Here is a 72,089-nt window from a genome sequence, read left to right on the forward strand (position 1 = left end):
GAGGTGGGGGAGGGCGGATGTTACAGTGGGGGCCGCCCAATTTCTCTTAAACCCGATAACCACTTATAAGGCCAAGTAAAAAAAACATGCTTAGCGTCCTGCTTTTTGAAAAAAAGGAAGGAGGCGGCCCTTTTTCCCCCTTCCAAAATGGCCGCCCGACCGGGCTATTTTTCAAGATGGCCGCCAGCTCTTTTTTTTTTTAAATGGCCGCCACTTGGACTCAGGAATGACATACCAGCTTTATATGGGCTAGATGCAACAGACAAAAAGGCCAGAATGATGTCAATGTTTAAAATTCATACTAACAAATTTCCAGTGGGGGACGAATGGAGGCCATGATTGTTGTTATTCTTTATTACCACAGATTACCACTCCATAGCCATGTCTACTCAAAGGCATGCATCCGTCATAGACAACCTGGGGATGACAGGAGACGAAACAAGTTCGAGGGAAGGATCCCGGATGTACATGTACTTTGATGATCAAGGCGGGTCAGTGTCGGCGCATTACGGCGGTTTGAGCTTTGAGGGAGGGCCTGGGCTAGACAACAATGTCAGTATGCCTCGTACTACGTCAGTAATCTCTTTGGGGAATGACAGCGGACTTCCGCCCACTCCCTCACCGAGTGTATCGCGGCAAGAAAGCGAGGGCAGTTCTTCCAATTTCCTTGACGTCGAGTCACCCCGGTGTGACAGTATAGATAGCGCCATCGATGTGACTACTCATTTGAGGGCCAGAGCTAGAGCCCAGAGTATGCCAAGACGCCCTAATCACGAGTCACCCCGGTGTGACAGTATAGATAGCGCCATCGATGTGACTACTCATTTGAGGGCCAGAGCTAGAGCCAAGAGTATGCCAAGACGCCCTAATCACGAGTCACCCCGGTATGACAGTGTAGATAGCGCCGACGTGACTACTCATTTGAGGTCCAGAGCTAGAGCCCAGAGTATGCCAAGACGCCCCAATCACGAGTCACCCCGGTGTGACAGTGTAGATAGCGCCAACGTGACTACTCATTTGAGGGCCAGAGCTAGAGCCCGGAGTGCGCAAAGATGCCCGAATTACGAGCCTATTGTGTCTGTCGTTATGGAGGACAGAGGAGCGGAACCCAGCACCAGTGCCGAGGGAGTCCAAGAACTGCAGGTGCAATTAGACTGTCCAGATCAGCCGCAGCAACCCGCCCCTGAGACGACGTACATAGACCAGATAGAAAACACTGTCGACTCGAGTCGACTTCACCCAGCACTGCGGTTTATCCGAGGCATTCTGCGTTTACTGACCGTCTGCATTACATGCTCACGGGCAAGGTCCATCGGGGCGTCATGCAACAATCAAGCACACTTGGAGGTTGCAGAAGTCGTGGACTGCAGGTCAGCTAACCCGGAGAAATCTTCACCCCTGTCACAGTCCGTCGTGCTTCCTTTGGAAGCGGCACCGCCTTTACCATCAACGCCATCTCTCCAACCATCACCATCACCGCCATCTTCACCATCAACGCCATTTGGCTCTCCAGCACAATTCAGCTGTGCCTTATCCAGGAAAGACGAGTTCCTCTCGTCGTTTGATCGAATATGTTCCAAAGCGAAAGCTGCAGGCCTGTATGTGGTTGGGCGCGTAATTCAGGTGGACAACTTCGCTGCTGCAATGCTGGATAGTCATGGAGGCTGTCTGTCCATTGAAACCTTGGATGTCCATCTGTTCATTCCACCTGGGGCCATACCTGCTGATGAATCTCCCAAGAGGGTCTACATTTATGTCCAAGGCAGCTTGACTAGTGGCCGCAGCCACCTCACCCCGTATGTCTACTGTGGACCCTCGGGGTTCCACTTCCGCAAAGATGTCTTCTTGACCCTTCCGCACTGCGCCAAGGATGTACTCGACAAACAGTTCACTTTCGAGAAGTCTACATCAGAGGGAACTGAAAGCATTCAGGATCCCGCGGATGGGATTGTCCTTGTTGACAGCGACTCTCTGACTTTGTCGATGGATCATTTCTGCGGAATTGGAGCATTTGGAGAAATTAATGCGAAATCCATGCTGGTCTGTCCGTTTATTAGGCAAAGCAGTGATGCGGAAGAGGTGGACATCCATGTTCGGGTCTTCGACAACATGAAAATCAATTTGCAGGTTAGTCCAGTAAAACGAATGATCCACTTGAATATTGCAGTCGTTCCTTTCTGTTGTTTGCCATCCTGATTATGTCCACATGATTTTGATACTGGGTAGATTCGAGCGATGACTGGATTTGCACAAAAAGTGTTTGCTAATTTAGTTGACGAACATTGCTGTGGAAATTATTGACATGGTTGAGAGACTGTAAACTTTTGTGTCCGTCCTGGATGAGGCTGGATCTTTTCTCCGTTTTGGGGGATATCTTAACGACCAAAAAAGGTCCATTTATGCTGGCGTCTGAACATGACGGAACGCAAATTTGAGACTTTACCTTAACATGCATGCTGGATGTTGTTTTTTCTGAGTAACTATGAGAGCGGTTCTTTCCTACATAGGAAGTGGAGAGTGAAGAAAACGCCATAGGTTTCGTTTTAGCAGGCCCCCCACAAGAATTGGTGGTGCAAAAGACGGACCCGGCAGTTGTTGCAAAAATCAGCTCAATCGTGGAACCCTGGAAAATGATCTCTCATCCGGAGTCCTCATGTTGCGAACAGGTATGTCTATGAAACTACAGCACTGCGCTGAAGCCGATATGCATGAGTCACGATTGATAAATGCATCCCCTCTAATTACTAGTTGAAAATCAATGTTTCAATTATCCGTCTAATTATCAAAGATCATTTGCCGGCCAGAAAAATATATGGATTTGTATCACTGAAAAGATCGGATGCTATTTTCCCTTCTAATTCTCCGATTTCGTCTAATTAATTAATCAGGTCACAAGTAATAGATGCCGAATGCCCACAGTTCACAGCTTGTGATTTGACAAGAGACCGAACGATATCTGAATGACACAAGATGACTTGATTGCAACTGTCCTTATTCTTGGTCCCTTATAGACCATTCAATCCCAGTACCTGTGGAGGGTGTACAGTCAAGAGAACGTCCGCGCCTTCCCATGCAAGCCGTTTTGTGCAAGAAACAGCTCGTCCTCAGTCCTTAACCCTTTCAGAGCTGTTCTGGAAGTCTTCCCAGCCGAACGAAAAGAACACCAAGTGGAATTTATCTTGCGGGTTCCCACGAACGGCGGGTTCAAACAGGTGAGACTTTGTTATGTGCTGCATTTTTCTTTTAGTTATCTGGGCAACGGTACAAATTCCGAATTCAATCAGAGGATTTATACCGACACTGTCTTATCTAAAGGGGCTGTATTAAACCTGTTATCGTTTTCACAAAATCAGTTTCGACTCTTTCGAGATTACTTGTCAAAAAGCCAAACTAGTTTCTATGTGATCTCCAGAAGACATTGGTTACACATTGATAATCTATTTGGCATAAGACTGCTAACGTCCAAAGTTGTGCAAACGTACTCATGATGATTATTTTTTCCTCTATGTCCTCATTTAGAAACCATGTGAGGCATTGGACGACTTGATGTGGAGGCAGATGGAAAGCCCAAGCACTTGCGACACCGGGCCATGGTTGGATCAAGATATCTGCGAGAGCATTTGCAACATGCTAGACAAGCCCAATCCCTTGGGAAAGGACTGGCGCCATCTCCCTGAACTTCTGTTCGTGGACAGAGAACACGGCCACAGCTGGGTAGAGGGAGTAGAAAAGAGGGCCTATCTTCAAAAATGCAGTCCGACAAAATACGTTCTGAACGCGTTTGTCACAGCTTCAAGAAAGAAGGGAAAAGAAACAACTTTGAGGGAGCTGGTCAAAGGTCTCTCCAAAATGTGCTGCTTTAGACCTGATTTAGAGCCCATCAAGAAGCAATTACAACAGTGTGAACAGAATAATAACAAAGATATTGTCGATGAGTGCCCCGAATTCGCGCTGCCTAATATTCGCGCAACCAATTTTCACTGCACGTGTCTTCTTGCTCGCAATTAAACACGAACCGACGTAAATTCACCGTCGGTGATCGATCGTCGCAGTTTCTTCTCAGTGCAGTTACGTGGAAATTAAAAGCTTTTTCGGGAAGTAATTTGCAACAAAAGTCGACTTTCCGAAGGCGAGATGACGATTTGGCAAGATAAATGATCTCGACAAGTGGACATCTCGATATCCGGAGCCTAAGTCGACTTGGTGACTTGACTTGTCTTCACAAGTCGTCATCTCGATATCAGGAAAATGAAGCTTGACAAAATGGGAGAATATTTGGTTGTCTGACGCGTTTAAATGTTATTTAAGGCCATTTTTAGATCGCAACTTCGCAAGAATAAACGAGACAAGCATGTATTTGGAGCAGTAATTAGAAATAGTCAAACATCTATATCTCCACATTTATGGAATATACAATATGTATTTGTAAATCGTAGAAAGTGATTAAGGATTCGTGCGTGATATACTGTGTAGCCTTAAAAAGAATATATCTTTGCAGTACAAAAATTAAGTTGTTCTCCCCACACCTTTTGACATTCAGCAATGTACCAATTTGAAGTCGTGAATTTCCATTAGGCCATACTGGTTTTTTTTTAACATATAAGGGAATGGTCGATTGTCATGAAACTTGGTGGGTATGAAGACAATAGTACTAGTACTCAAAATCTGAAATGACGGCACGAAGACTTCATCGGTATATTTTTTAAGATTGTTTAAATATTAACAATTTTATTCTGCTCACACAATTTAAGACTTTTATTTATCTGATTGGCTTCAAACTTGGTACTGACTATAACCTCAATAAAATAATGAACACCGTCAAGTATTGTTACTATGACGTCATCACGGGGCATGTGACGGCATCATGAATGTATATTTTTCTAAGAGTTTTATTGAGAAAACTGTAATTCCGATTGTAGGTGAACCGGGATGTGTTATAGGTAAAACTTGAGGTGACGTCATCATGACGTCATCGTGCGATTTTATATCGAATTTTGAAGTTTTGAAGATTATCACCACATCTGGCTAACCCAACATGCTAAATTCAAAGTTATTTTTGTATTAGGTTTGTTATGAAATAGGTATCTGTCATCGAAAATGCGATTTTAAAAAACACTTATAAGGGTAAGTCCGAGTGTCTTAAAAATTGGTGGGTAGGTAATACTGTTAATAGTGTGTAAAGTGTGAAGTGACATCGTGATGACGGCATCACCTTTTTTTTAAATCAATTTATCAACCTTTTTAAATTTTCAAATACAAACACTTGACGTAGTATTTTTTGTTAAATTATTTTTTACACGTTTTATTTGTATAAACAAAATGCGGAAAAGCCTATGTTCTATTCATCGAACAGGCATAGCTCTAGTTTCACTTGTAGCTAGTTTCGCAATAGATGGGAACTCCCTGTAAACGTGCATGTTTTAATGGGTCGTATGTATAAAAACTAGCAAATTCTAAGAAGTATAACATATTCAAATTTCGCATAAATGTTATTCAAAATACACATGTACAGTGTATGATATTTTATGTATAGTTTATTAACGTTTTGTATTAATTTTGGCGTGATTTATATTAACCCAGCCTTGAGAAATGACTAGTAAATACTTGAAATCTGAGGCATTTACTCCTTTTTATACACACGAAATTAAGTAAACACTTAAAAAGTAAATACTCTTAGCTTTCAGCAAATGCTTTCCAGTAAAAGCATTTGCTTCATTTTTATTCATACAAATGCAAGTAAATGCTTAAAAATAGGTAGTAAAAGCAAATGCTAGTTTTAGTACATACGACCCAATAGTTCACATGTTTTGTTTGTTCAATTTTTTTCCTGTCTATTTCGTCTGACCAACCGTTCCACAAACGTTGAATTTATCTTTATAGTTTGAAAAATACACATCGATGGCCTATATCACAGAGTAACATGCTTGTTTAAAATTGAATATCAGACTTTTTTGAGCTAGAAAATCATCAAAAATTACTTCTAATTTCTGCGAATTTTATTTTTATTCAGAAAACAAGAAATACATTTAGCGTTCTTTGAAAAGCCTGCGTAAATAAGTGGCACGTGTCCACTTAATAAATCAAAATAACATCGGGTCTTTCATGTATAAAAATAAAAAAGCATATTACTCATAATTATTATTCGAGGAAACTTGTAATGGCCAACACAATTGGAGTATTTAACAGACAGTCTTCAAGTAGTGGACAGTTTAAAGTTCAGAAACAAATTGTCTTTTCCATGCCTTTATTTTTGGAAGATCGCAAATGGAATAACTCGCGTTTTATAATAATATTCATTACTTTTCGTGTGAACATTGACTTACTGCTTACTGTAAACTTTATTTCCTGCTTAAATTCTCACAAAATAGCAAGGTATATGTAGTTTCGGTTACGAAACCTTCCAATCAGATCTAGTTTAGCTTTAATACAAAGGAAACAGAAACAATGTGCACCTGTTATTTCAGTAAAGCCTGCATCCGTTTGGAGAGCACAGTGGATGCACGTTAAAGTGGAAGATAATTAGCTTTCACTTTATGTTTGCAAACAGAGAAATCTCGGCAGCAATTCTGTGTTCACGGTGGGGTTACTAGCGTTAGATTACAATTCACGTTGGGTTATACACATGTGGATGAGGTTCAAGAGAGTTGTTTTGAGGTTTTAATAGTCAAATGAGGCCCGAGTTCCTGAATTTATTGTCAAACTGCCATAGAATGCAGGAGCAAGCATCGAATATTTCTTTTTTTCAGGGGCATGCCTGAATAAAAGGGAAACAGAACCATGTGCACCTGTTATTTCAGATGCATCCGTTCGGAGAGCACAGTAGATGCACAATAAAGTAGGAGATAATTACCTTTCACTTTATGTTTGCAATCAAAAAAATCTCGGCATCTACATGTGTATTCTGTATGCGTTTACGGTCGAGTTACAAGCTTACCATACACGTTTGATTACACTTCTGGGGTGGGGCTCAAGAGAGTCCCCTCTTCACTCGGGACTCAACAAAATTGGTATCGGCACTCCGGTGAGTGAAATTGATGGGCTGGCATCCCATCAGGGCGAGGAATATTCTCATCATTTCGTGCCAAGGAAACAATATAAACATTGTCTCAGGACAGACTTTACGATTAAACGGCACAGCGGAGATGACAGTTTATTAGTAGAAACGTCATCAACTCGAAACGTCATCAACGAATTCTTGGTCTTTTGAAGTAAACTCCCCCGACTATGTTAATGTTTTTCCTTTTTTTTAATGACTCAACTTTTACCCCGAAAACGTGTACCATTTCCCATCATGTGTGATACATGCCCCCATACACACATGATACTGCACCTCCTAAATGTATTGTTAAATTGCCTGAAAATGCATGAACAAGCATCAAATATTGCAGTTTTTTTCAGAGGGCATGCCCCGGACCCACCTAGCACTCACCCCCTTCGTCCCCCCCCCCCCCTGCAGCCTGTTGCTTGAAAGCTATAGATCCTCCCTGATGATACATCAACGAAATGACTTATTCGTCTTGTCAGTTACAATGAATACCCATGATTGAATTTCCTTTTATTATATATTTTACCTGTCATTTCCTGACTTCGTTTCACCACCTTTGATAAGAGTAAAAGCTTAAAGGTACTTACACTATATGTCTCCCCCCCCCCCCCCCCCCTTGGGAGCAGTGGTCACGTGATTGAGTTGTTCACGGAAGTGCTTTCAAAATACAGTTAGTTTTGATTTCGCAATGTAAAATGTAAACTTAGGAAAGTGAAAGTAAAGATATATCGTCAAGGACGTATTTCACAGTTTCGAATTCATATCCTTGGCGCTCTTAATGCCGGAAAGTTGGTTCTCGGAGTTTGTTCCGCTGGCGTTGAACAAAGCCTTATAGAGTCACGAGTGCTCTGTGGATAACTAGTGTTCTGAGGCTAATTTGGTGCATGACGGTCGGTTTTATTTGTGTCCTCTTTTCCGTTTACGGCTGGTAAGACCTTTTTTTCTGGTATTGGTTTCTTTAGGTATTTATTTTTACCAACTGCAAAACTCGATTGTTAAGGCCGGCTCATTCTGAGTGCGAATGTGCATTATATTCACTGTGTGAATATAATGCTTCCGGACAAAAGATATCCACATAAACCAGGTAGCAGTGACGTTGTGTACTTTAATGTGGACTTGCCTATACGTCCACGCAGTGTTTCCCCCTCTCTGGAAAACAGGTTTAGAGGCATTTTGGGGTTAGGTTTAGGGAATCAAAGGGAATCAAAGAAAAAAATGGGTTGAAAGAGTTTTCACAGTGTGAGTAAAATTAGTTTCTTCCAGAGGTTTTTCTTAACTACACGAGAACAAAGGAATGTCCACACTAGGTATGTAAAGTCAACATGATCTGGTACACGGTACCCTGTGGAAACACGGGTATAATAGGGAACAAAATATTGTATACGTCTCCACAGGACAATTTCTATAGGAGAATACGTCTCCACGAGGTTATCACGAAATAGATGGATTTTACTAAAAACTAGGAATTTCCAAGGTGTGTTGATACGTCGCAAATTGAAGTATTTTATGTACGGGATATAAAGTCCGAATTTCAGCCCAGGAAAATAATTCTGGTTAAAATATGAAAATTTAAACCAGATTTTTAAACTCAGTTGTTTTAGTACACGAGAACAAAGAAATGACTCCACAAGGATACACATTCCACGAAATCCCATTAGCGCCACTGCAAGTATATATGTTGCGGATTATTTAATTCGTTATTACGGATTATTAATTCGTTATTACGGATTACTAATTTGTTATAACGGATTATTAATTCGTTATTACGGATTATTTAATTCGTTATTACGGATTGTTAATTCGTTATTACGGATTATTAATTCGTTATAACGGATTATTTAATTCGTTATTACAGATTATTTAATTCGTTATTACGGATTATTAATTCGTAATTACGAATTACTCATACGTTCCGAGTCATTACTCGGCAAGTATGGCACAGGAGTGCAAACGTTGTATGCAAAGATAGCGCCGCCTAGCGGCGTTATATACATAGGCCCCTGGTCACGTGCTCTCCACGTGTGAGAACATCAGACTTAATTCGTAATAACAATTAATAATCCGTAGAAACGAATTAAATAATCCGTAAAAACGAATCAAAAATCCGTATTAACGAATTAAATAATCCGTAATAACGAATTAATAATCCGTAATAACGAATTAAATAATCCGTTATAACGAATTAAATAATCCGTAATAACGAATTAATAATCCGTAATAACGTTATCCTTGTCAACAATACAAGGTCAGGAGTATCTAGCCTGAGAAGCACAAGTGAAGCAGAATGTTCATTGTCTGTAACTGAGTCTGCAAGAACGCCACGTTGTCTCTGAGCTTCCAAAACCGTGACAGTAACCCTTCTATGGGCATTTTACATGGGGTTGCCCTTTCTGTTGCTATATTTTTTGACAAAATGATTTCCAACCGTAATCACCCCAAGAAACAATCATGTTGGAATTTTATCTTGGCATTTCACAAGAAAAACAATCGTACCTAGTCTCCTTGTTCGATCACGTTTGTTTTTACGTCGCGTACTTGCGTGGGAACGAAAATGATAACGACACGAAGATTTACCTAACCTACATCCGATGGATTCTAGTTAGCCCTGGCTTGCTTTAATCATGCTTGAATACATGTTCTTATCAACTGGTCATTTTAGATGTGTTTGTCAATGAGAATTAGTCTTTCAAGCTTATTTAAAAATAAAATGTGTATCTCAAAAGACATTTTTAGTCTAATGCATATTGTCTTGTGAATTTATCCACAGAGTCAATGGAGGGCGCATCTGTTAACATGCTTCTTCTGCTGTTTTTTCTACCGTCGACATTTCCGTATGAAGACGTCTTAGACCAGCCCGACTGTCTGAACCCTCCCAAAGATTGTTCCTGTTCCTTCAGATCAATCTATGAGGAAGCTACCATTTTTTTCAAGGACGGCCTTTTACTCAGTTGTACGGTTGGCCAAAATGGATTTAACTTCTCGCAGTTTCACGGCCTGAACCTTACAATGAATCCGTGGTGGTCTCTTGAATTCAGCACTAAGTACTTTGATCCCAATCGGACTGCTTTGCCTCCCCTGGTGATCCCGAGAAACGCCATACCAGCCTCAGCCAGCGTGACGCCGTTCCAGTTATTCGTCTACAATGTTGAGCTCGTCTCGGTGGAGAGAGGCGCGTTCGCCGGTCGGACTCTTACAGATCTCCACTTCCGCGGGACCCAAATGACCAGTCTACCCTTAGATGGCTTCCGCGACCAGAGTGCCAATCTGAAATATGTCGAGGTCAACGGAGTGAGTCAGACAAACGGCAAACCGATCGAACCTCCGAGCTTTCACTCGTTTCAAGCTCTGAGAACACTTGAGATCAAAGACACATCAATTGAGTATCTACCTGACCAGTTTTTGTATAACTTACCCTCCCTGGAACAGGTTATCCTCATCCGTACGCAGACGACTCCAGGCGTATCACCCCGTGCATTCGAGGATCTTCCAGCTCTGAAATCGCTGACGATCGCAGATAACAAGTTGCAGCAGGTGCCAATCAATGTACTCTCCTCCCTCACCAAATTGACTTTCTTAGACCTCTCCTTGAATGACATCAAAATTGTATCTGCCGCCGATATTGAGGCATTGACTCGGTTGCTTTCTCTAACTAGGATTTATTTGCTCGGTAATCCTTTCAGCTGTACGTGTGACCTGCTGCCGTTTATTTACTTGCTGCAAGGTGAATCACCCTTTGACATAGTGTGTAGACAATGGTCTGGCGAATGTGGATGTGCGAGTCCTCAACTGCTTCGAGATAAATCACTTTACGACTTGAGTCTTGTCAATTTTTTGGAACCTAACTGTACTGCAGAAAGCACAGTCACTCGTCTGTCTATCTCCATCATCTCGGCCGTCGTGGTGTTAGGAATTGCAGTAGTGGTGGTGGTTGTGATTGTGCACAGGAAGATGAGGCTGAGATGGGTTGGGTTATTCAGAAGATTCGATCGTCTGAATAACAATGTCCATGAAGGTGATGAGGAGGGGTATGCATACGACGCTTACATCTGTCATCACAGCGAAAATGAAGTTTTCGTCTCCGAAAAGATGATGCAACGCCTGGAAGGGGAGCCTAACAACTTCCGCCTGTGTTTGTCCTTTCGGGACTTCCTCGTCGGCGCTAACAAGTTGGACAATGTGGCGACTGCGATGACGTCTAGTCGGCTGATAATCGTTCTCCTTGACGCCAACTTCATTGCAAACGGCCAGTGCATGCTCGAGTTGGACATGGCCAGTACCCGGATGTTAGATGCAACGGTAGGCGCCGCTCCAGTCGCCCCAGCGGCCGCTGGCAACGCTGCTATCATGGACGGTGCTGCTGGTCTCCTTCTCGTGTTGCAAGACGCTCTTCCAGTTGATGCCTTGCCAGCCACCTTGACGGTACTTCGAGACAAGATTACGTGTCTGGAATGGAGGCAAGAGGATGAGGAAAGATGCTGGCGTCAACTCGTAGCCTCCATTCAGGCTACAAGACCCAAGCAACCTCAGCAAATGGACATTGAAGACTAGACAGCACATCAAAACCGAGTCGGGAAAACATATACACAAACTGTATAGCCTAACAGCATTCATGTGTAGTGGAATCGAACCGCACACCAACCAACCAACCAACCAACCAACCAACCAACCCCCCCCCCCCCCCAATTTCCACAGGCCAACAAAAGTGTCTCTCTCGCAGTTATAAATGTGTCCCCTCGAGATGAACACACATTATGAAAGCGCTACAAATAAAATTGTCTTCTCACTTGTAATGCAAACAAGCCCCTAAAACACAAGTCAAAAGTACCCCTCAACAAGATTGTGCACCTTCTCGAGATGTAAAACTACCCCTCGAAAGCACAAAAGAAACCTCTCGCAATAATAAAATTGTGCCCCTGTCGAGTTAGAAAATTGGCCATCAAAAACAGTTTGTTTTAGTGCTCCTCTCGCGATAACGTCTCGAGATGGAAAACTGCCCCTCGAAAGAACATAAAGTGCTCCGGCCGATCGCAACATTACAATTGTGCTCCCCCCTTCAAGATGGACAACTGGCCCCTACGAAATAATAGTGCTCTTCACGCGAATAAAATGGTCACTGAACTGGCCATCAAAAGAAACAGTGTCTCTCTCGCGATAAAAATAAATGGTTTCTCTACACAACTAGGTAAAAGACACACAAAGAGCAAGATGGACAACGTTTTCAAAATTTGTTCCTCGTCATATAGGTTTAGAGCGAAATCAACGGGACCGCATCTTTTCCTCCACTTTCACACCGATGGAAGGTGCGCCTTTTTACTGAGCAAGTGCCACTTTTTGGTGTTGCCCCCCCCCCCCCATTTTGAAAAGTGTTCCGCCGCCCCTGCAACCAAGTGTACAACATGAAATGTACCTGTATAACACATAACTCTTCATAATTTGTTTAGAATGCACTTTTCTGTTTCTTAAAAAACAATTTGCTTTGGGGTATACTTTTCTTCTTTTACCGTTAATACGGTATTATAATACCGTATAAACGGTACTAAGGAAATTAGTAGCTTTTTAAAGTATTTTTTGGACATATGTACACACGTCTGCAAAGAATCGTGTTTTAATATAAGGAAAATGGTGTGTACACTTTTGTTCTTAAAAATGATTGGAATTATTGTGTGAGTTTGTTTATGGTGTAAATCGAGGACACCCATGTGAAACATCATCGAGCAATTGAGGACAGGAGTCAAACCGAGGACTCCTCGATTAGAAAGCATGTACAAAATCAATGGGAGCTGTTGCAAAAAAAAGAGTATATCAACAAAAGATCGATGATGAGGAACAGTTGAAATTCTTCGATTTACACCATAAAACGTGTGTGATTGTGTGATCAAGATAAATGATCAAGAATACATTGTTTATGACTGTTTAGACCGCAAGTATATACACAAGACAAACTCGTTGTTGTATTTTGAACTACAAGTAACTAATCAATATAGGCACGCCTCTCCACATTTTGTGGAATGTAGGCCTGCAATACAAAAAAGTTGTAGATACTTTAGAAAAATGTAAGGATTATTGCGTGTACTGCTTATAGACTAAACAATAATTGGCATTGAAAAACTTACTTTTTTTAACCACTCTGTTTGGCATTACGTAGTGTACCGTGTAAAGTCGGGAATTTCCACTAGCCCCGCATAATAATGTTGTTTCACTTGTAGCTAGTTTCGCAATAGATTGAAACTCTCTGTAAACGCGCATGTTTTGATACATGTAGTTCAAATGTTTTGTTGGTTTGTTGACGTTTTTCCTGTCTGTTTCGTCCGATAACTAACCGTTCCACAAACCTTAAATTCATCTTTATAGTTTGATAGTACACATCGGTGGCTGTATCCAACGGCGGATCCGGGGGGGGGGGGCAATGGGGGTCATGACCCCGCCCCCCCCCCCAAAAAAAGAGCCCTTTATTTAAATTGACGAAGCCTTTTTCGAGGGTGATTCTTCTTAAGAAATCAATTTACCAAAAACAATCTTTCTTTTTTTAAATTTTTGCACGTTCCGTTTCAGTCAATTTGTTCCGGAAGCGCGCCACTCGGATCGGGTGAACGTTCAGGTTCTATTGCGGAGCGGACACTATTAGAAAATAATTTGGTGGCGCTCTTCGTAGTCGTGCGAGAGCCACTCGCCCCGTGCACTCAGCGCGAAAACGAACGCAACCACGAACGTCACGGCAACAGCGGCGTACCAATGAGTCCCCCCCCCCCCCCCCCCAGTAGGCAGGCCCCCCCCCCCACTGGGAATTCGCTAGTCCTTTTTCACGAGAGGCCTTTATGGGACGGCCTTTTCATGCATCTGTGTACACAATCACATGAGTTTATAGAACGGGGTAATCCTATCGGCGAAAGCACTGCACGTCTCACAAGTGAGACATTGAGTCAGTGAGTCAGTGTGTCAGTGTTTCAGTGAGTCAGTGGGGGAGTGAGTCATGAGTCAGTGGGGTAGTGAGTCAGTGGGAGAGGGAGTCATGAGTCAGTGGGGCAGTGAGTCAGTGGGCGAGTGAGTCACCACATCACACGAGGGGGCGCTATTTGTGAATAGATGAACAGCTTATGAACACTTGCGCGCTTACTCGCCTTAGCAAAATCCGTTTTCCAGTGCTATTAAATACATTTTGGTTGTTCGAAAAATACCGAAAAAGTGACGGTGGGGGGGGGGGGGGGGAGATCATAGCCCGGCTTCCCTCTGGTTAAAAAGTATGTGGGGGCTTGTACTCCCCCCCCCCCTCCCTCGGATTTACGCCCCTGTTTTTGATTGATATTGGGTTTTTTTTTATAAAAAGGGCTACTCAACGACGAAAACGTGTTTCGCGACCAGAAGGTTAATTGCGCATGTTCTTTTCACTGTTTTTAGTGCATAATATCCACTGAGCTGAAACTGCAAGAAGTTAGTTTTTGAACTTTGTTCTTTGGACTTTGAGTGGTTTTATTATTGAAAACGAAACAAAATGCATGAAAAGCTACAAAAGTAAAATTTACGATCCTATATGCATAGTATATACAACATAAACAAAAAATCCTCGAAATGAAGCTATAGCTAACCAATAATGTGCACCGAAATATAACATCAATAATCTGATTGCTCATCTCTCAATGTTTGGAATAATAGGCCCTTATACAATTCCATTCAGTTGTTAAAGTTGTTTATTTTTTGGTACAGTTCGATTAGCTTTTTTTTATTATAAACAACTGTAATTCTTACTAAACATCTTACGTTACAAGAGGAAACAGCAAACTTTGTTTAACCTTCCCTTATTACGCTGGATTTTGTACAATATTTTTTCTTCAGATTTCGTTGTTCGACTTGTTCACTTCTTACTTTGTTTATTCACTTTTCAAAACTGAGTTTTATTCTGGCATGAACCGATCTTGTCAACAACAGTCGGAACTTCACAAATTGAGAAATAAGATGCATCATAATATACCGTAAACCATCCAATTATAATGAAATTCATCACAGTAATCACATTAATGTATCAATTAAGTTCTCTCACACAGTCGGCTGTTGTCATTAAGAACAATTTCAAGAAAATAATAAAATGGTATTTGCACACACTAAAATACCCAAATCATGATGCAATTCTACGAAATTGATCTGTCAATAAAACAAATACAAAGTATAGCTTTGTGTTTTTATTGTACGATGTGCACAAACAAATCCTATAAACTACGCACACTTTTTACAAGCTGAAGTTTTTTGGAAGCTGAACTTTTCCCCACTGTCACTAAGATAAAAGTTACTGGAAAATATTATCACACCCTTTTATCATTTCACCTGCCGGATTCAGGCCTGAAAGAATAGTTGAAAGTTTGGAAACCTACATTTCATAATAATAAAATGGTTAAATACATTAAACTCCGACAAATATGATCATCGTTAAACAGTTCACGAATCACAAATATTTCCATGTTATACAAACTTGGTGACATAAAGCTGAGATTGTCTTGCATCATCCATACACAACTGACAGGTTGTCAGTATTGCAAGCAGAATAGGTGGAAACGTTTGTTTCATTTTTAAAGCAAGGTATAAACAGTTCTAAATACATGTAGGTCCATTAATAAATCTACTTAACCTCTTTCTAAAAGCTGAAGTTTTCTTTTACCAGCTGCTATATGTAATAAACATACATTTATAACATCAATAATCATACAGGCAACATGAGCAATATTAATATTAATGTTCTCAAAAGCTACGGAATGGCCCATGAATTATAATTGTATAGAACGTACAGTGCAGTATCGTTGAAATCTGCGTGGTTTTATTTCTCACTTTTTAAAAGGTACATGGTATTGTTTAAAGCTACTGAATCCAAAGAATATACAAAGGAACCTCGCTCCAAATATGAAGTTGTCTGCCATTATCTACTGTCATACAATTATTATTTTTATTATTATTATTTTTTCGGCCAACAAATGAACAAAAGTACAATGACAAAGCAAATATATATATATATCATAAAATAAACAAAAACTGGAAATTAAAAAAGTATGACCAGACAAGACTGATGGGACTGAATGATGCGAGAAGGAATGGGGGCGGGGTGTCGGGGGGGGGGGGGGGTCGGGGAAGGGAGAGTGGACAGTTTGACAGGAAAGAGGAGATAGAGGGACAGCAAACAAGGACAATAAACATTCCAAACCGGCCAGGGTAAGCAAAAGTGTACTTAAACACTGTAGCCCCAAGGCCTGCCTACCCATGCTAGAAATGTCTACACAAAAATTGAAAAGATATTTAACAAAATGTATACAATATAAATAAAAATATATGAATGAAAACTAAACAACAAAAATAAAAACAAAACAGAAATTTAGTTAGAACAAAATGGCAAGCAAATGTAATATATAAAAGGAATCCTATCAACAACACGGACCAAAATATCAAGGTGCTACGAAATCGAAATACAAAAACCCACTGAAAGAGAGACACCGCACGAGTAACTGAGCATGTCAATAAAGAAACAAAACCTAACAAAGACTACTATACAAACTGCCCAACAAATAAACAGGAAATGAGCAAACAAACAATACCCCAATAAAAGACAAACAAAAAACCAACAAGCAAGCAAGTACCCCATCAGGCAGACACCCAAATAACCCCACAATTAGCATAGTAGTACTATTTCATAATTTTTTGATCTGTTTTGTTCCGAGTTCACATGATGTACAGCTAACACTTCCATTATAGGAAACATCCTATCCAAATACTTGTCTTAAAAGTTGATGTTTTCTTGCACCAACTGTTATTTACAATACAATCACCATAAAGGCACACAGGACCATATGCATTTATCCCAAAAGTAACCCGCCAAACTATCTAAAAAGCTTACTTGGATTAAAGATTGTTATGGTAGTAATTTCTCGTGAAATTATTCCGTCTGGCTTGCTGTCATTTTTAGACATAATCAAGAAATGTATTGATTTCCAACGATCACTCAACTGACTGAAGTTTTGTAAAAACGAAATCGTGCTTCGTGATCTTAAAATTAATGTTGTGTATATGGTTTTTCACTGCTTTCTTGAAAAACGTAATATCCACTGAGCTGAAACTCAACAGGTCAGGTTTTGAACATTCTTCTTTGAATTTTGAGTGGTGTTATTTTTGGGAACGAACATAATGCATGAAAAGCAAATGATCCTATGTGCGTTTAATGAAATCCTGCTCGGTTTCATTTTCCAAGCAACATACACAATTTCTTTACACTTTTTGCAATTTACAGAAACGGAAACCTTTCAAAATCTGACGTTTTTCTTCCACTTGCTGTCAATTAATAAACTACAGTGCTCACAAAAACAGGGTGGTAATCTTAATTAACAAAAACTAACATTTACTTCTCCGCATGAACAAACCAAGATGTATATAAACCTTGATACAATTGTTTTATTTGATTCAGATCTACCTTTTGACAATTAATAATTATAAAAAAACAGTACATTACAGGGAAAAAAAAAGTTTATTCTTGATCATTTTGAAATAGTTTCACACTGTTTATCCAGTTTCTTTTAGCTAATAAAGCTACAAATTCAAGGGCGGATCCAGAACACATTTTTGGGGAGGGGCCAAAAAACAATGTCCCCAAAAAAGTATGCCCCAAAAAAATAAGGCGTGGGGTATACGGGGCCCTCTTAAGGGCCCCGAATTTTTTTTGGATTCTAGATGCTCTGTGGTGCGATCTGAGGCAATTTCAGACCACTTTAACCAATGTTTTTACCAAGGTTTACTCATTGCCTGCCTTAATTGCGAAGTCATCTAAAAAAAAAAATAGATTCGTTTTTTTTTTAGGGGGGGGGGCATGGCCCCCTTCGCCCCCCCCTCCCCGGATCCGCCCTTGTAACAAATTCCGCTTAATTTGTAGACACTTTTTCTACTTTCCCTCAAGAAAACAGGGCAGTAGACTGCATAGGCCTATACCCTGTCATTTTATTTTCTGTAACTACAGAAGATTGACATGTCATATTCAACTCGTGAAAATTCTTGTTGGAACTTATTATTTTCATGGATTATTCTTTCAGGCGGGACACACATTGATTTCGGACTTTTTTCCCCAATAGAGCTGATAATATTCAAAGTTTTATTTGTCACAAAGTTTTATTATTGTGTAAGAACAGCTCTGTGTGATTCATTATTATGACGGTAGCAATAATTCAAGGTCTGATGAAGATATGCAAATGAGAAATTGTAAACCTGGACGCTGGATTCTTCAACGGATGTTTGTTTTTAAATAACCCACAAAACCACATTTACATCCTCACAAAATGTATTTCGTGTGATTGCCTTGGGTGTGTTCTGCATATTGTCTCTGGCAATTCTCAGGTGAAATATCAGAAGTGAGATACAAAATAAGACAAGAGATCAAAGTTTGAGAAGCAAAAAAAGAATGATGCAAAAGCATTTGCCCTCGATGGGAATCGAACCGTAGTCAATGGAATGTTTCAGCGATATAGTGCAATCATAATACCCGTCTACTAACCAAAATGTTCAATCCGAGAGACCCAATCTGACCAAAACAGCTGCAATCCAGATTAAACCTCCAAAGAAGCCCTGGTTGGATGTGAACCCCCGCACTAAAGACTTGAGACAGAAAATGATCAAGTGGATAGCCTGATTGAAGAAAAACACAGTACCCCTGGTTGGGCGAGGGAAAGTCGTAGGCAAGGGAAGTACATAGCACTATCCATAAAGCTGAGTCAATCCATAGCTTAGATATGAACCGGGTACCGATTGTGTAGAGGCAAGCTAGCACTGCAATGCGTAGTAAGTCAATGCGGTATAATGCCCTGACGGGATTGGAACCGTGGACAAGCTGAGGTAATAGGGAAGGAAAGTGCACAGCACCATCCATAAAGCTGAGTCAATCCACAGCCTAGATATGAACCGGGTATCGATTGCGTAGAGGAAAGCAGGCACTGCAATGCTTAGTAAGTCAGTGCAGTATATAGCCCTGACGGGATTTGAACCGTGGACAAGCTGAGGTGATAGGGAAGGAAAGTACATAGCACTATCCATAAAGCTGAGTCAATCCACAGCCTAGATATGAACCGGGTATCGACTGCGTAGAGGAAAGCAGGCACTGCAATGCTTAGTAAGTCAGTGCAGTATATAGCCCTGACGGGATTTGAACCGTGGACAAGCTGAGGTGATAGGGAAGGAAAGTACATATCACTATCCATAAAGCTGAGTCAATCCACAGCCTAGATATGAACCGGGTACCGATTGTTTGGAGGCAAACAGGCACTACAATGCTTAATACAGTATATAGCCCTGACGGGATTTGAACTGTGGACAAGCTGAGGTGATTGGGAAGAAAACTACATAGCACTATCCATAAAGCTGAGTCAATCAACATCCTAGATCAACCTCGTCCCCAGTGCTTACTTTATTTCCAACCGCGTTTCCAATAGTAAACCCTGGATAGGAAACTTTCTTCCTGTATCTTGATTGGATACCACAATTGGCTAGTAATGGAGTTTTATCGTGTACTTGGTGCTATATATTCACAACGTGCAGTACGTGTTTTCGCGATCATTCGTCCACGCCTTCTCGAAAATACTAATTTCCTTTCCAATTTGCTCATATTAATATGAAATATGATACTGCATGTTGTCTTGATAAGATCGTAACAGTTTGATTTCAAAAATCGTGTTTTCGTAACTTACGCCGTGCTTGTGCTGCTACGAATTGACTCTGTTTTTACCCCAGACACCGCATACAAGAACAAACGCTAATGTGTAAGGCATATCCAGGCACCAGACTGTTCCTCATTTGCATACGTGTGCAAAAATCTTGCACATGCAAATGATCCAATACCAGGGTGAGAGAGCAGGTAGTGGTGGGCGCGTACTGCTCGACACCCTGGGGACGAGGTTGCATCCTAGATATGAACCGGGTACCCATTGTTTGGAGGCAAACAGGCACTGCAATGCTTATGCAGTATATAGCCCTGACGGGATTTGAACCGTGGACAAGCTGAGGTGGAAGGCAAGGGGTATAGTATAATATTCCATTTTATAAAGCTGTGTTTTCACGAAGCCATGGGATATGAACCACGTACTAGAGGAGAGAGGCAATTAAAGATTCACTTTGCTAAGCCGAGTCAATCCATGGTGAATCATGGATGTCATGTGTTGTGGTTTTTATTTTTAATGTTCATCAGTTGAATGATCACCCATTGCTTTCACACGCTGCCAAATCCGCTTAAAGTCGGTTTCTCGTGCTCTTCAACAAATGCGAGTTTTTGTTCCGTCAATACAACTTCAGTGTTTTATTCCAACCACAAAATCTCCCTCTTTTACCTTTTTACTTTTTTTTTTACGTCTGCAACCCTCTGAAAAAAAATAGTTTTGGGTTTTGAGCAAACAGATCCGCTTTGCGAGCACATGGCTTCCAGTCCGTACATTATTGTTACCGATTGTGGGGTGGGAACCAGCCTACCCCCGCCAGAACAGAATCATTGTCTGGCAGCCAATAATTCATAATTGTAAAGTAATAATTCAATAATTCTACATGGGCCATTTTTGTTTCGGTCGATGTCTCATTCAAAAGTGAATAACTTCTGTATTGCCAGAAATAACAATTTAGAAAAGGAATCTATTTTTTTTTCGGGATGAAACTCGACAATAACACGGGGAACACAACTTGAAACGAAAAATATATATTAAAGAAAGCTTGATCGATGGTGTACTTTCACTGGCATATGTCATCCATTTTTATTTAAGTTTGCAACGCTGTGATTTATATATCAGCACATTAAATGCCATCTTTCTTTATCAGTTAATTAAACATAGTTGACCTTTGGAAGATTGTGCTTGACCACCCGCTTGACACGCTCTGCATCGGGACCACTGTAATCAAGCCAAAACGTCCGTAGTTGAGGCAGACGCTGGAGATGAGCAGTAAGTTTCGTCACTCCAGACAAACTGAATTCATTTCGAGGAACAACAAGCCACAGCAAACCACTACCGGCAGGCAGGATGCTGATCAGGCCTGGGACGTTATCATCATTCAGTCCACATCCGTCTAATGTCAACGAAGACAGAGACCGAGGAACAAGCGAAGCTACCTCGACAAGACGCCCGTCTCCCAACCTATCACAGCCATCCAATGCATTCGCTAGTCTTATGACGTCTTCATACGTTCGGTTACGCAGTGTGACGTCCTCGATCTGATTGCAGACACGGGACAGGGATGCTAACACACAGGTGTCATCAAAGTGAGACATCTCATTAATCTCCAGTTCAAGCTCTATTTGATCACGAAGTTTCTTATCCATCCTTTCAAGTGTTTCGTCTAAGGTCTGCATCTCTTCGTTTGCTTGTTCTGACATTATGTAAGTGACTCTGAATTGTTCAAATCCTGTGATTGGCCTGATGTAACCACTCAGTAGCATCTCCCTCAGCAGTACCAGACCTTCATGCGATCTACAGGTGGCCCTAAACTTGAGGCTTACTCTAGTGTTGTCACGAAGATCAACAGTAATATCCGTCAACACCGCCAAGTCATCATGCGATCTGCAGTGGACAGAAAACTCCTCCAGTTCTACCAGTGGCTGATGCAGACACTTCAAGTAATAGCGCATGGCTAACAGATCTTCGTGACTATCACATTCTGCGTGAGTTGGTCGGTCTAGCTTATCAGCCATTTTGTCAGAACCTGACTCAAACAATAAAAGGCGAACCAGTTTCTGAAGTGAAACCTCGTCACACCATCTTCTCTCGGCACATTGTTTTTGTACGTGTTCCAGGATGAGCCCAGTAGCCGGAGATCCCGATGAAATGCCGCATGCGAACCGAAGCAGATATTCCACTGCATAGACATTGTCTAGATTGATCTGCTGCAACCTCCCATGAAACTCCGTGATATATTCTTGATGCAAGTATTTGGCAAAGTAGTATGCCGCACAATACTCCTGAAACATCTTGTAAAGGAACGTGACTTTTACCGTCGAGTCGTCTACAGGTTCCTGTTGTATGAAACCACTTTCTACGGATGCATCATTTAAGACAAATGCGCAGTCGTCGAATTCCCTTTGCGTCAATACGAGTTCGCGATTATCAAGTAACCCATCTAACGCGACACGTCCCAGAACTCTAAGTGCAGTCTCCAAACGCTGCTTCCAATCTTCTACACAGCGGCGCCGAGCAAGAGCCTCCATGAATGTTCGGCACAGCTCCGTCAATCGGTCAGGCAATTGCGACACACCCAATTGGAAAGTGTGGCAAACTATGTGACAGACAACTGGAAGACGCGCCAATTGTCGAAGGCTTTCCATAGCCATGATTTCAATTAATTTGCGTCCCTTACTCTCCTCATCTCTAAAATATTTACAGATGTATTGCTCTGTGTTTTCCTCTGTGAATCCGGATATTTCAACACACAAAGACCTGGGGTAACCTTTGATAATATCTTCGACCTTCTGAGGCCGCGTTGCTACTAACACGCGGCTTTGTTGTAAGACCTTCTTGTGCAACACATTATACACGCAGTAGTCGTCCTTCGAAGGTTCAAGAAAATTGTGTGGAAGTTCATCTAAACCGTCCAATAAAAAAACACTTTCCTTTTCGTTGTCAGTAATTATTCTGATTAAATCATCGCGATCTGGCCGTTCATCTTGCAAAAAGCATTGGTCTAAAATAGCATTAATGATGCTTGATGTTTTCATTTTTTTCAGCTCGATCAAGAACAAAAGCTTGAAATTGGCAAGTTGTTTGGATGTTGTCCAAGTGTGTGCAATTTTCTTGAAAAGTGTAGTTTTTCCAGTTGCAGCCCCGCCTAAAAGAATTATAATCAAATTCTTTACCTTTTCTGGATTAAGCAAATCTTTCCAAGAGGCTAGGGGTAATTTGTGAGGTTTTTGCACAGGCATTTTCCCTTCTCGTGTGGCCCTATCTTCGTTGGCACTCTTGTCGATAGCTTCAAGGAGCTGTAACTCAGTATAAAGCTCATCAACTTCTGCTATCGATCTTGTGGGGTTGGCTTGCCCTTTTGGGATGAACAGAGTCTTGTACACATTTTGTAGCTTTTCCTGGACAGCTTGCAGTACGTAACCTGTTGATTACATGATTATTATAAAGGTCGATTTTATCTTAGTTTGAAAAATGACCATAGATTTACACAACAGAACTTAGTCACACCCTGACAAAATGATCTTGTCATCTTGACAGGATAGGTCATTTTTGAAACATGCTAAATTGCTAAAAACTGCTAAACCACTTTCAATCATGTCATTTAAAATAACTCGCTATATGCGTCTTGTCAGGCTTTATTTATTAATTTATTTAATAACATAATTATCATACAGGGTGTTTATTCAGTAAACCTGTTTTGAAAATGGCCCTGTAAGTCAAAACAATTAAGAACACCCAATATTATTCAAACATGAAAAAAATTAGTTTCAATTAAAAAGTACGCTGAAAGCTTAAAAACTGAAAACTGACAATCATTGAAATTCATGATTTTATCCTCCAAAAGTTTCAAATTGTGTTCAATAAATGTTTAAAAACCTATAAATGATCGATTAACATTTCTTTGTAAAAGAAACTTTTTAAGCTTTTCTTTTAATTTGTAATTTTAACACTAGTAATATCTTTAAGAAACTATGGTATATAGGCCGCACTGTACAACAGTTTGGGTCCGATATATGTCAGTTAACATTTTGCTAACTCCAATCTAGGCATATAGGGTAATATAAATTCATTGGGTGAGAGCGGCGAGTGACAATCCTACTTTCATTAGCCTCTATTTGCAAAACAATGTTATCAGTGAGGTGTTTTGTTAGGTGCCAGTCCATGGATACATTTGAATGGGTAAACCATATTGTAATAATACCTATCGACTTGACCAGGTCTGTTCCTTCACAGTTCAAATAATCGACATTCTCTACCCAACAGAAATGCAAACACTCTTTTCTTTTGTATGCTTTTATCCTCCATCTTGTGTGTCAAATACATTTGGGTCTCCAATTTTAATCACGGTGTTTTAAACATTTTTTTCTTTAAAGAACACACAAACAGTGGCGCAGGTAATAACAATGACCATTCAGTCATATCGATAGAGCTCAGAAAAGATTAACAAGTGTGACGACACGTTGCAGAAACTGTTAGCATTACAATTTAACGGTACTGCGTTCCTCGCAATTTCAAAGTTCCCAGTGATGATAAAATATCATTATCGTGAAACACTTAGAAAAGCTTACCTGTGTCAGAATACAATGGCGTCGATTCCATCTGTACATCTGATGGTTTCCGTCGTTGCCTAGTTCCTGGAAGCAGATGTACAAACCAGATTGCGAAGAAACAATATCACTACAAACACGTCGACACGGTTTATAGAATGGTATAGTTATTATATTTTATATTTTGGACAGAGGTGTGTTATACAGCCTCAGGAAATAGGACCTTCTTCTGGTCACTCACAGTCATTATGTACAAATCGTCGCATATAATTCCCTTAGTTTCTCAGCATAAACGTTTAATCCATTATTGAATTATCTGGAATGATCGAGTTTGTTATTTGAATGAGCACGTTTGCTGTAAAAAAAAAAACCTTGTGAATTAATTTTCAAAATTCTCTCTAATAATTCACTGAGATCCACTGAGATCGTGGCACTTTCCAACACTGGTTGGCTGACCAGCGTTGACCCTGACCTTACAATTCCCTGACGTCTATAAATTACTCCGTTTCATCTTAAGTGGGGTCAGGGGACCAGACTACAGGAACATGAATTTTTCCAGCATGTACGAACACAAAACTTCAAACACGTCAGTGCAACAATATTTGCTACAAAGTACTACCCCCCCCCAATCCATCTATTTCTGAAAATTACAGCAAAAGCAAATGATGCATATTCCCTTTAATATATAAATCTTCACATTCGCGTTTTATTTTACTTTCTGATATATTTTTTTCTTACCTCGGCTGTTTCTGCAGTGATTGAAATAACATACCACTGTAAGAATGACAGACACAAACTTTCGTCATTACTTTTAGTTTAAAATATCAGACACTTGTAGGATAAAGCTTCAAAGCATTTAGTTGGGATATTTTCTCTATTGGAAGCATTAATATTGGCAATTTGATATAGTTTTGCAGCATACATAGTTTGAGAAAGATGCACATCTCTAATTGTGTTCAGTCCGGCTGCAGGAAGCATAAATAAAGTAAACAAGATTGAATTGAGATGGCCTCCCTCCAATTGTACCTTCCCGACGCATACATTCCACCATAAAAATATATAATGGTTGCAGGGCCAAATTTTAATTGTAAACTTTCATGTATTTTTAGTTTATAACATTTAGGAGAAATGCTCCCCTTGAAAAAAAGATTAAAAATCATTTTAGTTTTAGTAAAGATGTCCCCCAAGTTCTTGGTAGTGCGTCCTTCTGTTTGTTTAGTTTAGCCAACAAGTTCCTTATTTAATATGTATAAGCTACCACATGGTCAAGCCACACTTTAGTTCATTCTAGCAGACCAGCAGCCGTGTGGTTGCAAAGGCCTAAGCGTCGCCGTTGGGAAACAACTATAACAGAGCAGTGAAATTCATGCACCCAAAACAACATGGCCTTTTGAATGTTGTGTTTCTCAGAAAATATGCTCAGTATGATTGATATGTTATATTATAACGAAAGAAGAAATTCTAAACTTCATGTCAGTGAAAAATTCGCCATCATCGATGCCGAAACGTCAATTCTGGTTACTGGTAAAGCTGACCTTAAAGTCGGGAAGAAATCGTTCGAAAACGTCCCCAAATCTATGTATTTATCTCAATTTCTAGGAATCCCCTCAACGTGAACATATCTGTGTAGATGTTGTTTCATTCAAAATAACGTAACATTTAGATATCGGCCTTCGCAACCACACGGCTAAGCAGAGATTTGACGTTTACAGCATGTTCCTTCTAACTGGTGTGTGGTGTTCTGCTTGAGTTATGACTGCGTGGAGTCATTGACTTTTAAGTCAAAGAGCATTCCAAGATCCATTATTACACACTTTGTTTTTTTTTTAAATCGGTTATTCGTCTTTGGTCTTAGGTTTTGCGCTTTTAGTTTAAAAATGTTCGTCACTTTCACGTTTTATAGTTTTTAGTTTCCATTTTCGTTTTGGTTAAGTCCTGATCGACTTTCGCCCTTGTGAATTAATTATTTTTGTCCTTATCTGTTTGAAATCTAGAATTTGTGTCTGTGTCTCTATTAATTCAATTTCCTCGCGACCGTTCCTTTCAAAGATCCTGAGTTTAGTTTAGTTTGGTTAGTTAATCCCCATAGAGTCTAGTCTTTAGTTTTTGAGCGAGTTCCCCCATATAGTGGTGTTTTTTTTTTCTAGGTTAGGCCTACACGTTCATTTACATGTATAAGGGTGTCAATCTGCTGTAACTTTGCGAAAGTCACTTTTCACCGCACGACGCACATACTATTTACGCCGCATGTTTTGTTTTAGTAATACGCTTTGATTCATTGGTAGTCAAGATGACGTACCCTGAAAAAGGTCCATTGAAATTCCGCTACCTTTGAAAGTTTCTTGTAAGCCCTGGAACAATTGTGTACAGTGTTTACGCCGGTGAAGGGCGAAAGTCCCCCGCAAAACCCAATACAAAATATTCATATCCTCCACATAATTTTAACAAAAAAAAATCCATCGTAAAACAAAAAAGAAATCGAAACGAGCAAGTGTACGTGGACGAACATCACTCACATATTGCCACACATACGCCCAACACTGATACAAGACCGACACCAATCCCAATGAGTTCTCCTACTGCCAAGCCAGATGTCTCGCTCTCACTTGTAGTTTGTGTAACTGTAGTAGATACGTTCATACTTCCCAGCTCTGCCATTTCTAATCACAGTAACGGAACTTCCTGTGTAAAAAACCCCCAAATATATTGTGGTGAAATGAAACATGCTCTATTGTTCATCGATTATGGATTAATTGCTGATCATTTATTAGTACATTGTAAATGCCGCGTGTGCCCGACGCAAACAAACGTTCTGGCACGAACAATGACTTCTAGAAAATTGCATTGAAAGGCTCCAATGAAAGCAATGTCCCCCCCCCACACGTAATCGCGTATTGTGGATCTAATGTTTCCCATGCACACATATTATAAATCGTACACATTTTTAATTTGTCACGTGTGTGAACCCCCATTTTTGGAACAACTTGCGTTAATTTTCAGTAAAAAAGTTAGATTTCATGTAAATAGAGGCAGTTTTCTGCATGCCTTTTTGCTGGAAAGTTTTGGTGATTACGCGCGCATACGCCCTTCTGTCAGGCACATTCTATGCAAAGCACCCGGCAGCATCACAGTATCAGAAGTATACCTATATAAGTAAGATCGGAATCCATATATTCGGAATAAAAAAGACTATCGGCAGCTCGTACACAGGCGCGGTTCTAGAACCAATATTTGGGGGGGGGGGGGCTAGCACGGTGGATCCAGAATTTTTTTCAGGGAGGCGTGCTGAAATGTAGACCGGTTATTTTTTCCAGACACTTAGGCCTCCAAAAATCGATATTTTCAATGGGGATCGCCAATAAAGTCCTAAAATCATTCACACTATATTAACTATTGCACCCTTGTCACGGCTATTTCTTCTTTAGGGGGAGACCGTTCGCATGTACATCACAATCCAAATCTTTTTGCTTACGCAATTTTTTTTTTTTTACGAAATTTATTTGGGGGGGGGGGGGCTAGACAAACATTTTTTGGGGGGCTACAGCCCCCCCCCCAGCCCCCCCCCCCCCCGTAGAACCGCGCCTGCTCGTACATAAACATATAAGCGTATGCCTGTACGCCGTATAAACATTTAGTTATTTTCGCTTTTTTTTGACCAGTTCGCCCCGGTGTTCTAAAACTGGCACGACGTGTATATCAGGATTTGACTAAAGATATCAGAAGAATACATTATTATTCTTTTGATATAATGGATTTGACGTATGTTCTAAGAAGGATAGACTGGTTTTCGGTCCATTATATGGCGCATGTGCATAAATGGGCCTGGCGTCAAAAAACGAAAGCGGTCCATTGAAAATATACAGAGCTTAGATTCGAGTAATTTTCTCTCAATTTGTCCAGGATTTGTCGCTTTTTTCTTAGAAAAGACCTTTAAGTCGCCATAGTAATTACTTTCTGGCCTAAGTGGGTCTTTCGTCCCGCGCGCACGAGGTTGAGGGAAATCAGCAGGGCTCCTTTCCGCACGCGTGAACGAATATCAACTATTTGCTTCGGGGTACCATCCACAACATTTTTGGGCCGAATCGCAGCAGTGATTCGCGCCGGGCTGAACCATGGGCTGATTCCCGGGCTGTCACAGCTGTCAAAATGCAAATTCAACTAGAGGTTGTAGGAACAACCACACGGTGTTGGGCCATGGATTACCGAAACCTTTACCACACACATCAACTCAAAATATGCATGTTTAAATCCATGTTTGACTTTTTCGACATGCCGCCTGAGGGCTCTCTAACTTTTTATGACGTCACGTGTAAATTTTTGTACAGTACTGCCCAGGCAGGCACTCACATCGTTGAAAGCAAGTTCGCATCTTCTGCCAATTTCAAATAATAAGACACTTCCGGTTTCGACCGGAAGGAAGGGTCACGTGATTTTGCACTTAATACCAAAAATGAAGACCCTGCAATATTGTATCGATGGATTGTATCGATTTTCGCGCACAGGTGTTGTCTGCATTATGGTCATTATGTACATTAATTTTGAAGCGATTAACGCAACTTCGCCACAGACATCGAGTGAAAATGCGTTTTTGACGTTTTTTACCTGTCGCTAGAGGGCGCTCCAACACTTCATGGCGTCACCCATTATTTTTTTTTAAAGGTCAATCCAGGCAGACACTTAAATCGTTAAAGCAAGTTCATATCTTTTTCCACTTTTAAATTATTAAACACTTCCGGATTCGACCGGAAGGAAGGGTCACGTGATTTAACGCGCACAAGATAAAATGAAGATCATGTATTACTATGTCGATTCCCGCAAATTTCAGGTTCCGGTCTCTCACGGTTGATTTTATATGGAATTTCAAAGATTAAATTGATTAAACTTTCAAGTGACGTCACGCGACCCATGATGACGTCATGATTACGTAATTGCAAAAAACCACATCTGCGGTGGATTGGGCATTCATGTATTGACCAATGAAGTTCATATATGTTTCCATTTTTTCAAACAGTTCTGGAGAAGGATTTGCTGAGAATATGCTGAGAAGAACAAAAACAGTAAATTCTTACAAAACCAATAGGTGTTGGGCTCAAGGCCCACCTAATAACTAGAAGTTGTAGGAACAACCACACGATGTTGGGCTATCATATTTGTGATGATGGCAAGATGTTAAAAACACTGACAGTCTAGAATGACAGTAAGAGCATTGTCAAAGTCAAGTCGATGCCAGTAAAAAGCAAAATCAGATCTCTCTCTGTTGACTTTTTATTGATTCTCAAAGATTAATCACGCGGTCTCAACATTATGCACGCCTATGCTGCTGTATAGTGTAACTATGTGTCACTGGTGCATGTGACTGGTGTATTGACATCTGCAATCTCAACCACACGCGTGGCTCTGAAAACTGCAGTACGCACAGAAACGAGACATGGTTGTCGACCATCGACCCTAGTCTGGTTCCCTGTCCCCATTGTCCATTGTATGACTACTTTTACATAATTGGCATTTTCTCAGCAACCCAAAGTGTTATTTTCATGATTTTTTTCAGTATTTGAAAGAAAAAGCTCTCAGCTTTAATCTGATTCCAAAACACGAAGATCCATCCATCTCTTTTTAAAAAAAATCAAATGTTTTAGGGTTGTATCTTTGGGGGGTCATCCTAGGGCCACGCGGTAGGAGAAAATGCCGAAGTATCATAGCCTAATTACAACGAAAAACATTGTAGTTTTCGAATTAGGCATTTCCTGTGCTATTTTCACATTTCACCTCTGAAAATAGAGTTGTCTTAATTCAAGTGCTTTTTTCCAATTATAAAAGTCATTCACTTTTGAAGTAAGACATTGATAAATAAAAATACACCGACGTCTGGTTATTGTATAATTTCTTCACAAAAGTTGAATTATTGGCTGCCAGTGAATAATTCGGCTCTCAGAGGGCGGGTTAATTTGTGCGCAAAATGAAAGCGCTATTTCGGAGGGTTGCAGACGCCAAACATCTGAATCCATTAGTTTTTCCTTAAAACCAAAACATACCAATTGAAAATTGGATTGGTTTTCTATAACTTACAGTTAAATGCCTGTTAATCTTGCATGCCATACTTTGACTAGCCTCTGGTCATTTGGCGGCGATTTAGTGAAAAAAAACACCCCTAAATTTCATCAAAAGCCTTAGATCTAAAATAATTGAGCATCATAAAGATGTCAAAACGAAGCTTAAAATATTCTTTCTCTAAGTTGGAAATGACCGTTTTTAAATCAATGGTGGTCAGACAAAAATTACAGGAAAGCCGAAAAACCGTAGATACTATAATATATAGTGACAATATTTTTGTTGAACTTAAAAGTATACATGCCCACTAAGTTTGGATTACAAACTGATTCAAGCTGTACAGGATTATTGACAAACAACCCAAGTAATATTTACAAAAACAAATTTAAAAACCAACGTATACATCTACTAACCTTGACGACTTAGTTACACATAAAATGTTTGTTTTTCTATGTTATGATTTTAAGACTATTTTGCATTTATATTGTTTTTATGATCAGAAGACCTCCTCATTGCTGATCAAATTTAGATTCTCTGAAGAATCGCATGCTTTGGCATTCAGCGTTGAACAATGAAATGATGACGTATAAATACCTCTAGCGACCCAAATCAAATTTACCCAAATTCCCAGACTCGGCTGAATGCATGTCGCAATAACAAAGTATTGTGGTTATCAACAATAGGTGTCTGGTATGGGTTTACATATAGGCACCTTACCCGGGCTACGTTCTTTACAGAACCGTTCAATATGTCCCTCACCCTGTATTGATATTCAAATTTTCAAACTACATATAGTTGGACCATATTTTGTGACCCTATTTGGTTACAATTTATCATCGCGGCATTCGGAAACGAGGGCCCGGTTTGCTTATTGAATAGATTTTGTTGAGCAACCAAGTTCATTTCAAAATCGTCGTTTGGTTCCACGTGAAAAGGTTCCAGCAACACTGATTATAGACCAATATAGTTAGACTTGTTCACTGTAACTTTGACTGTAAACTCCAGTGAAAACATAAGTGATTTTTCGATAACATATCTCAATCGTCTTCAAGACATTCAAAACAAAGCCGCTCGCCTGATTCACCAGAAGCCAAAGACCTCTCATGCCACATCCCTAAAGTACTAGCTGAACTTCATTGTCTCCCAAAACGGGTTGTCTTCAAAACAGCACTTAACATGTACAGGTGTCCAACAAGTTCCCATCAATACATTTCCGACGTTGCAGACCTCACACGACAAGGTCTCCGCTCGGAAGCCAATTTGGTCATCCCTCGCACTATCAGGAACACAGGGGACCGTGCTTTCTCCGTTGCCGGGCCCTGAACATGGAACTCTCTCCCCATCACCATCCGGAATGCATCTTCTCTTGAACAGTTTACGGGACTCTTAAAGCATATTTGTTTTGATTTCATTTGTTCCCAATTATGTTGATTTGTTTACAGCGCTCTGAATGCTTTGGCAAAGGCACTTTATAAATACCAGTAATTATTATTATTAAATACTATACGCGATCACATGATAATTTATACCAGCATTGGAAAATCAAAGCTTAAATTTGTCAGAACTGAGATAGACTGAAGGTCTGAACTAAGCAGCCAAAATCAATTTGAAGTTGCTTACAGTTTCAAACGAAATGATAAATACAAGTTTACATTCGCAATATAGCAAATGCTAAAACAGTACTATTCATTAAGATGATGTTCATTTCGCTGCAATTTTTAAACCAATGGGATGGGGATTGTTGATGTTGAATGTTTAAATTGACTGTTTGAATTCCTGATTTGGTTGATTGTCCCATTTGTCTGTCCGTGAATCTGTTAATCTCCAGTTCTTGTTTTTTGTCGAATCTTTCTTCGGTTAATTGGCGAATTCATAATAGATGATTGTCGGTTGGTCGGTCGATTGGTTGGTCAATTCTTTTCTCTTTCTCTTCCATTTGATTCGGCGTGATAACCACCCTCGATATATATTCCTTATATATATATATATGTTTACATCTTTGATTGATCCATTGTGTCTATTTGACTGTTTTTGACTGTTTTTGAAGTTATACTTGCTTTGTTCTTTCTTTACGCAATACCCTGTACTGTCTGTCCGTTTGTGTCTGTGTCTGTTTGCTATCATCTTTTTTGTTTCCTCATTTTTTGTTCCAATTCGTCTTTCCCTTCAATTTTAACTTGTGTTTTGTAAGGCATTTCTATATAAGCTCTGGCTTCTTGAAAATGCCTCCATGCTTTTTAAATTCATGAATGACAGGTTTGCAAAAGCACCATACACGAATAATTTCTCAACTAAGAAAATAGTTCTGAAAAGAACCAGAGGTTTAAACTCGACGTTCCGGTCAGTATGCTCTGAACGTCGTCAGGAAAGTGCCTAAACTATAAGAAAGTGAAAAAAAATAAGTTCATTGTTGTATTCTTTTCGTTATTGCTAATTGTATATTCATATCATTCAATATTAATATGAATTAATGGAAATAAACGTTTACTTTAAATAGAAATTTAAAATGAATAATTATCCCGATATTGTCCGCGTTGTGTTTAATTAAGCTGAACTGAATAGATTAAGGAAATAAGCATCAATATTAATATATTCACCGAATAAATAGGCCTAAAGCGGTTAGGACCTACTAATATTTCACTTTGTGCTGATATTTCCCTGCGAACGGATTAAATTCTAGTTCTCAAGATGATGGATGTTAGAATCAGCCTATGACGTAACGTACCTTGCTTAGTCTGATTATTCTCTTTGCAAGACTTGGAGAAGCCCCTCAAGAGGCGTCCAACACGTCACGGCGCTCACCAAAATGCCAACCAAACTGCAACATGGGCAACACGACACAGCACTGACAACTTTACTGTTCAGTTCGCCGGCTGTGAGTACTGATCAAGTTCTATTTCTGGTCGCCAGAACATTTTCTGTTCCGCAGAAAAATGTAGGTCTTTACTGGTATACTCTCGGTTTGCCAAGTTTAGGCAAGTTGAAGTCAGCCCCTGATGAAAATGTCCCGTCTAAATACGGAGTTGGGTGAAGGGTTGGGAATTTTAGTCCAAAATTTATATGGAGTGAGTTGTACATGTATTCAGTTACGGGGCCTCACCCTTCGTATACGAACGCTCTAGGTAAAATGGCGGGGGAATTTACTTCCTCCAACTTTAACATCTCGATCGCTCAACTAACACCCTATTTTAAAGAACCATAGAAACCGTCCAGTATTGATCACTGTTTGTCGCGTACCAGGCAAAGAGGGACAAGTTTAAGGGGGCGGGGCTTCCTGAGCAATGCCATTCATAGCTTTCAGGGGACCAATAAATATACGCAATCATGCATGCACTCTCTTTTATACCGAACCAAATGTAATGCTGGGGTCCTTGGATGTATTTGTATGTATTGAAATCGAAAGGGCAGCTAGCTTAGGCTGTTCGATTCAAAGTAGTACATACGTATATTTAGGCTTGTATTAGCATCAAAAGACCTGACATTTTACTTGTAAAATTTGAGAGTTCTTTTTCCCCTGAAATGTTTTTCTCAAAGTTACAAAAACTTTACCTTTGCTCAAGTGCAACCCAATGAAGCGAAAATCGGATAGCTTATTTCCAAATCGTGTAATTTTACAGCCTCGTGGCCCTAGTACTAAAGTGACACGTCGAGTAATTGTTCATGACATTTTTCCATTCAGTAGCGCAGTATAGCAAACGCTAATGAGTTTTGAAACTACAGTGAGGATTTCATCACATATAATTAATTCAGTATTTTTTCAAGTAGAAATTTACGCAAATGGCATTGTGACAGAGACCCAGCAATTGAAAAGGTCGTGAAAGAGCTCAAAACTCAATCAACCAGATCGAAGGCAGTAAATTCAAAAGTAGTAAATCTCCGACCCAAACTGGTTCAAGTCTCAGCGAAACTGTTACAGGTCCAAGAAATCTCCAGACTAGTGAGAACCCTTGAAAACATTTTGCAGATCCAAAACATGTCGCTGTCATCAATTATTGTAGGAGGCAAAAGATCACTCCTGGCACCAACTCTCAAGACCCTGATCTTTTGATAGGACAAGAATCTTGAATTTATCAGAAATCTTCCATTCAAGCTTTACCGTTTTTCGTAAAAACAAACCTACATTTCTTTACAGATCATCCCACTGTTTCTTATTTTCATCTTGATATTTTACAAATCATCTTACTTAGTTTTCTTAGTATCATTTTGATACTAGCATACAGCAGACACATACAGTAACCGGTTTTAGTCTGGTGTCGTGTCCAATAACGTGATGTGAAGAAAAAGGCAGAAATAGTCACAATTTCTTGTATGTGTCAACACTATGCGACTTTAAAAAAAAAAAGGTATTTTGACCAAGACGGTATTTAAGAATGCGGATAAAAAGTGTGATAACTGATAGTAAACCTACATTTCTTGAACAACCGTCGAAACACCGATTTTTGCATATGGCTTTTTAGCGGAAGCTGTATTAGCCTGTTACGAGGAATATGTACAGGGAAATCCGCACGCAGGAAAAGCGACCTCTTTACCCTGATCAACTTTCCTTGACCCAACCTTTGATATGATGGTTGTCATCAGTTTACATTCAACGAAATGTGCAATCAGCTCAGGAAAGTGCAGACAACAACGAAACGTAGCAAAAAGGCAAAAATCGGTGTCAATTAAAAAAACTTTATATTGCTGTATTTTCCCCGTTTTATTTGAACGAAAAAAAAAAACCCCTAGAAACGTTTTCTCATTAATACGTCTTCAGTTTTTTTGGTTGTTTGTTTTTGTTATTTGTTTACACTAAAAAATTGCCTTGGTTAATTTTACCAAAAAAAGGGTGAAAACTTGAACTACCCAAACTTGGGTTGTTCTATAACCAATTGTTTGGGTTAGAATTTCTGCTAAATTCAACCAAAACTTGTGGTCATTCAAAACCAAATTCAATTTGGTCTTGTATATGACTACAACTTTGGTTGAATTTAACAAAAATTCTAACCCAAACAATTGGTTATAGAACAACCCAAGTTTGGGTAGTTCCAGTTTTCACCCTTTCTTTGGTAAAATAACCCAGGCAATTTTTCAGTGTACTCTCTGAATTCCAAAGAGTGTAAAATCACTCCATTCGAGTGAAGATTCACTCTCATAGTCGGAAACTAGGGACTAGACGTTTTAGACTGAAATTCCTTTAATCGAAAAGATGGAGTTTTCACTCGAGCTTCGACTGAAGTCAGTCGTTTTTTTCCCCCCGAGTATTTCAATCTAAAATGAGAGGCTTTTCTCGTCTAGTCCCTAGTTCCACTTTTGGGATTTAGAGAGTTGGAATTTATGGGGAATGGGGGCACAGGTCTCAAGCGGTCCTGATAGGCGGAGTTAACCCGGTTTTTGGTCAGGTCGATTAACAGCTATTCAGGCCTATTGTATTTTCGAGGAAATGAAAAAAAAAAATTAAAAAAGAAGAATAACAAAAAAACTAGACAGCTTCCGACGGATACACGTTTTAAGATCAGATTTCTCGACATCAGTGCTCATTTCCTTTGATCTGGCACTACCGTGCTAGCTGGTATCAGGAAGTCTGGTAACATGAAATTATTGTTTTAACTGAAGCAAAGCATATACCGTAAGGCTGAATTAAAGGACACGAGAGATCATTGCCCAAGAAAAACGATGGAAAACGATGAGTCCGTGTTGAAGGGGCGAGTTCAGAATAATTTATAGGGGGAGGTCGATATATCCACACCACTTTCTATCTGTTAAGCGACCACACCAGATTGGACGGTGTAAGAAATAAATTTGATAATACAATACAGGCAAATATTATAGGCAAGGAACTTGGATTCGGTCTGGGCTCCGTGCATAAGCATACCCCCTAAACGATGAGAAAGGGAGAGTTTGCAGAGACCACTCCTGGAGACATTCGAACGTACTGCCGAAAAATGACGCCCTTCGCAAAGACGCTTTGTGCACATTCAGAATTTAAGTAAGTCGTGCGCCCTTCGCGCTATCCGGTTCGTATGTGTATAGCTAGGCTGACCCGGGTGAGCCCTAAAAATGTCGTCAGAGCTAATCGAACGGCCCGGGGCTGACTCGTGTCGACCCGGGTGAGCCAAACGAACGCACCCTATGATTCAAATTCCGTCTGTTGGTTTGATTCGTCTAGCATACATTGTAGTTAGTTGTTGGACAGAGTTCGATCCTCTCAAGTTGCTCAGGACGCGTTCTTCAAAATTCCCTACTTCTCCTTACGAATTTTCAATTTGTATTTATCAGTAAACAAAATTGGCGTCTGCAACCCGCTTCGGAAAAATCCTTAAATCTGTGGTTATTTTTGCGCCGGGCTCTTACGCACCGAAAACCCAAATGATTCGAATTTATAAAGTAATAACTAAACGGCGGCGGATTTTCTTGTTTCGTACGTGTGTTTCAAGCAAACGTGAACAAAAGTAGCAATTTACAAAAACTCTGGGTGAAACTCTTTCGTGATGACGATTTGCAATGGCGAGATGAATTATCTCGGTAAGCGGACATCTCAATATCTATAAAGTCGACTTGCCGAGTTAAAATTTCTTTATAAGTTGCCATGTCAACTGGAAGTCGCATTGGTGAAAAATTAATAACATATCTCGACAAGTCGTCATCTCGACTTTGCGATATAAAACATCTCAACAAGTCGTCATAGTCACTTTGGAAAGTCCACTGGAGACAAAATATCCAACAAGTTGTTAACATGTCCAGAGCAACTTAGGTGGATCGAACTCAGCTCGACAGTCGAGGCAACTAATTATATAGCGAGACGAGTCGAACTGACAGATGCATTTTGCATCACAATAGAGCCTGACAGTTGACCCCTGGTGGCGCGCTTCCGGACCCCTCAAATAGGAAAGTACATGTGGACTAATGGAACTCGGAGCACTCTTACAAAGATAAAAACGTTATGAAATAATTTTGTGGTAGTCATAGGGTAAAAACTGAAATTTAAATAGGAGACTAAAATGTCTTTTGGGACAAACAATTACGGTGTGTGATTAATTCTCATTTACAAACAAATCTAAAATGACAGTTGATATAAGACCTGTATTCAAGCATGATTAAAGCAAGCCCGGCTATCTAGAATCCATCGGATGTAGGTAAGGTAAATCTTCGTGTCGTTATCATTTTCGAGTCACACGCAAGTACGCGATGTGAAAACAATCGTGAACGAACAAGGAGACCTAGGTATAAAAATCCGGATGTGAACGGTCGTAAGTAAAAGTCGTCTTTACCAATCTCCATCTGATTTCTCGTCATTTTTTGTGTGAAATGCCAAAATAAAACACGAATGTTTCTTTGGGTGATTACGGTTAGAAATCTTTCTGTCAAAATTATAGCAAGAGAAAGGGCAACTCCGTGTAAAATGCCCATAGAAAGGTCGCGGAGGGCCAGGGTCCGGAAACTCTTAAGACAAAATGGCGTATACGTTCAGGCTCTAATGTTGAGGCTACTGATCAAAGTATGTGCCTGTAATATTTGTCTGGAATTGTTTTGTTTCTTAAACACGTAAGGGCTTTCTGTAGTTTCACCTTTTTGTTTGTATACATTTTAATTTAATTAGCTATGTTACCGATGAGCGGGTTGAACTCTTAGGTTATTCGTAAAAAAATGAAGGGCACTATAAGTTGGGTACATTCTAATGTTTTCCCAAATTTACCTAAGCTAAAAAAGCACCATTCTATTGTTTCCATCAGAAAGTAAAATCATTTTTGATTAAACTTAGCACAAAAAGGTCTATATTCTAACATTTAAACTTTATTGTTTGAACACTTAAAAGAAGCATCTTACTCAGTGATATAGGCCACCAATGTGTAGGCCTACTTATTAATATGTAACTGTTTTTGGAACGGTAGTTATTAGACAAAACAGACAGCAAAAATAGTACAAAGAAAATATTTTGAATTATTAAAACATGCACATTTACAGCTACCGTGTCATTCTCTATATTGCAAACTGGCTACAAGTCAACAGCATTATTTATAAACATTTTATGCGGGAGTAGCTAGTAGAAATTCTCGTTTTTATATGGTACATTTACGTAATGCCAAAATGCGTGGGTATAGCAAAAAAACTAAGTTTCAAACAATTTTCTAAATTATATACAAACTTGACATATTAAACATTCCACAAATGTGAAGATGCTTGCCTATTAATTATTAAGTTGTAGCTCAAAATACAGCAAAGAGTTTGTCTTGTTTATACTTGAGGTCTAAAACAGTATTAAAAAATGTATTCATGATTATTTAAACGCATCACACAACCACATATACGATCATTAGTACATGTAGGCTACACTCCATTTTTCTGATATCAAAACTCGATTCTTTTGCAGACGTTTGTACATTAATGTCCCAAAATACTTTAAAAGCTTTTATTACGGGAGTATTTTAAGGAGCAAGTTGGCCCTATATCCCAAAGCATTTTTGTTTAGAAACAGAAAAATGCACTCTAAACAAAAATTATGTTCAAATTAGAAGAAATCTTTTTTTTTCTGTATTATAGATAGATCTGTATCATAGAAGACTGAAATCAATTATTGATGTGTTATACATTTCATGATATACACTTGGTTGGTTGTTTGTGGTTCAATTTGACAACACGTAAATGCTGTTAGGCTACTGTCTGTGTACATGTACATGTTTTCCCAACTCATTTTGACGCGCTGACTAGTCTTCAATGTCCATTTGCTGAGGTTGCCTGGGTCTTGTAGCCTGAATGGAGGCTACGAGTTGACGCCAGCATCTTTCCTCATCCTCTTGCCTCCATTCCAGACACGTAATCTTGTCTCGAAGTACCGTCAAGGTGGCTGGCAAGGCATCCACTGGAAGAGCGTCCAGCAACACGAGAAGGAGACCAGCAGCACCGTCCATGATAGCGGCGTTGCCAGCGGCCGCTGGGGCGACTGGAGCGGCGCCTACCGTTGCATCCAACATCCGGGTACTGGCCATGTTCAACTCGAGCATGCACTGGCCGCTTGCAATGAAGTTGGCGTCAAGAAGGACGATTATCAGCCGACTAGACGTCATTGCAGTCGCCACATTGTCCAACTTGTCAGCGCCGACGAGGAAGTCCCGAAAGGACACACACAGGCGGAAGTTGTTAGGCTCCCCTTCCAGGCGTTGTATCATCTGTTCGGAGACGAAAACTTCCATTTCGCTGTGATGACAGATGTAAGCGTCGTATGCGTACCCCTCCCCATCACCTTCATAGACATTGCTATTCGGACGATCGTATCTTCTGAATAACCCAACCCATCTCAGCTTCATCTTCCTGTGCACAATCACAACCACCACCACTACTGCAATTCCTAACACCACGACGGCCGAGATGATGGAGATAGACAGACGTGTGACTGTGGAGGAGTCTACATAATCCCGCGCCCTACGTGTGACTGTGGAGGAGTCTACATAATCCCGCGTTGTGAGGTTCTCAGGCTTCACCGTGCTTTCTGCAGTACATACCGACCAATTGACATGACTCAAGTCGGCAAGTAGTTTGCCTCGAAGCTGTTCAGGACTTGCACATCGACAGTCGTTATTACTATTTAGTCCATATCTTTCACATCGTATGTCGAAAGGTGATCCACCTTGCAGCAACTTAATAAACGGCAGCAAGTCACACGTGCAGCTAAAAGGATTATCGCCCAAGGTGACCTGAAATAGAGAAGGCAACCGTTTCAATGCCTCAATATCGACGGCAGATAAAGTTTGGATGTCGTTCAAGGAGAGGTCTAAATTAGTCAAGTTGGCGAGAGAGGAGAGTGCATCGATTGGCACCTGCTGCAACATGCACTTTAAGATCGTCATCGAACTCAGAACTGGAAGATCCTGGAATGCACGCGGTGATACGCCTTGAGTCGTTTGCGCACTGTCGAGAATAAATTCCTCCAGTGAGAGTAAGTTATATATAAAGAACTGGTCAGGTAGATACTTAATTGGAGTGTGTTCAATTGCAAGTGTTCGCAGAGCTTGAAATGAGTGGAAGCTCGGGAATCCAATAGGTTCGCCGTTTTTTTGACTTACTCCTTGGATCACGACTAGTTTCAAATTGGCACTCTGGTCCCGGAAGCTATCCAAGGGTAGACTGGTCATTTGGGTCCCGCGGAACCAGAGAACTGTTAGAGTCCGACCGGCGAACGCGCCTCTCTCCACTGAGACGAGCTCAACGTTGTTGATGAGTAACCGGAACGGCGTCACGCTGGCTGAGGCTGGTATGGCGTTTCTCGGGATCACCAGGGGAGAAGAAGAATGCCCATCAGGATTAAAATTAGAGTAGAATTCAAGAGACCACCACAGATTCATTGTAAGGTTCAGGCCGTGAAACTGCGAGAAGTTAAATCCATTTGGGCCAACCCTACAACTGAGCGTCAAGCCGAGCTCTAGGCCGTACGTATCGCCATAGGACGGACAGGAACAATCGGGAAGGTTGTTGCAGGCGGGCTGTTCCCGGTCTATTTCGTATGGATACATTGACGATAGAAAACACAACAAAAGCAGCACGTTAACCGATGCGCCCTCCATTGACTCTGCTGTGGACAAATTCAAGAGACAGTATGGAATCGAATGTAATTTATTCAAATGTACATGTATTAATAAATAATTTATTTCATTTATAAATCACGTTAATCATATTGAATCTGTTTGAAGTCAATTTTATTAGATATGTTGTTGAAAGCACTGACAGGATTTGCTCAGGATAAAGTTTTACATGTATGCACATTGGTGTTTATGACATTTTTGTGCAAAACAACCTATACATTATATTGCGAACTAGTGAAAAGGCCCGCGGGCTAGAGTCTGGTTCACTAGTCCGGCCGCTGGCTGGTGAAAAACCAGTGCGAGTGCACAACAAGATCTGGAAGTCTTGCATGGAATCTATCAAAATGATCCCTGCCAGAGCCAAAACTGCGACGCCAATGGCACATATGGAACACCATACTTTAGATTTATACCAGATAGCGATTTGTGATAAATACCATGTGTCTATAACATTACTGCACATATTTTGCCTCCATTTACCAACCTATCATAAACTTCTTTCCAAATTGTGACAAACAATTTTTGTTAAAGGTTGGTATATAGGCCTATACGTGCTTTTTCAAAATTTCGATTTTCTTTTTCGAACGAAATTTTAAGGAATACAATGTCCTTTAACAAATAAATTTGTAATTGTTTTTGCAGGCCCTTATACGGTTTTAAAAAGTGGTTTTAAATGGCGCGCTCCAGTTCAGAAATTGCACACACTATAATAGGCCTAGCTGTTTAGAACGAATTACGAGCGTCCAGCTCTTAATTCTTAAAGTTGGAATTGCATTAATGGATTACTTGTCGTAGGCTGTTTTTTTCCTGTGATGTCTCATTGGAAAACCTCATAACTAACGTAATGCTAGGAAAATTATCAATGCAATTTAAAAATCTATTTTTCAAGGTGCCACACACAAAAAGCACGCATACACCAACTTTAAGTAGGCCTATTTAATTTATTTTGTTTGCTTTTTTTGAAAATTTAAATTTGGCAGTTATATTTTATGGGAAACTTTAAAGGGCTTATTTTGGTCGATTTTCCGGGGATAGACAGACCGACCACCAGATCACATGTAAGCTCCTGCTAGAGCTTAAAAAGTTAAGGGCGAACCCTGCTTTATCTACCGTAGGGTATGCTTGCACCGCCCAGGCCGCGCACACAAGTCATGTACGGGTACCCGCACTATCGGTGCATCGCATGCAGTGTACAGGTTGTCACATAATAAGATTGAGGGCTTGGGGCAATGAGGTGTTCTCGATAACAATGGGCCCGACGTTGCCCGAGGACATGGGCACTAGTCCTCGGGAAATTACGTGTACAAACCTTATGGGAGATGTCGACAAACAAAGAGAACAAAGAAGGGAACAGTGGCCGGTCCTCATGAGTATAGTAAAAACGACTGTGTGTGTGTGTGTGTGGGGGGGGGGGGGGGGGGGGGGAGTGTGAGAAACAGTCAACAGATTTGCTCTTGTATGGCATTACGATTGAGGACAGACCCACTAAATGATAACAAAAGATCCTTTCAATTCCTCGAACGACGGTGCTTTTGTTCGAAACTGTCCTCGATCGTTAGTTTACGTGCTTAGTCTATGGGAAAGTGTTAAAGTACAGGGACAAGGGAAACACAATAGGTTGTCCTCAGGCGTATAGTAAAACACGATTGCGTGTACACGCACCATGCATGACTAGCACCAAATACAAAATGTACTAGCACGTTTATGGTGTAAATCGAGGATTTTCTTTTGTTTTTCTTCCCTTTTCCTTTGTTTGCACTCAAACTTTTTCGCTTTCGCAACAGCTCTCATTGGTTTGTACACGTTTTCCAATCGAGATCGTCCTCGATTTGGTTCCTGTCCTTGATTCACCGATGATGTTGCACGTGTGTGTGTCCTTGATTTACACCATAAACAAACGCACGGCTGGGTCGTGCGACATCATGGACACAGGAGACGTATTTACGGCTGGGAATACGTATTCGTAAGTCCACTGACGCGTCAGAAGTAGACCGGGTTTCGTCTTTTCTCATCAGGAACAGTGAAGTTTCCTTTCAATCAAACAAACCGGCCTTAAAGGGGAACACTCGTCCTGAAATATGTTCATGTCACTTTGCAAATACAGTACGGTACAGCAGCTGCTTGTCATGTACAAACATACAACCTGTCAGACTCCCATCTCATGGTTCTAGAACGCACAATATACTATCCAGTGACCGGATTTTAAACACATTTTCCAATTCGTTGTTTCATCGACTTTGGGCGATTTCTTTTTTTTTTAGTGAAAGCTCTTTGATTCAAACGCCGGCTAAACTTAGGCGCTCCTTTTACAAATGTTGGTATATAGGTGTTCAAATATTCATTACTCGAATTGACTCGAGCTAAATACATGTATTTGACTCGACTCGACTCGACTACACACTGTGACTCGACTCGACTCGACTCAACTTCTTGAAATGACTCGACTCGACTCGAGTTACAAAAATCAGTGACTCGTTAGGGCTTGCATTTGGCACGCCTCAACCCCCCCCTATTTCCTGACAGTTTGATCCCCTGACGTGACGTCACAAATTCGTGTTCGCTCCTCACTTTCGCACAGAGTAATAAGAGTATATACACTATACATTAGCGAGTATTATAGATGGTAAAATAAGTTTGCCGAGATCAGACTGTTTATTAAAACGAAACCTGTACCAGAAAACAAAGAGTAACTTACCGTATACAGAACGGACGACACAAAATATCAAAACCAATGCACCACAAAATCGCCACAGAAGACGGGTAATTCTCATGTATACTTTCACTTTACTCGTTTCAATTTGTGACCTCCAAACTACGTGTATTGCGAAATCACTTTCTAGGAAACCTTAATCACGTGACCACTGCTGAAGTATATTGTAGGCTAGTTTCCGCTTTCAGGGGCGTCGCTAGAACATTTCCAATGGGGGGGGGGGGGTGTCTGACCTAATTTGCTGACAAGTTTGCGTTCAAACCATCCAACAAGCAAAAACAAAAAAGGGTCCTCAAATTCACAAATTTGCCGACAGAAAAAGTTATACGGAAGGTGTGAAAAGTAAAATATTCCAACAAACTTTCAATGAAATATTTGACAAGCAAAAAAAAAGGCCATAAAATTTCAAAATTTGCCGACAACAGTAAAATAACATAAAAAGTCCCTCAATTTTACAAATTTGCTGATAATAATTATGAATTTGCCAACAGAAATTTTGAATGGGGGTGCCCCCCCCCCCCTACACACACACACACCCCTCTATAGCGAGGGCCCTGCTTTTATTGTTATCTTTATAAATTACATACGAAATCAGGAAATGATGGGTAAAATAATAAGTACTATTAAAGTGGTATAACCCACGGCGGTTCCACGAACCGTACAATCGCGAATTTTGCAGTACAACGGGGCGTGATCTAATATGCAAAATAAACGCATGAGCATCAGTGTCACAAAACTGCAGATATTCCATAGACACTCACTGGCAAAAATGTGACACACGCGTGGCATGCAAACATATGACGGGCTGAGTAAAGAATCAATTTTTGATTTCAACAAAATGGCTCAAATTTGTTTTCGATTCTTCGAAAGCCAAGTGTTAAGTAGCATGTTACTCTGTAATATAGGCCACCATGCATGACACGTGATGTACTTCCCCTTATCAAACCACGATATCCGATATAATAATATTCTTGAAACAACGGTAGTTATCGCACGAATACCAGAAAAAACTTGAACAAATGTCTTTGCATGGAGTTTCCTTCTATTGCGAAACTGGCTACAAGTTTAACATCATGTGTAAACATAATTTGCGTGATAAGGTCTGTTGGAAATACATCGGCACAATAACAAAACGGATTGCGGAAAAAAACTAATGCAAAGATATAGTCAAATGTTAGTGTAGCGGGATCCTACTGGGCTCTTGTCCGCCAAGTCCAGCAAAACGCAAGAAAAGGGGACACACAGACGGGATTTTTAACTCTGAAAAAAGATCTCATTTATTTCGCCAAGCGGACTCTGCGGGCAACTTGCCGCACCGCTACCAAAACTGCAACTGATCAATTCCCAGCATAGACATGCACACAGTCTGAACAAATGTATACAATTGTAGCAACTATACCCAACCCTGGAATCCAGCCAAGTCCTACCCGCGAAAGTGAACAAAAGAACCCCACTTAGCCAACCTATTTATAGAGCCTATTTTCGGAGCGCGCGCAAGCCCAAAACCAGGTCAGGTGCGCGCCGCCGGAGCCCCTCCGCCGGATAGTGCTAGAAAGCAATGACAACAAAAGTGTGCATAGAGTGTCCGTTACACTACCCCCTCCTTAAATTGGGCCTATTATCCTGAATAGGGGCACATATACAACACATTTTACATGAACTTTTTTTTTCTTTAACCCAATATTGGGTGTCCTCAAAGGATGTGGAGCAACGTTGATCTTGTCCCCAAAATGGTTACTCAGATCAAACGTTAATCCAACAATCCACGATGACTACCACAGCAACAGGGGAACATTTTAGAAACAACATGAGAAATCAAACACTTTACTTTGTTTATCAATGGATGTCCTCAATGGAAGTTGATCAGCGTTGATTCTAGCTGACTGGTGCACAGAATCAAACAATGATACAACAAACAGTGACGACTACCTTACAACAATTTCAACACATTCTTTTACAGTTTTTTTTTCTTGTTCGGTTCACTTGGAAACTGTCCTTTATGTCCTCACTATTTCACAAAACAATGTCCATCCATGAGAGAACTTCTCTCCAGTCTCTGTCTGTGTTGCACTTCGCAAGCTTGAGTGTCTTCAGCCAAGCACACAGCTCACGTCGCTGTACTCCAGCCACCTGGTTGTCTTCACCCGTTGTCTTCCATGGTGTCTGTCCACGCACTGTTGTCGTCTAAGGCGGCCTCGTCTTCTGTGGTGCACCCTGCACCGGCGGATTCCCTGTCTTCTTCGGCGGCCTTGTCTTCTGTGGTGCACCCTGCACCGGCGGATTCCCCGTCTTCTTCGGCGGCCTCGTCTTCTGTGGTGCACCCTGCACCGGCGGATTCCCTGTCTTCTTCGGCGGCCTCGTCTTCTGTGGTGCACCCCGCACCGGCGGATTCCCTGTCTTCTTCGGCGGCCTTGTCTTCTGTGGTGCACCCTGCACCGGCGGATTCCCCGTCTTCTTCGGCGGCCTCGTCTTCTGTGGTGCACCCCGCACCGGCGGATTCCCTGTCTTCTTCGGCGGCCTTGTCTTCTGTGGTGCACCCTGCACCGGCGGATTCCCCGTCTTCTTCGGCGGCCTCGTCTTCTGTGGTGCACCCTGCACCGGCGGATTCCCTGTCTTCTTCGGCGGCCTCGTCTTCTGTGGTGCACCCTGCACCGGCGGATTCCCCGTCTTCTTCGGCGGCCTCGTCTTCTGTGGTGCACCCTGCACCGGCGGATTCCCCGTCTTCTTCGGCGGCCTCGTCTTCTGTGGTGCACCCTGCACCGGCGGATTCCCTGTCTTCTTCGGCGGCCTTGTCTTCTGTGGTGCACCCTGCACCGGCGGATTCCCCGTCTTCTTCGGCGGCCTCGTCTTCTGTGGTGCACCCTGCACCGGCGGATTCCCTGTCTTCTTCGGCGGCCTCGTCTTCTGTGGTGCACCCCGCACCGGCGGATTCCCTGTCTTCTTCGGCGGCCTTGTCTTCTGTGGTGCACCCTGCACCGGCGGATTCCCCGTCTTCTTCGGCGGCCTCGTCTTCTGTGGTGCACCCTGCACCGGCGGATTCCCTGTCTTCTTCGGCGGCCTCGTCTTCTGTGGTGCACCCTGCACCGGCGGATTCCCTGTCTTCTTCGGCGGCCTCGTCTTCTGTGGTGCACCCTGCACCGGCGGATTCCCTGTCTTCTTCGGCAGCCTTGTCTTCTGTGGTGCACCCTGCACCGGCGGATTCCCCGTCTTCCTCGGCGGCCTCGTCTTCTGTGGTGCACCCTGCACCGGCGGATTCCCAGCCTTTGATGCTCCCTGCATCAACGGTTATCCTGTCTTCTGTGGTACTCCCTGTACCTTCGGCCTCGTCTTCTTTGATGCGTCCTGCATCGCCGGATCCGCAGTCTGTTGGCTTACCGTTCTTGTCCCTGTCACCTGCACCTGCGGTCTGAAAGTCAATGTTGTTGCTTGCTCCAGCGGGGCTGCTTGCGCCGGGGGATAGTGCCGCTCCGACTAGGTTGCCGTCACCTGAACATGAAGGTCAGTGTCTTGTGGTCGATTGTCCGTGGTCTGAGTTGCTGTCCCGGCAGTACGGCGGTCGATGATTTCAGCGTGCTCCGGCTGATCGGCATGCACCAGCGGAGCCGTCCACAACGGTGGATCAGTGTGCATCGATGGAGATGTCCGCAACGATGGAGCTATCGATGTGCAGCTAAATTTCTCCGCAGCAGTTGGATCAGGACTGGAAAAGTCGGTGCATCCACAAACCTCGATCCGATGGACAGCCGCCATGCTCGCCACGCCAGTATCACGGGACGGGGCTCCACGTCAACAGCAGGGCTATCATCGCTCGCAGCGGCCTCCCTACTCGTGGTCTCCCCATTCATGCGACAACCCGGCCTAACATCAACTTCTGCCCCCGGACCGCTGAACAGGCTTGCTCGTCGTCCATTTCGGCTAAAATCGCTTGTAATTTGAAACCCGATGACGTCATCGTGACGTCAGAGTTATATGCACCACTTTGGATGAGGCAAATTTTTCATTGTAAAGTTAAAATAACGTATGAAAATATGGGAAATATAATTGTTTGTATTAATAACACCTAACTTCCGGTTGGATGACGTATTAATAACACCTTACTTCCGGTTTGATGACGTCACAGCATTAGAGATCCAAAGGTGAACATTGTAATGGATATCATTATTTGGACTTCAAAGATATGACAAGGATCAAATGATAGAATTAAATTAAAACTATGATCCTTTTCAAATTCTCCTTAAAGTAACTTCCGGTCTGATGACGTCATGAATTTGAAACCTTGCCAAGTTATCTGTGGTTAATCATAGAATATCAAGGGGCGATTTGGTAAAATTTGGACCTATGGTTTTAAAATTAAAGAAGGAAAACTCTATTTTATGTGCCGATAGAGGGCGCCCTTTCGGATGTTGACGTCATCACACTGTTTTTGCGTCTTGCATTCCTCACTAAACACTTTCATAATATATATGTCTGTAGTAAAATGCTTCCGCTTTTGAGTTATATTCAGTTTTTATTGCACTTCCGGTAACACTGGAAGTAAAGGTCAAGCGGTTTTGCGTCCGGGGACACGAAATATTTCTTATAGCATAGTCTACAACCTCACGAAAAAACGAACACGATACTCTATTTAGTTCAAAAGATTTAACGCAAACTATTTTGTCTTAATTTGCCCTTAAATCGCTTGTAATTTGATACCTGATAACGTCATGATGACGTAAAAAAATGTATAACATCTTCGTAACCTGGTACAAGTTCACACAAGGTTTTGTGATCATACCGTGAACCGTTCGGAAGAAATGTTGCTTTGTTTTGATGTCAGGCAAACGTCTTCATTTTGAATTCACCTAACTTTGACCTACCAGTAGACCCGGAAGTAAAGGTCAAGCAAGTTCACGTACACGACAAAAATTGGCGAATAATGGTCTACGTGATTACAGAATATAAACATCATTGACTGTTTAGTTCAAGAGTTATAGGTGAAAGTAATTGATCACTTTTTCAGATATACACATTATGATAGTGTTTAGTGAGGAACGCCAGACAAAAAAAAGTGTGATGACGTCATCTTTCGAAAGGGCGCCCCTAGCGGCACAGAACACAGTGTTTGCTCTTTCTAATTTGAAAACCAACCGTTCAAATTTTACCAAATCGCTCCTTGATATTCTTTGACTAACCAAAAAATAAATTGGCAAGGTTTCAAATTCATGACATCATCAGACCGGAAGTTACCCCTGTGAGAATTTGAAAACGACCATATTCTAAAATTCGATTCATGTCGTATATCTTCGTAGCCCAAATTATGATATCCATTACAATGTTCACTTTTTGCTGCCAAATACTATGACGTCATCAAACCGGAAGTAAGTTGTTATGAATAAATACACGCATATTTTCCATACTTTCATATGTCATTAAACTTCCACAATGAACATTTATCCAACTAAATCAGTTTTCACTTCCTGTTTTTGAATAATGACTTCATCAAGCCAGAAATAACTTGTGTACATAGAATGTTTACTGAATTTTACCACAAAATAATTGATTGTACCTGACAGGATTTAATTTCGTGATCCTTTGTTCTTACATAAAAATATTCATAACTTAACACGGCAGTATTTATTGAAAAAAATGTCTGCCCGACCACTCTGCGTTTGTAACAACAAACGCAAACCTCTTGTTTTGTTTTGTTTTTGTCTTTTGCATGGGCGTTATAAAATTCTGCACTAAGGTTACGACATTGGTAGAATTAACAGAGCGTCTCACGTCGTTAAAGTTTATGAAACATAATTATGCTAATTTTCAGATAAAATGGCTTTTATATTGTTTTTTTGTTGTTGGTCTTTTGCAAGGGTATAATAAAATTCTGCACTGAATTTATGACTACGGTAGACTTGACGGAGCCCCTAACGTCGTTGGAGTTTATGCAACATATGCTGATTTTATCATAAAATGGCTTTTATGTTATTTTTTTCTTTTGCATGGGCATAATAAAATTCTGCACCGAGTTTACGACAGAAAAGTTTGTGGCTACACGCTGTAGAAATATTAATTTTTAGCATTCAGATATGAGAGGAATACTGGCGAGGCGCGATTTCAATCGGTTATGGCGAAAAATATCAGAAAATGGACGAGAATATTAGAATTGAATTCATGGTCAGAATCGGAATCAGTAGACGTAAGTGAGCCTCTAGGACGTGTTGGAGCTTAATATATGCAGCATTTGATTATCTCAATATCAAAAATTAAATGGCTTATGTCTTTTGCATGCATGGGCTTCCTAAAATTCTGCTCTGAGATAACGAAAAAAAAAATTGTGGCTACACTGTCGAAATATTAAATTCTGCATAAAGGTACGAATTAAAGAATCAGTGTTGATATGCGAGTTACGCCGAAAGAAATCAGAAAAAAGACTAGAATATTAGTATTGAATGCTTTGTGTGATTTTGTACAAATTCCTGGATTCTCCCCTGGGTGTATTCATATAAGAGCTGTGATTTTGCAGTCCCTGGTGAACAAATATGAAATTATGTGGTAGCAGTACTATTATTGTAAGCAGTCGCTTTCTTATTTGTTCCAACAAATATAGTAAAACGTAGTAAAATGTAGTAAAATGCTTCCGCTTCCTGGTTATCATCCTTTACACCGGAAGTAAAGGTCAAGCGTTTTCGTGTCCGGGAACGAGAAATCTTACTCAAGGCATAGTCTACAACCTCAAGAAAAAAATGAACACGATACTCTATTGAGTTCAAAAGATATAGCTCAAACTATTTTGTCAAAATTTGCCCTTCCATCACTTTGCCCTTACATTACGTCATGATGTGGAGAATTTGACGGGAAGAATATTTCGGAAGGAGGAAAGATCATCTGACAAAAGCTATCAAAGTATGACGATGAAGTAAACAAAGAATCTCACCAACTACAATAAGTATTAAAAGACTTCAATACATTTTAACTACATAATAGGTTTTAACCACATAACAAGAACTACATAATAATCAAGTAAATACCCAGAGTTTGAAGTATTAAAATGAAAGTTAAAAGCGTGAAAACACTTAAATATCAAAATGGGAACAGTGATGGAATTGTTCATTCGATGATAAAAGCAAGGAACTTGGCACACAGTCAGCGTATGTCTTGAGAAAGATATTTGGCTGTAGGGCCATTTCACATTTGTCCTATGAAAAAAATATAGGTGTTATAACAAGCAATGGCAGCCATTTTGAAAAGTTAAAAATTACTATTCTACCTCATAGTTTTTCAAATTACAAATCTGCGATGGCCCTATAGCCAAATATTCGCAGTTACAATCCAAAAATAATTGAGTAATGTCAGAATACAACTGAATGTTTAACAATCACATTTCTCTAGAAACTAAGAATACTCTGTGAGTAAGGCGTTACTGACACGGGATACCATTTCGAACGATCAGACGGAAAACACAATTTGGACATCCAAAGGAGAGCAATGGAGAAAAAAACATCCGAGCCGAGCCGATCCAAGCCGAGCCAAGCCGATGTCAACCAAGGCAAACACGGCGCCACTGTCATCCTCATTATGCATGGTCTGATGTCAGCTGATTGTTTTATGGTCACTGAGCTCACGTATTCAAACGACGATCAAACAATGAAATTTCTTCAAAGCCTCCATATACCACTAGTCGCTTTTGGACGGCCGCATCAACAGTGCCTTTTTGCAAACCGGTACAGACATCGCAACTTTGAAAATAAACACGCTTTCTGAATTTGAAACAGCTAACAATTGGCTCGGCCACGATGGGACCGCCCTGCCTGAAATTTCTGATCATTTTCCTCCTGGTTGCCGGTCTGGTAGTCTGTTCTGATACTGACAACGACCCTGGCCTTTCTCCTGAGAAAAACGTGAATCTGAGAGACCTCCAAGTAAGTAAATCATTTATTTTGGAATTGTGGGAACGTGGGAATTCGCGGGAATGGGTTTTGCCTCGGAAACATCAACATCAAACATTTGCAAATAAAACTCTGAAGAATCTTTCGATAACTGGTTCGACCAACAGATATAATGGACACAAACATACGAGCTGCTTTACAGTAGGTACTGCCTCTGAGCAACTAATAGAGCACATGACTGCGACATGAATTAACACACGTTAATTCATTTCTCTACCGAGGATCTGGACTGGTTGTCCTCTTTGATTCAATCCTTTGGACTTTGCATGTTTACATGTGGTTTGTACACGAACACTTCCGAGGACTTGGGCCCAGGTCCTCTTGTGTTTTGTTCTTCAAGGTAACACGTAAACAAGCTTCTTAGTGCGTTTATGAATGCACATATATGACTAAGCACCTGATTAACACACATCATCAGTCTAAACTTCTGTTGCCGATCGGTCTGACGTATCCTTATGGTTCAAACTGTCTGTTCTTTTTTTCACAGGCGGCAGTTCATCGCGCAATTTCCCACCAACCTTCGCCACGAGAGATGTCCAGTGACAATCATCGTGACAGCAGACGCCAAGGACACCTGTCAAGAAAAGCGTGTCCGTTGTGGCCTTATTGTTAACTCAACAGAACGATTTTTTCCTGGGTCGGCAATCCCTAGCTGATATAGCTTTTTTCCCTCTCTATTTTTAATTGACTTGATACATTTCGCGGGACATTTTACCGGACACAAAAGTTGTATAGAGGTTTCATCACATGAAGAATTTCCACATGCAGGCCAGTACCCGACTCAACTTGAATTCAGAGATGCTACATTTTAGTTCATCTTTCAGTTGTCCCTATTTTGCACCACGATCCACTGCACCCCACTCATGGGTTATTGAAGGGTAGTGGCATATAGAAAATGATGTTCGGAATAATGATATTTTGTTTTATTTCGTTCCTGATGGCCTTTACAGGGAAGAAAAACTCGTCACAGAACCTGCATTCTGGCTGAATACGCGAACGTCAATAACGCATATTTTTCTGCGCTTTCATAAAAAGCAGCCACTTTGTTTTTCCTCCAAATTATCAAACTACAAAGTTTACGGACTCACTTGAAAAGTAACCGTCTGAAATGAAATGTTATTGTGCTGGAATGTACACAGGTGGTGGGTTTCGCAAAAAGCAGTTCAATTATCAAAAGGATAATAAATAATAATCCTACAGTATAGCTGACGTATTGTAATGTTTTTTTTCTATTGAAAGAATTCCATTTTCTTGAAATTCGTTCAAAGAGTGATTTTCTTTTTAAATGGACTATTTTCTTCACATGGTGCCGTCATGTTACGAATGTTTGCACATTCGTAACGACAGGGGAAATACCTGAACGTGTTGCCCAATGGCACCCAGAGGCGTACCAAGGTCAAATATGTATGGGGGGTAAACAGTTCGGTTTTGCGGACACTTGGTCTCCGCAAAATCAAAAAGACACTATCAGACAATAGGTGGTGCTTTTCAGGGTGGAACACTGCCAACGGTGGCGCGAGATTTCAATAAGGGCACTTGTAAAAAGTTCATCCTGATCCGCACTGGTAGAATCATCGGAGCTGTACATCGCTTCCAATTTGGCGATCATTTTATTGATCCTCTGCAACACACCTACCGCTGAACCGGTTGCCTGTGGATTACGTCTGTCCGAGGGATGGGCTGATCCACATATCTGGCGCTCCAAGGAGTCTCCCACCTTCCGAACGTCAATGGTGACATCGTTGATGGCGTCCACGATCTCAACTGCGGCTCGGCTTTCCGTCATTTCCAGTCATTAGTCCAAAATCCCGTCAATATCCCACCAGCTGCCACCATTTGTAGCGGGATCCTACTGGGCTCTTGTCCGCCAAATCCGGCCAAACGCAAGAAAAGGGGACAGACAGACGGGATTTCTAACTCTGAAGGAAGATCTCATTTATTTCGCCAAGCGGATTCTGCGGGCAACTTGCCGCACCGCTACCAGAACTGCAACTGATCAATTCCCAGCATAGACATGCCCACAGTCTGAACAAAATTTGTATACAATTGTAGCAACTTCACCCAACCCTGGAATCCAGCCAAGTTCTTTCCGCGCAATTGAACAAAAGAACCCCACTTAGCCAACCTATTTGTAGAGCCTATTTCCGGAGCGCGCGCCAGCCAGACCCAAAACCAGGTCAGGTGCGCGCCGCCGGAGCCCCTCCGCCGGAGCACTAGTGCTAGAAAGCAATGACAACAAAAGTGTGCATAGACTGTCCGTTACATTAGTTTCAAGGCTTATATATTATTTATAACTATAGGCCTACATAATTATTGTATACAGCGTATTCCACAAATGTGGAGATGTGTGACTTTCTAATTTACTTATTGCTCCGAATACATGTGTGTCTTGTTTATACTTGCGGTTTAAAAATGCCTTTTCAAACGCGCGTAGGACAACCAAACATGATGCAAGTACTCCGAAATTGTTAAGCTTCATTTTCCTGATATCAAAACACGATTCTTTTGCAGACCGCTGTACAATAGTGTAAAAAAAAACACTTGTGAGCAAAGTAAAGGAATCCCGGGACATATTAATCCCGGGACATACCGTTATTTCGTTTTACCGTTTTAGATTTCCTCAAAAGAAAAACAGTAAACAAACCATTGACCGTTTTGTCGCTTTACAGTTTTGTAAAACGGTCAAACGGTATTAAGATAAATACGGTTTCTCTGTTTTATAAGTTTAATAAAATTCATTACAGCATAACGATCAATGATTTCTGTTTTACAGTTTTACACAAATAACTTTGAAAAACAGCAAAACGGTCAGTATTGAATACAGACAGGTTTTTTTTGTATTTCATTGTCATAGTGAACAGTCCGTGGTGCATTTTGTGGTGCTGGGCTAGTCTGGTTCCCCGGCCTGACAATTTCCTCCGACGTCTACACGTCTAAATTGTAGGTCAGGCAGCCTCCGTGGCTAAAAATATACATGACGACATTGACGGCCCTTTTTCAAAGCTCGACTTCGTTTCCGAATTCGCTTTATCACATAAAGCTGTTAATGTTCCGATAATTTTTTTTAAAAATAAATCACTTGCTTCATATATCATACAGTTAGGATATACAGTTTAATACTTCTGTAAAAAAAACATTGACTAATTTTAACCTGAACTCTTCAAAGTTGGACACCCAAACAGCACTGTTAGCAGGCGGAGCCGAATTGAGACCACGCCGCGTTTTGGAAAATGCCGGTAACGGTTGTCAAATTCAAACTAGTGCATGACGCAGCAAAAAGTTCGCCCCTCGTATACGATCCCAGTGCAAAATCGTCGTTGAATTTCAAGTTTTCTAAATAAAAGCAATAGATATTAATTATCAACTAGTTTTTTTAATTTTTTAATAAGCAATTAGCAGTTAATAAAACCTATATTATACTCGGAAATACTCGGACACTATCCGATTGTCGACGAAATTAATTCGGCAAACTTCGGACAGTTTCGGAAAAAGGAGGAATTCCTCCCGTTTTAGTCACGTGATGTAAATTGTAATACATTGTATTGCCGGAGGCTACCTGACCTAAGATTCATCAGGAATAGTCGGAATCTTTTGGTCTGGGAACCAGACTAGTGCTGGGCAAGGGGGATGGAGGGGGACCATGCTTTACATGAAAAAGTGTTACCTCGGCATAATGCGTGGTGTGATGATTCCTGGCGTGACCCAGACCCCCTTCTCACGCGATTCAGTTGGTGGGGCTTAAGAGTTGCAAGCAAAAATGGCGCTGGAAAACTTCAAGGTAGAACATTACTTTTTACAATGGATACAGGATGGTAATACGTTTGAAGAAGTTGCAGATATTTGAAGGAAATTGGAGTTCGGCGCGGCTCTTCAATAGCCAGTTCGAAAACTATGTCGTGAGAACGAAATGTGAGGAGGGTAATTTGGGTCCCAGGCAATGGCTCGATCCCATTAGGACGCATTAACATTCCTAAGTGCATTGCTTAATTACAGAACCTAAATCAAAAAATGGTCGACAGGACTATTGACCGTTTTTCATTGTCATGTTCTTGTAAAACAACACTCTGAAATGAAGCAACTGACCGTTTATCGCTTTCAACAATTAAGAAAAACAACAAAAAGGTCATTGTTTTTTGTAACCTAATACCGATTGACCGTTTTACAAAACTGTAAAACGACAAAACGGTCAACGGTGCGTTTACTGTTTTTGTGTTTGAGGAAATCCAAAACGGTAAAACGAAATAATGGTATGTCCCGGGATTCATATTGACCGTTATGTCGTTTTACAGTTCTGTAAAACGGTCAAACGGTATTAAGATAAATACGGTTTCTCTGTTTTATAAGTTTGATAAAATTCATTACAGCATAACGATCAATGATTTTTGTTTTACAGCTTTACACATATAACTTTGAAAAACAGCAAAACGGTCAGTATTGAATACAGACTGGTTTTTTAACACGTTGTACGTGTGTCTCTGCACACGGCACCAATGCACAAAAACTGTGGTTCCTGTCACGTCCGCAAAAGGCGAATAGCTGCAAATAATTTGATGACGTCCGGATTTACCAAGGTCTGATTGGACACTCCACATATTAGCCCCGCCTACACTTATCTGTATTCGCATACGAGGTCGTGCGCTAGAAATCCAGCGCAAAATAAAGAAAAACATAAGCTTTTGCCGACGATTGAACCAAGGCTCGAGATCGTCCTCAACTGATTTGCATAAAAAAAATAGTGGCCGCATGAGGTCGCTGTTCGCGCTGTATTTTTACATGCATGTGCATAGCGCGTGAGGATATATGCCGACGATTGACCGCGTACGGGACGAATAACGACGAGAGCATTGACCAAGGCTAGACTCATTTTGACGTGCTGTCTATAGTCTTCAATGACAATTTGCTGCAGTTGAGGTTGCTTGGGTCTTGTAGCCTGAATAGAGGCTACGAGTCGCCTCCATTCCAGACACGTAATCTTGTCTCGAAGTACTGTCAAGGTGGCTGGCAAGGCATCCACTGGAAGGGCGTCTAGCAACACGAGAAGGAGACCAGCAACACTGTCCATGATAGCGGCGTTAATACCAGCGGCCACTGGGGCGACTGGAGCGGCGGCTACCGTTTCATCCAACATACATCCGGGTACTGTAAGAGTCCGACCGGCGAACGCGCCTCTCTCCACTGAGACGAGCTCAACCTTGTTGGTGAATAACTGGAACGGTGTCATATATACTGGCTGAGGCTGGTATGCAGCGGCGTAGCTACGGGGGGGGGGGGGGCGTGGGGGTGCACGCCCCCCCCTAAAAAAATCGCGCCCCCTCAGTTGCCCCCCCCCCCCGGCCCACTGAAAATTTGGCATCCAGAGAAAAACACAGCTATAATGAGTTACCATCGTTCGTTCGTGCGTGCGGTCGCCAACTTGTTCAAGAAAGCCAGTCTGCCGTGTCAACGTCTAGACGGATAATGCCTTCGAAACCATGTGGAGCCTGGTAGATGTTGCAGGCAATATGCTCGATGGTTTGTGATTCGCCGCACTCACAGGTGTCGGATGGCTGATCAGCTCCTATTTTGTACAGGAAATGCTTAGTACGGCCGACACCTGAGCATATTCTGTTGAGATTAACCCATGACTTGCGGGGGAGGTCACAACCAGGTGGCTTGTTTGAAGGGCTGTCGATATACTGTCGTAGCGACGATGTCGATGTGGTCCACTGTTCGGACCATCTGTCACTTAGCTAGGAAGGCTGGTAAGGGTTGTGGGCTAATAGTATTGCTAGCGTTGACACGTCGGTTGCAAAGTGCCCATGGGAGATCCTCTGGTCTTGCGGATTGGTAGGTGCTGGGTTCAAACTATGATCACCGACTTTGCAGGACAGCTTCAGCTTCATGAAGTCTCGGCGCAGTTCTGCAGGAGCTATGCCTGACAGGACAGGCAGGTTGTCAAGAGGGGTGGCTATTAATGAGCCACTGACAAGTCTCATGGCAGAATTGAGGACAACATCAATGCTCTTGGTGTGTTTACAGTGGCTCCAGGCAGGTGCAACATATTCTGCAGTTGAGTATGCCAGAGCCAAGGTAGAGGTACGCATGGTGTTGAAAGATGCACCCCAACCAGTGCCAGCTAGTCTTTTCAGCAGGTTGACACGGGCTTTAGTCTTGGACGTAACAGCTTTGACATGATAGAAGAAGGTTAGGCTACGGTCCAAAGTTGGTTACACCAAGGTACTTTGGGGCGGGTCGAAGTTGAGCCTCTCGCCGTTGAGGATGATGTTCAGCGTCGTGTTGGCACAGCGATTTGCTAGATGGAACAGTCCTGAGCAGACGGTCTTAGGCAAGCTGAGTTTGAGATGCTGGAAGTAGCAGCTCAATGTGACAAGATCTTTTTGCAGTGTGGACTCGATAACTTGGAAAGACTTGTTTAGCAATACCAAGAACAGAGTCGTCCCGTCTGCGTATTAAAGTGAGCTGAGGCACCATGATTAGCTGGAAGAACATAAAGTCCCTTTTCCGTGATTTTGTGCGTATGTTTTACAACTCTATGTTTTTCTCGATTGGCTGTTTATTGTAACGTCCCTTGGAAATCGGATAGTATTAGTTTTTGTATAATGTAGCCATTTATACGTTTTGAACAGCGCGCCAACAATGGAAAGATGGTGTCCACTGGCACAGGGAGTTTTATTTACGGCTGGGAATACGTTTCAGTGAGTCAGTGGGGGAGTGAGTGGGGAGTCATTGAGTCAGTGGGGGAGTGAGTCATGAGTCAGTTTGTCAGCGAGTCAGTGGGGGAGTGAGTCATGAGTCAGTGTGTCAGTGAGTCCGTGGGGGAGTGAGTCATGAGTCAGTGGGGGAGTGAGTCGGGGAGTTAGTGAGTCAGTGAGTCGTTATCCCTAAAAAATGGACACTGCGCTACCCATCTGGGAACAGCACAAACAGTCATTAATTTTGAGACCGATTTGTGTTTATGCAGCCTTATTTCTGTTGCTCATCCATTTTATAGGCCAGTGGCGTTAATCTGTGTTGGGGAGTGGGCTGGATGGGGGATGACCAAAATCTTAAAATTGCCCGGCCGTGGAAATTCGAAAAAGCCGGGGTGGGGTGGGGTAAGGGTGGGGGTGGGGGGGGGGGGGGGGGGCGGCTGGCTGGTCACCACATCACACCAGGGGGCGCTATTTGTGAATAGATGAACAGCTTATGAACACTTGCGCGTTTACTCCCCTTAGCAAAATCCGTTTTCCAGTGCTATTAAATACATTTTGGTTGTTCGAAAAATACCGAATAAGTGACGGTGGGGGGGGGGGGGGATCTCATAGCCCGGCTTCCCTCTGGTTAAAAAGTATGTGGGGGTTTGTACTCTCCCCCCCCCTTCCCGGATTTACGCCCCTGTTTTTGACTGATATTGGGTTTTTTTTATAAAAAGGGCTACTCAACGACGAAAACGTGTTTCGCGCCCAGCAGGTTAATTGCGCATGTTCTTTTCACTGTTTTTAGTTTATAGTATCCACTGAGCTGAAACTGCAAGAGGTTAGTTTTTGAACTTTGTTCTTTAGACTTTGAGTGGTTTTATTATTGAAAACGAAATTAAATGCATGAAAAGTTGCAAAAGCAAAGTTTACGATCCTATATGCATAGTATATAAAACATAAACAAAAAGTCCTCGAAATGAAGCTAGCTAACCAATAATGTGCACCGAAATATAACATCAATAATCTGATTGCTCATCTCTCAATGTTTGGAATAATAGGCCCTTATACAATTCCATTCAGTTGTTTAAGTTGTTTATTTTTTGGTACAGTTCGATTAGCTTTTTTTTTTTAAACAACCGTAATTCTTACTAAACATCTTACGTTACAAGAGGAAACAGCAAACTTTGTTTAACCTTCCCTTATTACGCTGGATTTTGCACAATATTTTTTCTTCAGATTTCGTTTGTTCGACTTCTTCACTTGTTACATTGTTTATTCACTTTTGCAAAATTGAGGGTTTTTTCTGGCATGAATAGATCTTGTCGAAAGCAGTCAGAACTTCACAAAGTGAGAAAGATGCATCATAATATACCGTAAACCATCCAATTATAATGAAATTCATCACAGTAATCACATTAATGTATCAATTAAGTTCCCTCACATAGTCGGCTGTTGTCATTTAGAACAATTTCAAGAAAATAATAAAATGGTATTTGCACACTCAAAAATATCCAAATTGATCTGTCAATAAAACAAAAACAAAGTATAGCTTTGTGTTTTTATTGTACGATGTACACAAACAAATCCTATAAACTACGCACACTTTTTACAAGCTGAATTTTTTTGGAAGCTGAACTTTTCCCCACTGTCACTAAGATAAAAGTTACTGGAAAATATTATCACACCGTTTTATCTTATTTTGGAAACCTACATTTCATAATAATAAATGGTTATTTACATGATACTCCGATAAATGTTATCATGGTTAAACATTTCTTGAAACACAAATATGTCCATGTTATACAAACTTGGTGACATAAAGCTGAGGTTGTCTTGCATCATCTGTACTCAACTCACAGGTTGTCAGTATTGCAAACAGAATAAGTGGAAACGTTTGTTTCATTTGTTTCATTTTTAAAGCAAGGTCTGAACAGTTCTAAATACATGTAGGTTTACCGTTAATATATCTGCGAATATATTTAGAAAATTAACCTCGTTCTAAAAGCTGAAGTTTTCTTTTATCAGCTGTTATATACAATTAACATACATTAATAATCATAATACATCGTCACCGACATCACGAAGTAACACCCTTCTAAATACCAGTAAAAACTAGCAATCGGAGAAAACGGCTACTAAAGTTGAACGCCTTCTAAAACAACACTTTGCGTCAAAACGACGGAGTATTTTCAGTCGGGGTTTCTCGTTGAGGACTTTTGATGAATTGAATTGATTAAAACTGCTGGTTTTCACCCGTTTGTGTATTAAATAAACAAGAAATAAGAGAAAAAAGATGAGTGTTAGTTCGTGAAACCGAAAAGGCTGCGAAACTGTAGATTTTCGTTTTCACGAAGTAACACTCTTCAATGTATTCAACACGAGGAAAGTGCAACTTCAGGTCAGCGCGCGCGCGCTCGTACAAAATTACAAGAAGAGTGTTACTTCGTGAAAACGTTTTTGCTCACTTATGAGCAGAGTGCGCGCCATGCATTGCAATGGTAAATGGAACTTGAGTGTTACTTCGTGAAAACGAAAATTGTCACTTTTGCGCAAAAGTTGCCATGGATACTTAGCGTTATTATTAAAGTAAAGCTGTTGAAGCTTTGAAACTTCGTGCAATGGTAGGCCTTGATAAATAATGTTTAAAAATAAAAAAAACTGAAAATCGAAAAAAAAAATGGTTTAACACGGTAGAGTGTTACTTCGTGGTGTCGGTGACGTCATGTACATCAATAATCATACAGGCAACATGAGCAACATTAACAATAACCTTCTCAAAAGCTACGGAATGGCCCGTGAATTATAATTGTATTACATAAAGAACGTACATTGCAGTATCGTTGAAATCTGCTTGGTTTTGTTTATCACTTTTTAAAAGGTACATGCTATAGTTAAAAGCTACTGAATCCAGAGAATATACAAAGGAACCTCGTTCCAAATATGAAGTTGTCTTCCATTATCTACTGTCATACAATTTGCATAATAGTACTATTTCATTACTATTTGATCTGTCTTGATTTCACATGTTCAGCTAACACTTCCATTACAGGAAATATCTTATCCAAAATACTTTTCTTAAAAATAGATGTTTTCTTGCATCAATTGTTATTTACAACACAATCACCATAAAGGCACAGAGGACCATTTGCATTTATCCCAAAAGTAACCCGCCAAATTATCAAAAAAGTTTACTTGGATTAAAGATCGTCATGGTAGTAAACGTCCCATGAAAGTATTCCGTTTTGCTTGCTGTCATTTTTAGACAAAATTAAGAAATATATTGATTTCCAACGACCACTAATAAAACTGACTGAAGTTGTGTAAATACGAAATCGTGCTTCGTGATCTTAATATTAATGATGTGTATATGGTTTTTCACTGTTTTCTCGAAAAACGTGATATCCACTGAGCTAAAACTTAACTGGTTTTGAACACTCTTCTTTGGATTTTGAGTGGTGTTATATTTCGGAACGAACAAAATGCATGAAATGCAAGTGATCCAAAATGCCTTTAATGAAATTCTGCTAGGTTCATTTTTCATTACGGCAACATACACAGTTTCTTTACACTATTGCAATTTACAGAAACGGAAACCTTTCAAAATCTGACGTTTTGCTTCCACTTGCTGTCAATTAATAAACTACGGTGCTCACAAAAACAGGGTGGGTAAACTTAACTAACGAAAACTAACATTGACTTCTCCGCATGAACAAACCAAGATGTATATAAACGTTGATACAATTGTTTTATTTTATTCAGATCTACCTTCTGACAATTAATAATTATGAAAAAACAGTACATTATACAGGACAAAAACCTTTATTCTTGATCATTTTGAAATACTTTCACACTGTTTATCCAGTTTCTATTAGTAAAGAAAGCTAAACATTCCGATGAATTTGTTGACACTGTTACTACTTTCACTCAACAGGGTAGTAGACTGTATAATAGCCTTTCGTTTTATTGTCTGTAATTGCAGAAGATTGACATGTCACATTCAACTCAAGAAAAGTCTTCCTGTTGGAACTTATTATTTTCATTGATTATTCTTTCAGGCGGGATACATATTAATTTCTGTCATTTTTTTTCCCAATATAGCTGATATTATGCAAAGTTGTTTTTCATAAAAGTTCATTATTGTAAGAACAGCTCTGTGTGGTTCATTATTATGACGGTAGCAATTATTCAAGGTCAGATGAAGAAATGCAAATGAGAAGTTGTAGACCTGGACGCTGGATTCTTCAACGGATATTTGTTTTAAAATAACGGGGATTGCGGGGAGCGGAGGCCAAATATCCGGATTATAGCTCCTTCAAGTTGGAGTTATTAGCCTTGAAGTGGGCGGTTGTTGACAAATTTCGGGACCATCTGTTGGGGGTGCCGTTCACTGTCCTAACGGATAACAATCCGTTAGCTCACATCAACACAGCCAAACTAGGTGCATGCGAGATGCGATGGGTGGCCCAATTGGCCTCATTTGACTTCGAAGTGAAATTCCGGTCTGGTCTGAGTAATCGCTGCGCCGATGCACTGAGCCGCTATCCTGGGCATGTTTCTTCCGAGGTGGAGGGGGTGATGCAGCAAGTTTCTCACACGAGTACCGTTCCATTACGTGCTGAGATAAATAGGATCAGTCCTACGCGGCCAGCAACTGAAGCGCAGTCTGGTGGTGGGCCTCCTGGGTTGTTCCCCTCGTGGTCGGCGGAGCAGCTCGCAGCGTTGCAAAGGCAAGACACAGACCTGGGAATTGTGTGGGAACGCTGGGAGCAAAATGCAGTGCCAGGCGAAGTTGCATCAGATGGCAAATGCGGTACGCGAGATCTGAAGCTCTGGCTCTGGCAGTGGCCACGATTTGTGGTCCGCGAAGGCGTGCTATGGCATAGAAAAGTCCAGGACCCACTGCACGGTGAAGTGTTTCAGATACTTTTGCCTCAAGTTCTTCAAACGCGTGCGGTTGAGGGTTGTCACGATGGTTGGAGGCACCAGGGGGTAGCCCGCACTTGCTCGCTGCTTAGGAGACGCGTTTACTGGCCGCGTATGACTGCAACAGTGCGACGGCATATTGCTCACTGTCAGCGTTGCTTAACTGCTAAGGTTGCTCAGCCTCAACCAAGAGCTCCAATGAGACATTTAATGGCTTTTCGGCCATTAGAGGTTCTGGCAATCGACTTTGTCAAGGTAGACAAGGGAAGTGGGGGGTATGAGGATGTTTTAGTCCTGACAGACGTGTACACGAAATTCTCCCAGGCGATACCATGCAGAGATCAACATGCAGTAACGGTGGCCCGCGTTCTTCGCGACCATTGGTTCACAAAGTTTGGAATTCCAACGCGCTTGCACAGCGACCAGGGGCGGAATTTTGAAGGCAGTGTTATCAAAGAGTTATGTACCTTGTGTGGGATCAGAAAATCACGCACTACTCCTTACCACCCGGAGGGAAATGCCCAGGCTGAAAGGTTTAATCGTACCCTCTTTGGGTTGATTAAGTCGATGGATGAGCGCAGCCGGCACAAGTGGCCTGATATGTTGGCCCATCTCTTGTTCGTGTATAATGCCACCCCACACAGTACTACAGGTATTGCCCCGTACACGCTCATGTTTGGACGTGAGCCGCTAATCCCACTAGATCAAATTCTCGGGCGTGCAGATTCTGCATGGGATCAAGATTTTGTGAAGTCGCAGTCCAAACTGCTCGAACGCGCAGAGAACCTAGTTAGAGAGAGAACAGAGAATCGGGCCGCGCGTAACAAAGCCATCCATGATTCAAGAGGGAAAATATGCGAGTCGTTCAAGCCTGGCGCAAGAGTTCTGTTGAGAAAGCTAGACTTCAAGGGGAGGCACAAGTTGAAAAATGCATATCACGATGTCACGTTCATTGTTACCTGGGTGAATCCAGAGGGGGACGTATACCTCATACGACCTTCACACGGGGGAACCGCACGAACGGTGAATCGTAAACTCCTGAGATTGCATCTCTCTGAATTGCCAGATGGTAGTGCAACAAGTAGTTCCGAGTCAGATGATGATTTCACATCGGGATTAGATTTAGGACAGTGTGATGATGCACAGGGGGTGAGGGATGGCGCCGACGAAGTAGTGGAGCCACCCGGTCAGTCTCTTAACGTAACGTTACCTCTCAGAAGGTCAAAGCGGAACACCAGGGGTGTACATACCAATCCCTATCACTTGCCCCGTTCTTCAATAAAGTAATAGGTTTGGGGGTTTACCAACGGTTAAGGCTTTTCTTGTTGAAAAGACACGGGGAATCCAGTATTCACAGGGAAAACCTTGCCGTTTGTTGCCACCTGACTTTTTGGGTTATAACCTAAAGTGTAGGTTGTATAAACTTAAGTGTGAATTTGATTCATTTTGCTTACACCAGATAGGCAAGGCTGCCGACCAAGTCGTCAGGACTTTATCTTCGGGACGTTTTGGGGTTTCCAGTTCCAGGAGAAAAAGATCCTGACACCTGAAGAAGTAAATGATATCTGTACTGTGCTATTCGAAGTAGTTTAGCCGATTGAGTGATTTTTAACTAGTTAAGCATTGTTTTTTTAGTATATCTACGTTAGTACATTATATATGCAATATGGCATTCGTCTTGTTTGGGCACAGCTTTGTGAGACGACTAGAAAACAGAAAGAGATTTGTACTTCAGATCGAGTTTCAGAATACCACAGTGTCTGTCCACTGCTTTGGAGAGGGAGGTCTGTCCCTTTCCCGTATCGAATCGAAAGGTAATCTCTACTATAATCGCCTTTGGGAGATGAACCCATAAGTGTTAATAATTGATCTTGGGACAAATGAACTTTGTTCCAGGGAGTGTTGTGCCAGCGTCGTGTATCAAAAGCTGTGTCGGTTTATTAAGGGATTGGCAAGTATGGTATCAAACCGGAAGCAATTGTTTTCTTGCCAATTCTACCTCGTACTGGTGGTCTACGCCCCAATCAGATTGACCTGGAAACATTCAACAGTCGGTCTGAAGAATTAAACATGTTGATCGAAGGGGGGACATTCCTAGAGGATCGTTGGTGGCTCTGGAGCCACAGGGGGTTGAAGCACCCACGATACAACTTAGATGGTGTTCACATGAATAAATACGGGGAACATCAGTATAGGGAGACCCTTCGGCGACTTGTTGGATTTTTCCAGGCTCGCTTATGGTGAAGATCTGCTTGCTGGTCTTGATTGAAAGAAGTTAAAGTTGTAGTTGCTTAACCATTGTAAAAAATAAGGGGTTATTAAGGGAGTAGTATCATACCATGTTTATTTCGGTTGACAACCACATTGCTGTTGTGTAAAAGGGGTGATAATCATTCACACGGGTTTCAAAATAAATTAAGGCTAACAAAAAAAGGGAGGGCTAAAGAATTTATGTGGATGGTTTGTTAATCCCAATTGGATCGTTGGAGCTTAATTTGAGTGAGCACAAATTGAGCCGGGATTGCAGAACAATGGGTTCGATCTCCAGGGGAAAGATCGATATAGTAGGGGAGAATGTGGGGAAATGATTATTTGGGGTGCTTGTTGTTTAAACTTTTGTTAATTCCCGTGCGCTAATAATAGGCCGCGCACCTGGGGCCCACTGGCAGGGGTCATGGGTCAAAGAGCGAGACGCGCTGACAAGTTGTTACAAATGTATACATTGGTGGGGGGGGGGGGGTACGGGTATGGAAAATGCAAGGCAGAAGATTGGGGAGTGTGAGTTGTGCCTTTGTTGTTGGTGGTCGATGGAATAAAATGAGGAGCAGTTTTGAGGAGCAGGGCGAAATATCAATCAAAAGACCGCTACATTTGGAAGATTTTGCCCGACCACCAACTTGACATGCTCTGCATCTGGACCACTGTAATCAGGCCAAAACGTCCGTAGTTGAGGCAGACGCCGGAGATGATCAGTCAGACTCTTTACTCCAGACAAACTGAAGTCATTTCGGGAAACACGAAGCTGCCTCAAACCGTGCCCGGCAGGCAGGATGCTGATCAGGTCTGGGACGTCATCATCATTCAGTCCACATCCGTCTAATGTCAACGAAGACAGGGACCGGGGAACAAGCGAAGCTACCCCGACAAGACGCCCGTGGAGGTTGGTGTTGGACACAGTTACGTCTCCCAACTTATCACAACCATCCAATGCATTCGCTAGTCTTATGACGTCTTCATACGTTCGGTTACGCAGTGTGACGTCCTCGATCTGATTGCAGACACGGGACAGGGATGCTAACTCACACTCATCATCAAAGTGAGACATCTCATTAATCTCCAGTTCAAGATCTATTTGATCACGAAGTCCCTCATTCATCCCTTCAAGTGTTTCGTCTAAGGTCTGCATCTCTTCGTTTGCTTGTTCAGATATGATGTAAGTGACTCTAAATGGTTTCACCGCCACAAATCTGATTGGCCTGATGTAACCACTCAGTAGCATCTCCCTCAGCAGTACCAGGCCTTCATGCGATCTACAGGTGGCCCTAAACCTGAGGCTTACTCTAGTGTTGTCACGAAGATGAACAGTAATATCCGTCAACACCGCCAAGTCTTCGTGCGATCTGCAGTGGACAGAAAACTCCTCAAATTCTACCAGTGGCTGATGCAGACACTTCAAGTAATAGCGCATGGCTAACAGATCCTCCTGACTATCACATTCAACGTCAGTTGGTCGGTCTAGCTTATCAGCCATTTTGTCAGAACCTGACTCAAGTAACAAAAGGCGAACCAGTTTCTGCAGTTTAACCTCGTCACGCCATCTTCCCTCAGCACGTTGTTTTTGTACGTGCTCCAGGATGAGCCAAGTAGCCGGAGACCCCGATGATATGCCGGATGCAAACCGAAGCAGATATTCCATTGCGTAGACATTGTCTGGATTGATCTGCTGCAACCTCCCACGAAACTCCGTGATATATTCTTGATGCAAGTATTTGGCAAAGTAGTATGCCGCACAATACTCCTGAAACATCTTGTAAAGGAACGTGACTTTTACCGTCGAGTCGTCTACAGGTTCCTGTTGTATGAAACCACTTTCTACGGATGCATCATTTAAGACAAATGCGCAGTCGTCGAATTCTCTTTGCGTCAATACGAGTTCGCGGTTATCAAGTAACCCATCTAACGCGATACGTCCCAGAACTCTTAGTGCAGTCTCCAAACGCTGCTTCCAATCTTCTCCGCAGCGGCGCCGAGCAAGAGCCTCCATGAATGTTCGGCACAGCTCCGTTAATCGGTCAGGCAATTGCGACACACCCAATTGGAAAGTGTGGCAAACTATGTGACAAACAACTGGAAGACGCGCCAATTGTCGAAGGCTTTCCGTAGCCTTCATGATTTCAATTAATTTGCGTCCCTTACTCTCCTCATCTCTAAAATATTTACAGATGTATTGCTTTGTGTTTTCCTTTGTGAATCCGGATATTTCAACACACAAAGACCCGGGATAACCTTTGATTATATCTTCGACCTTCTGAGGCCGCGTTGCTACTAACACGCGGCTTTGTTTTAAGACGTGCTTGTGCAACACATTATACACGCAGTAGTCATCATTCGAAGGTTCAAGAAAATGGTGTGGAAGTTCATCGAAACCGTCCAATAAAAAAACACTTTCCTTTTCGTTTTCAGTAATAATTCTGATTAAATCATCGCGATCTGGCCGTTCATCTCGCACAAAGCATTGGTCTAAAATAGCATCAATGATGCTTGATGTTTTCATTTTTTTCAGCTCGATCGAGAACAAAAGCTTGAAATTGGAAAGTTGTTTGGATGTTGTCCAAGTGTGTGCAATCTTCTTGAAAAGAGTAGTTTTGCCAATTGCAGCCCCGCCTAAAAGAATTATCATCAAATTCTTTACCTTTTCTGGATTAAGCAAATCTATCCAAGAGTCTAGGGTTAGTTTGTGAGGTTTTTGCAAAGGCATTTTCCCTTCTCGTGTGGCTACATCTTCGTTGGCACTCTTTTCGATAGCTTCAAGGAGCTGTAACTCAGTATAAAGCTCAACATCAATTTCTGCTATCGATCTTGGGGGGTTAGCTTGCCCTTTTGGGATGAACAGAGTCTTGTACACATTTCGTAGCTTTTCCTGGACAGATTGCAGTACAGTGCCTGTTGATTAAATGATTATTATAAAGGTAGATTTTATCTTAGTTTGAAAACTGACCATAGATTCACAAAACAGAACTCAGTCATCCCTGACAAACTGATCTTGTCATCTTGACAGGAAAGGTCATTTTGAAACATGCTATTGCCACGAACTGCTATACCACTTTCAATCATGTCATTTAAAATAACATGCATCTTGTCAGGCTTTATTAGTTAATTCATTTAATAACATATCATACAGGCTATTTATTCAGTAAACCTGTTTTGAAAATGGTCCTGTAAGTAAAAACAATATTAAGAACACCCAATATTATTCAAACATGAAACAATTCATTTTAATTAAAAAGTAAGCTGGAAGCTTAAAAACTGACAATCAATTAAAATTCATTGTAAAAAATGTCAAATTATTGTTAAAAAAATGTTTCAAAACCTATACATGATCGATTAAGATTCTTTGGAAAAGAAACTTTTTAAGCTGTTTTAATTTTTTTTTTATTTTAACACCAGTAACATCTTTAAGAAAATCTGGTATATTGGCCGCGCTGTGCCACAGTCTGGGTCCGATATATGTCAGTAAAAATGTTTCCTAACTCCAATCTAGGCATATAGGGTAATATAAATTCATTGGGTGAGAGCGAGTGACAATCCTACTTTCATTAGCCTCAATTTGCAAAACAATATTATCAGAGTGGTTTTAGTTAAAAGCCAGTCCATGGATACATTTGAACAGTAAAACCATATTGTAATAATCCCTATCGACTTGACCAGGTCTGTTCCTTCACAGCTCAAATAATCGACATTCTCTACCCAACAGAAATGCAAACACTATTTTCCTTTGTATGATTTTATCCTCCATCTTGTGTGTCAAATACATTTGGGTCTCCAATTTTAATCAAGGTGTTTTAAACATTGTTTCTTTAAAGAACACACGAACAGTGGCGCAGGTAATAACAATGACCATTCAGTCATATCTATAGAGCTCAGAAAAGAATAACAAGTGTGATGACACGTTGCAGAAACTGTTACCATTACAATTTAACGGTACTGCGTTCCTCACAATTTCAAAGTTCCCAGTGATGATAAAATATCATTATCGTGAAACACTGCGAAAAGCTTACCTGTGTCAGAATATTCTATCTGTACATCTATTGGCATCCATGGTTGCCTAGTTCCTGGAAGCAGATGTACAAACCAGATTGAGAAGAAACAATATCACTATAAACACGTCGACACGGTTTATAGAATGGTATAGTTATTATATTTTATATTTTGGACAGAGGTACAGCCTCGGGAAATAGGACCTTCTTCTGGTCACTCACAGTCATTATGTTCGAATCGTCGCATATAATTCCCTTGGTTTATCGGCATAAACGTTTCATTCATATTTGAATTATCTGGAATGATCGAGTTAGTTATTTGAATTAGCCCGTAAAAAAAACAAAAACAAAACAAAAAAAAGTGAATTAATTTTCAAAACTTTTAATTTTGTCTCTAATAATTCACTGAGATCCATGCCTTAAAGGGAATATACAACATTTGCACACACCAAAAACAAAACTACCAAATTATTATGAAATATACCTTACTGGACTATTAGTGAATGACAGTCTAAAGCATCCTTTAAAATCGTGTCACCTGGTGTGCTGTCTTTTCCAAGAAAATTTGTATTTTTTTTCTAAATTCCAACACTGGTCAGCTGACCAGCGTTGGAAAAAAAAACCTGTTTGTTTTTCAAAAACTGCCCCCAATTTGCCATATTTAGTTAGTCTGCAATTATTTGCAATCGATTACACACCTGGGTCATTCCATGTCAGACCAACGCACTTTTTTACCTCATGTCTTCCGATTTTAATAAAAATTGCTGTGCTTGTAGGTCCTGATGAGCAATGAATGCACACCAATTTTTAGCCCGATCCGACCTACCATATGGTCAGGGCAGAAATCACAAAAAAACCGGACATTTTTACAGTAAAATACAACCCTTTTGGTAGAAATATGTCAAAACCATGTAAATTTTCATCAAATATATTCGAATTTGGTATCAAAATAATAAGAATTGCATGCTCAAATCAACTCTTTTGTCAAAATTAAATTTTGTGAAAAGTAGGTCAGGTGACCTTTAATATGTTATCGTGACCTTTGACCCAATTTATGTACTTATGTATCATTCCAAAAATCAACGAAATGAAAATGACTTGATAGAGCATGTCTTCCTCTATCAGAATCTACTAAAAATCAATTGGGGTCTTTAAAATTTACAACTTTATGACTATTTTTGTACAGTTGGTAGGTTACAAATTAGTCAATTTATAGACTTTACATTAAAAATCCACCACACAACTTACACTATTCTGTTTCCAAAGCTACTTATATTAATCTTGGTTTGGGAATTTCTCATGTTTAGGCTGATGAGGTACATGTATAACCAGACTCATAATATAAATTATCAGCAGTGGCGCACCCAGGATTTTGCTTTTTGTGTGGGGGAGGGGGGGAGGCTCATAATTTGTGTGTTTTCAAATTTCTGTAGAAGATTGAACAAAAAAATTACCCCAAAATCAAACAAACAAATTGACAACCTTGGAGGGGGGGGGGGGGGCTCCAGCCCCTCGAGCCCCCCCCCCCCCCCCCCCCCCCCCCCCAGTTACTGTTAAGGGTACGCAACAGCTCTATGCTTTCTACCTGGACCCAGTACAGTAGACACACATCCAGGTGAAATTTATCTCGAAGGAAAAAAATGCCAAGTCTGTGAGACTCATTGAATTTCAAGAAGCGTAGTGATGAATGAGTAAGGTAACTGTGATTGCGATATTGAGTATTATCTTCAAGCAACCTTGAATCCTAGACCCTGATTAGTCCATCTAGGGCAACAACAGTGTGATTTGATATAATACTGCACAGCTATATTGCGCCCCAGATATCAAATGTACATGTACATGTATGTATTGTGTTCTTTTTATTTGCTGCTGAACGGTCCGATACACTATGCACCTACATCTCTCGCCACGTGCAATGTACGCATTCGACATCAAGTTTGCTTGAAGATAAATTCGTTATGGCTCGTGGAACACGGAACAATGTAGTGTGTCGGGTGGCATATGGGTCACAGCAGCATTGCATTGTTTCATATTCCAATATTCCAAGCGCGCTCGTGGGATAACTAATTATCAGTGGCACGGGGGGGGGGGGGGGAAGAGAGGGGGGGGGGGGGGAAGAGAGGGGGGGGGGAATCGAGGGACTGGAACCCACCCCCCTCCAAGGTTTTCAATTTGTTTGTTTGATTTTTTTTCTTCAATCTTCTACACTGTCAAAAATAATGGGTAAAACACTGTTGGGCAATATAATTCTACCAAACGTTGGTTTGAAATTACCAAATTTGGGTAAAATTTTTCCAACGATTGGGAAGAATTTGCCCAAGAGTTTAACCTGTTGATATATTGACCAACGTTGGTCTACATAAACAACCCATTTTGCCCAACGTGTTTACAGTGTACAGACATTTGACAACGAAAAGCTATGAGCCCCCCCCCCCCCCCCCCACCCCACCCAAAGCAAAATCCTGGGTGCGCCACTGCTGATAATTTATATTATGAGTCTGGTTATACCTCATCAGCCCTAAACATGAGAATTTCCCAAACCAAGATTAATTTAAGTACCTTTAGAAACAGAATGGTAAGTTGGATTTCTAATGTAAAGTCTATAAATTAACTCATTTGTAACACAACGACTGTACAAAAATAGTCATAAAGTTGTTAATTTTGAAGACCCCAATTGATTTTTAGTAGATTCTGATAGAGGAAGACATGTTCTATCAAGTCATTTTCATTTCGTTGATTTTT

At 41.1% G+C, this 72,089-nt stretch overlaps 5 protein-coding genes across 5 annotated transcripts; 3 read left to right on the plus strand and 2 right to left on the minus strand.

Moving 5' to 3' along the window:
* The first annotated feature begins 380 nt into the window (after positions 1–380).
* LOC119737166 lies at positions 381–4,092 on the plus strand. Its single transcript, XM_038211288.1, has 4 exons — positions 381–2,127; positions 2,508–2,666; positions 3,012–3,212; positions 3,520–4,092. Exons 1-4 carry the CDS (start codon positions 382–384, stop codon positions 4,006–4,008), a joined length of 2,595 nt encoding a protein of 864 aa, XP_038067216.1. The 5' UTR covers position 381; the 3' UTR covers positions 4,009–4,092.
* A 5,742-nt stretch (positions 4,093–9,834) lies between these two features.
* Positions 9,835–11,696, plus strand: LOC119738637 (toll-like receptor 4). The gene has a single exon (XM_038213547.1). The coding sequence runs from the start codon at positions 9,839–9,841 to the stop codon at positions 11,591–11,593; it is 1,755 nt and encodes a 584-aa protein (XP_038069475.1). The 5' UTR covers positions 9,835–9,838; the 3' UTR covers positions 11,594–11,696.
* Positions 11,697–38,336: 26,640 nt separating this feature from the next.
* LOC119736480 (toll-like receptor 4) lies at positions 38,337–40,789 on the minus strand. Its single transcript, XM_038210497.1, has one exon. It carries the CDS (start codon positions 40,787–40,789, stop codon positions 38,987–38,989), a length of 1,803 nt encoding a protein of 600 aa, XP_038066425.1. The 3' UTR covers positions 38,337–38,986.
* Positions 40,790–45,708: 4,919 nt separating this feature from the next.
* Positions 45,709–47,318, minus strand: LOC119736481 (high mobility group nucleosome-binding domain-containing protein 5-like). The gene is made up of 2 exons (XM_038210498.1): positions 47,120–47,318; positions 45,709–47,054 (listed from the first exon to the last, which is right to left on the minus strand). The coding sequence occupies exons 1-2, from the start codon at positions 47,316–47,318 to the stop codon at positions 45,709–45,711; spliced, it is 1,545 nt and encodes a 514-aa protein (XP_038066426.1).
* Positions 47,319–62,616: 15,298 nt separating this feature from the next.
* Positions 62,617–64,683, plus strand: LOC119736482. Its single transcript, XM_038210499.1, has 2 exons — positions 62,617–64,276; positions 64,550–64,683. The coding sequence occupies exons 1-2, from the start codon at positions 62,617–62,619 to the stop codon at positions 64,681–64,683; spliced, it is 1,794 nt and encodes a 597-aa protein (XP_038066427.1).
* The last annotated feature ends 7,406 nt before the right edge of the window (positions 64,684–72,089 follow it).

The sequence above is a fragment of the Patiria miniata genome, unplaced genomic scaffold, assembly GCF_015706575.1.
Source record: "Patiria miniata isolate m_02_andy unplaced genomic scaffold, ASM1570657v1 HiC_scaffold_3, whole genome shotgun sequence".
Lineage (NCBI taxonomy): Eukaryota > Metazoa > Echinodermata > Asteroidea > Valvatida > Asterinidae > Patiria > Patiria miniata.

Excerpts from the sequence above, each read along its gene's own strand:
- LOC119737166 (XM_038211288.1), top strand. The coding sequence starts at position 382 with ATGTCTACTCAAAGGCATGCATCCGTCATAGACAACCTGGGGATGACA. Across the intron at positions 2,128-2,507 it reads ACATGAAAATCAATTTGCAG|GAAGTGGAGAGTGAAGAAAA; the intron begins GTTAGTCCAGTA and ends TTTCCTACATAG. Across the intron at positions 3,213-3,519 it reads CGAACGGCGGGTTCAAACAG|AAACCATGTGAGGCATTGGA; the intron begins GTGAGACTTTGT and ends GTCCTCATTTAG.
- LOC119738637 (XM_038213547.1), top strand. The coding sequence starts at position 9,839 with ATGCTTCTTCTGCTGTTTTTTCTACCGTCGACATTTCCGTATGAAGAC.
- LOC119736480 (XM_038210497.1), bottom strand. The coding sequence starts at position 40,789 with ATGTATCCATACGAAATAGACCGGGAACAGCCCGCCTGCAACAACCTT.
- LOC119736481 (XM_038210498.1), bottom strand. The coding sequence starts at position 47,318 with ATGGCGGCTGTCCATCGGATCGAGGTTTGTGGATGCACCGACTTTTCC. Across the intron at positions 47,055-47,119 it reads CGCTGAAATCATCGACCGCC|GTGACGGCAACCTAGTCGGA; the intron begins GTACTGCCGGGA and ends CTTCATGTTCAG.
- LOC119736482 (XM_038210499.1), top strand. The coding sequence starts at position 62,617 with ATGCGATGGGTGGCCCAATTGGCCTCATTTGACTTCGAAGTGAAATTC. Across the intron at positions 64,277-64,549 it reads CGAAGTAGTGGAGCCACCCG|ATAGGCAAGGCTGCCGACCA; the intron begins GTCAGTCTCTTA and ends TGCTTACACCAG.